Genomic DNA, 72,089 nt, shown 5'->3' on the forward strand with positions numbered 1-72,089 from the left:
AAGTTGAACATCTGTCTAGAACAAGGGTTAGGCTCATTCACAACTAAACAATGGACTATGCCTTGAATTGACAGTTTTGCGCGAATTGAGATTCACCAAAGTCCTTATCATGGTACTAGGCTGCTATAAGCATCCCTTCTGTTTGAAGCATATAAGTCACACTTCAGGGTCTTTCATGAGTATCTAGAGATTGCCTAAATCTCATAGACTGTGACTAGCAGTCGGGCTCATATAGGTGTGTTCCTTCTAGGATAATCTGTAGAACAACATCCTTGCTTAAATAAGCCACTCGGATCACATTAAGGAATTAACCAACTTGCCATATAGCATAGGAGAAATAGTGCATCTCAAATGATTTGGTCCTCAAAATAAGGGGTGTCGGTGCAGAAAGTGACCAACACGTAAATATTTGTAGTTTTGCTGTACGTTGTGATCGGAGGTAGCCTAGCACTCAATGACATAGGGTTTATATTGGTTCAGGTAATGTGCCCTACGTCCAGTTTGAGTCGGTCGGTGATTTTATTCTTGAGCCTAGGTGCTCGAAGTTTGCTGTGGGGTTACAAACGGAAGGGAGAAAGATGGGGGTACAAGAGGTCCGGTCGGACTCTGGTCTGAAGGACCAAGAGTGACGGGAGCCCCACTATGTGCTAAGTGTTCGAGCGTGTGCTCGGTATAACTTTAGAGTGTCTAAAGTTACAGAGGGTAAATCAAAGTAAGTGAACTGATCGATCTTTTTGTTGGAAGAGAGCTCATCCCCTTTTATAGACGAATGGGATGGCCTTACAAGTGAGAGGGAGAGAGTACACTTGCTGCTCAGTCTTGCTACCCACGCTGGCGAGTACAAGATGATGGTAGGCGCCCACAATACTATTTAATGTTAGATGCACATGGGAGGTTGCGTCGTCTTCTTCCGATATGGCAGATGTCAGTGCCTTGCACACTGTTGATACCCAGAGGTATGCAAGGGATTTTACCATGTTCGCCTGGTCCGGTAAATGTCGGCACCCACAACACTGTTGATGCCTCAGAGGTATGTGGGGGGGAGCCTTACCGTATTTGTCTAGTATGGGAGTTGATGGCGCCCACAACACTGTAGGGAAAATGTCGGCGCCTACAACATTGTTTGGGTTCTGTCTTGCCAGGGAGGTCACAGGGTACTGTCCTGTAGGTGTACAGGGTACGGCCCTGATATTGTGGTTGACTTGAGTGCTCTGCTTTATTTTCTCTGTCCATTTCCTGGTCCTTACCGAGCGGGCGTCCCCGGTCGGTTGGTCCCAGTCGGTTCTGATTGCGCCAGTCAGAGAGGAGTTGCAAGCAGAGGTTCGATGCATTCCCGGTCCGAGAAGCGGGTCGGAGTCAGAAGAGGTGTTTTGGCCAGGCCTTCTGGTCGGAGAGGCTGTCTGGAGGTGGGTTGGTGTCGAAAGCGAGCATTGTTCCTCCTTTGTGAGGCCTTCCGGTCGGAGACGGGCCAGAGTCGGAAGCGGGGCGCCGTTCCTCCTCGGCCAGGCCTTTCGGTCGGAGATTGGCTTATCCTTCTAGCCTATCGTTTAGGTGTTTGGGCCGGCCCAAGGGTTTGTGAGTCGTTCGCAACGTTGTCTATCGGGCCGAGCCTTTACTGGGAAGCCGGTCCATAAGGGACCCTGGGTTTATGAACCCGACAGGAGCCCCCGAGCCCCCGGGCGATTCAGGTTGAATCGTTTGGGAGATTTTTGTCTTGATGGCGGGTGCGCACGAGCGCACCCGTGGGTGTTGCCCCCGAGCCCCCGAGCGATTCGGGTAGAATCATCTAGAGGGTTTTCGTGTTGCCAGCGGGGGAAGTTTTATTCTGTCAGCGGGTGCGCACGAGCGCACCCGCGGGTGTAGCCCCCGACCCCTTGGGTGATTCGGGCAGAATTGCCTAGGGGGTTTTGTCAGTGGGCATGTGTGCGTGCATTTTAGTTGAGATAGAGTCGTCAACCAAGGTGTCATGCGTAGATCCTAGTGTCGGTGCAACCCGCGCAACCATGACAGTTAGTTTAGGGATCGGGCGAGACAGGGCTCATGGATCCTGACGTCGGTGCAACCCGCGTAGCCGAGGCAGTTAGTTTAGGGATTAAGCGAGATAGAGCTCATGGATCCTGGCATCGGTGTAGCCCACATAGCCGAGGCAGTTAGTTTAGGGATCGGGCGAGACGGAGCTTGTGGATCCTAGCGTCGGTGCAGCCTGCGTAGCTGAGGCAGTTAGTTTAGGGATCGGGCGAGATGAAGCTCGTAGATCCTAGCATTGGTGTAGCCCATGTAGTCGGATCGAGCGAGACGGAGCTCGTGGATCCTGGCGTCGGTGCAGCCCGCGCAGCCGAGGCAGTTAGTTTAGGGATCGAGCGAGACAGAGCTCGCGGATCCTGCCATCGGTGCAGCCCGCGTAGCCGGATCGGGTGAGACGGAGCTCACAGATCCTGGCGTCGGTGCAGCCCGCGTAGCCATGGTAGTTTAGGGATCGAGCGAGATGGAGCTCACGAATCCTAGCGTCGGTGCAGCCCACACAACTAAGGTAGTTAGTTTAGGGATCGGACAAGATGGAGCTCGTGGATCCTGGCGTCGGTGCAGCCCATGCAGACGAGGCAGTTAGTTTAGGGATCGGGCAAGACGGAGCTCGTGGATCCTGGCGTCAGTGCAGCCCACGCAGCCGAGGCTTTTTTGGGTGTCTTGAGCCCCTAAACCATGTTGGGCTTGGTAGGGGTTGGTTTGAGTTTTTTGTGTTACCCCATCCTTGGTTTCTCACAATCAGAGGGGCTGAGATAACGTTGCTTGCCTCGATGGCTCGGCCTCGAGTGACGCGCTCGGTGAGCTCACTAACGGGTATGATCAAGTGAAATCCGGGTCCATCGTTCATGACAGGGTCCGCATAGCCCTCTTGTGACATTCCACTGCTCCTTAACCTGTAACCCGATAGATGCCTGGGTCATTTCAGAGACCGACCTAGGTGGCCCACTGGCCTCCCCTCGATGGAGATTATGTGGGTTTGGCAGAGATTTAGGATCGATTGAGATGACCCTGTCTGCTTCAGGGCAGACTGGGCGAGGGCCACATGGGGCTCATCTGCATTTTCTCCCCTGGCTCTGTTTGATGTAAGGTGGCCTCGAGCCCTTCGTGGGCTGGCCTTCGAACCATGGTCGGTCGTTGCTCATGTTGAATGAGGCAATTGCCGCTTCTTGACGCAACACGGAGTGTTGTGATGCATTTGACTACATACGCAATGCTTTAGTCTCGGAGCCCCCGAGCGATTCAGGTAGAATCATCCAGGGGGCATGGGCATATGAAATGAATGCGTGTATGGATGTATGAATGATTATATAAAAAATAGTGGGGGTTTGGTAATGTTACCTTGATGACTCAAGTAACGGGGTTTGAAGAGCTCCAATCGGAAATGTCCGACCGAGATCCATGCTCATCATTCGTGTCAGAGTCGGCATGGCCCACATGGGGCATCCCTTTGCTTCTTACCTGTCTCTCGGTGTTTTCCTGAGCCGTTCGATTGACTTTGGAAGCCCAATGATCTCTCTTGATGGAGATCCCGTTGTTTGGGTCTTTCCATGTCCCTCCTAGGAAGGCAGAGAGCCGCCCACATGTGGTGGTGCTTTGTTTCTCACGCCCGGTCATGCTGTAGTGGTGGGCCATACCAAGGCCATGTCCCATCTGACTAGGTGCCATTCCATCGGTCAGTGTGCGTCCCATCGGTCAGGGCCCATCCCATTGTTTCCCCTCCGCATTGAATGGGGGAAGGGAGAGAGTTTCTCGCCCCAATCCTTTTGCCTTTCCACAACTACTCCGCCTCTTCTTTAAATAGGGGAAGGGAGAAGGAAAGGAGAACTCATAGACCCGTTTGTAATTTTGGGGCACAATGTCGAGTTGGAGGTCCCCCAACGTAGATGAGATGGTGCTGACCGCCTTCACCAAGAAGGGGCTGGTTCCCCCAAAGGAGATGGCGCACTGGAGGGTGTCGTACGTCGCCGGCTTCGTCACCGTCTATGAGGCTTTCATCGGGATGGAGCCACACGTGGACTCCTTCTGGTGAGTGTTCTCTGGGCGTGCCTTGTCAAAGAGGAAGACGCTCGGGACTACGCCAGTTGGAGGTTTCGCTCAGGTTGTCTAGTTCATAAAGTTTGATGAGATATCTTCCAGCCATGGCAGCCATACCTTAGCGGGCAGCGTCCTTGCCTAGGAGCTACCTCGACTGCATGAGAAGGTCAGGAGCTCCATGCTCTTCTGCTAAGCATCTATGGGTGTGACGCCCTTGAGGTACCCGTTGCGCTCGCCGATGTCGAGGAAGCAAAACCGAGCGGGGTCCTTGAGGTACCCGTTGTGTCCGACGGCATGTGTCGTGGCCTCTCCTTTGTCATCAGCTGATGCCACTGAGCGGCCATAGTAGTATTTGGAGTAGAAGTAGTCATCAAATGTAATCGTTAAGTTCACGGGGGAGCTCCCGTGTGAATAGTTTTTGTATCAATGAATATGTCAGTTCAGTTTTTGTGATAGAATCACTATCCATTCCTTATTTTTTATCCTAGCATAGCTTTGTTTTTATCCTTTGTTTTTCACACCTGCTCGTTCGTTCTGTAGGCTGCAGCTTTTAAGAACCTGGGCATGGCCCGCGGGGCTCGGCTGCTCATAACCATAGGTCATGGCGGGGTGCGTTCGGTTGGGAGTAAGAACAAAGTTATGTAGGGTAATCAAAGGAATGGAATGCACTTTCGTTCGGGGACAAAGTTTTTACCATGTGATAGTAAACAAAAGAGGTAGTATTTAGTATTGTACCCTCATGGAGCCCCTGAGCGACCCGAGCTGAAAGTGTTCGGGCTGGGCTATTTTACAGGAGCAAGTGTTGAATAAAAGTGGTAAGACCAAATTTAGGGGAAAAATGACGTAGCTGTTCAATGTTCCAAGTGTTGGTGAGAACATTGCCGTTATCATCCTTCAGTTGGTAGGTGCCCGGTCGGATCACTTCTATCACCATATAGGGTCCTTCCCATTTTGGAGAGAGTTTGTGTTTTTCCTTCGTTGATTGGGTCCTCCGGAGCACGAGATCACCGACTTTGAGGATCCTCCCCCTGATCTTCCTTTCGTGGTACCTACGGAGAGTTTGCTGGTAGCAAGTGGAGTAGATGACGGTTGTCTCATGGGCCTCCTCGAGCAGGTTGACTATGTCTTGCTGAGCCTCTGTGGCTCAGGAGAGGTCGAAAGCCTTCACTCTTGGGGCACCATGGTCGAGGTCAGTGGGCAGCACTTCTTTAGGTCCATAGGCTAGGAAGAAGGGTGTGAACACTATGGATCGGTTTGGGGTCATTCTTAGGCTCTAGAGGATTGCTGGGACCTCTGCAACCCATCACCCGGTGTACTTGCTGAGTCGGCCGAAGATGCGTGGCTTAAGTCCTTAGAGGACCATGCCATTGGCACTCTCGACTTGACTGTTAGTACGTGGGTGTCCAACCAAGGCCCAGTCAATCCTGATGCCATATCCATCACTGAAGTCCAGGAACTTCTTCCCGGTGAAGTTAGTCCCGTGGTCAGTGATGATGTAGTTAGGAATGCCGAACTGGTAGATGATGTCTAGGAAGAATTTGACCGCCTCTTCTGAGCGGATGTTGGTGATGGGCTTGACCTCTATCCACTTGGTGAACTTGTCGACTACTACAAGTAGGTGAGTGAAGCCGCCCGGGCCCTTTTTGAGGGGTCCTACCATGTCAAGCCCCCAAACCACGAATGGCCAGGTGATGGGGATGGTTTGAAGCTCCTTTGCCGGCAAATGAGTTTGCCAAGCATAGAATTGGCATCCCTCACACCTGCAGACGACCTCCTCTACATCTCATAGTGCGGTGGGCTAGTAAAAACCTTGGCAAAAGGCTTTTCCAACCAACGACCTTGGGGGCGCGTGATTTCCACAAATCCCAGCATGGACCTCAAGGAGGAGCTGCTTCCCCTAGTTGGTGGGGATGCACTTCATGAGCACCCCCGATGGACTCTATTTGTAGAGTTCGTTACCGAGCGTGATGAAGGTCTTGGCGCGTCAAGCGATCCATCGGGTTTCAGTCCTTTCATGTGGGAGAAGCTCCTCGAGGAGGTAGGCGAGTAGCCATGTTCGCCAGTCGATTTGATCGAGTGCCAACACGGTGATGTCTTGGGTGACGTCATCACCAAGGCACTAGGGTCGAAGCCCCTGAGCGCTGGCTTGGCGTCAGGGTTGGAGCCCACAGGCGTTGGCTTGGCGTCAGGGTGTGTCTAGATTGGACCTTCCAGGACATGGGTGCACGGCTCATGGAGATCGTTGATGAAGATCCCACTCAGAGACGGATCTCACCTGGCGGCTAATTTTGTGAGAAAATTGGCGGCATCATTGTTCTTTCGAGGGACGTGATGTAGCTCGATCCCCTAGAATTTATCCTTGAGCTTGTGCACCTCTTGGCAGTATGCTGCCATGAGGGGGCTCTTATAGGAGGACTCCTTCATGACTTGGTCAATGACCAACTCTAAGTCACCGTGGATGTAGAGTCACGTAGCGCCGAGCTCGATGGCGATGCGTAGCCCGTTGATGAGGGCCTCATATTTCGCGGTGTTGTTTGAGGCTGAGAAATGGAGGTAGATGGCGTAACGGAGCCTACTCCCATCTAGGGAGATCAGAACCACTCCAGCCCTCGAGCTAGGAGCCATTATGGACCCGTCGATGTACATTGTCTAGTACTCGTGGGTGACGTCCGGGGTCGATAGCTGCACCTCCATCCATTCGGCGACAAAATCCGTGAGAGCCTAAGATTTAATAGCAGTACGGGGGATATACCTAATGTCATGGCCCATGAGTTCAAGTGCCCACTTGGAGATCCATCCTGCGGCATCATGGTTGCGGATGATGTCCACAAGCGAGTATGAAGTGATGACCGCAACTTCGTGATCGATGAAGTAGTGTAGGAGCTTCCGGGTCGCCATCAGCACGACGTATAGGAGTTTTTGCACCTAGGGGTACCAGACCTTGGGGTTGGTGAGTACCTTCCTGACGAAGTATATGGGCCGCTGGACCTTAAGGTGGTGTCCTAGCTCCTCCCTTTCGATGACCAGGGCAGCGCTTACCACATTGTTGCTAGCCACGATGTAGAGGATGAGGGGTTCTCCCCGTTCGGGAGCGATGAGGATTGGGGCCGACATCAGGGATGCTTTGAGGCTCTCCAGAGCCTGCTGAGCTTCCTTAGTACAGATGAAGGCATCCATCTTTTTGAGGAGCTTATAGAGTGGCATCCCCCGTTCACCGAGCTGGGAGATGAATCGGCTCAGGGCAGCCAGACAGCCGGCGAGCCTTTGCACACCCTTAATGTTGTGTATAGGGCCCATGTTGGAGATGGCCATGATCTTTTCGGGGTTGGCCTCAATGCCATGCTCGTACACGATGTATCCTAGCAGCATCCCCTTTGGAACCCCGAAAACATATTTCTCAGGATTCAATCTGATGTTGAACCTTCAGAGGTCCATGAACGGTGCGGCCAAGTTTGTGATCAGGTCGCAAGCTTGAGCCGTTTTGACCACTATGTCATCAACATAGACGACGATTGTTGGTTTTAGCCACTCGGCTTGATTAGGTTGATCGAGCGAGTCGATTTGGTCGGCGAAGCATTGCTGCATGCACCTTTGGTAGGTGGCGCCAGCGTTCTTCAGGCCAAAAGGCATGGTTACGTAGCAGTACAAACCATATGGGGGTGATGAACAAGGTTGCGAGCTAATCGGACTCTTTCATCATGATCTGGTGAGAGCCCAAGTAGGCATCCAGAAAGGAGAGGATCTCGCACCCTGAGGTGGAGTCGACTATCTGGTCTATGCGCAGCAAAGGAAAGTGATCCTTTAGACACACTTTGTTGAGGCCAGTATAATCAACACACATTCTCCATTTCCCAGTCTTCTTTTTAACAAGAACGGGATTGGCAAGCCAGTTGGAGTGGAATACCTCTCTGATGAATCTGGCTGCCAGGAGTTTGGCGACCTCTTCACCTATGGCCCTGCACCTCTCGTCGTCAAAGCAACGCAAGCATTGCTTAGCGGTCTTCAAGCTCGGGATGAGACGCAGTGCGTGCTCAGCGACGTCCCACGATATGCCCAGCATGTCAGATGGCTTCCATGTGAAGACATCATGATTGGCATGCAGGAAGTCAATGAGCTCGCATTCCTATTTGGCCGAGAGCTGGATCTCGATCCACACCATCTTGGTTGGGTTAGTGGGGTCGATCCCCACCGTCTTGGTTTCCTTGAGCGAGCGGAAGGCTGTCGAGGAGGTTGGTTTGTTGCAGTCCAAGACTGCTGGGGTCGATGACTCCCCGAGCTATGGGAGCTCAGATGAGTTGATGACTGCGGTGGCATGCTCGAAATGCTCACGGTCACACGTGAAGGCATGCGAAAAGGTGCTGCTCACGGTGATGACGCCATTCGGTCCTGGCATCTTCAGCTTGAGGTAGGTGTAGTTGGAGATTGCCATGAATTTGGCATGGCATGGCCGCCCCAAGATGGCGTGATAGGACCCTGGGAAGTCCACCACTTTGAAGGTGAGGACCTCTGAGCGGAAGTTGGCTCGGTTGCCAAACATGATAGGCAGGTTGATCTACCTGAGTGGGTATGCCTGTGCTTCCGAGATCACCCCATGGAAGGGAGAGCCCACTAGGCGGAGTTCCGATAGGGGGATGCACATGGCGTCAAGGGTGTCGACGTAGAGGATGTTGAGGCCGCTGCCTCTGTCCATCAGCACCTTGGTGAGGCGCTTCTTGCATACGATGGGGTCGACAACAAGCGGGTAGCGTCCCAATCTCATGATGTGGGAGGGATGGTCCCTCTAATCGAAGGTGATTGAAGATTCCGACTAGCTAAGGAAGAAAGGGACGGCCTTCTCGGTGGCGCATGCCTCCCTATAGCGCACCTTGTGCTGGCGCTTGGACTAGATGGCATCGGATCCACTGAAGATCATGATGCATTCCTCAGGGTCGGGGAAGCCAGCCTCATCCTTGCCTGTCATGCCTCCTTTCTTGGCTGTCGCCTCTTTGCCGTCTCCTTCTTTTGGCCCACTGGCCTGTCGCTAGAAATGTTTGAGGAGCTCACAGTCTGTGTAGAGGTGTTTGATGGGGTAGGCATGGTTGGTGCATGGGCTATCCATGAGCTTATTGAAGTGGTTAGGCAGGCCCTGCTGGGGCTGCTTGTTCGCGTGATCAGCTGCGGCGACTAACATAGAGTTGGCCGATCGGTGATGATCTTTTTTGTTCTTTTTGCCCCTCTGCGTGGAGGGGCCCTCATCCTAATCCTCGCGCTTAGCCTTGCCTTTGCCTTGGCCTCCATTGAAGCGTTGCAGGAGTGGCGCTCTCTAGATGCATCGAGCAAAGGCCCGTTGTCCTAGGCCATCCAGGCTAGGACTCCAGTCATCTGGCCAGTGACCGTGCCTAGGGTGTGTTTCACCACTCCTCGCGATGGTCCGGCCGGGGTCTATGTCACCTGCCATCACTACCGCTCGATGGATGCCATCATCATGCCAGTACCGATGCCAGTTGCTGATGACGCCACGAGCGTCTTGGTTTGGCCCGAGCTGCTCATGTACAGGTGGTTGGTGCAGAGCGGGCGCCAGGTCACGCCGGGGCGCAGATGCGGCCTCCTGTGCCATGCTTGGTGGCTGTAGCGGTGAGCGGGTGGAGCGATTTGTCTAGTGCGTCCCTACTCCCCTGGTGGGGAGAGAGGCCATGAGTTGGTGTCGTGATGCGGAGCTCTCCGCCTGTTGAACGGCGTCGGTTTCCACCAGTGCCCAGAGGTTCTGGTTGGTCGCCTGTTCCTAGGGGTCGTTCGGCTCGGGAAGGCCACGTAGAAGCATTGCCACAGCGGTGATGTTCTGGTCAGCCCGAGCAAACTATGGGGGATCATTCCCCCCATCCATGATGTTGCGCTGGACCTAGCAGGCGTGACTCTGGGCATCGCTCGCTAGTTTATGCGCACATGGCGTAGTGTGGTGCGTCGAGCGTGCCGGCGCACATGGCGGCTAGTTCTGTCGCTGTTGTCGTAGCTCCTCATTGTGCTCTTGTGTGAGCACGAGGGTCCCCGTATGAGGGTCTAGAGGGGTGTGAGTCTACAAGGACTCCGCAACAACTGATGGCTGTCCGAGAGCGTCCACCATAACGCACTCTTGGGACAGACGGTGGCTAGGTGCCACGTCACCGATGCTGGAGCCATCACTCTCAATATCATCCTCCATGAGGTTGAGGAAATAGGTGGGAGCATTGCTCGCCATCCCCATGAATTCAGACATGAGAGGGGGCAGCGCCGACATCCTTTAGAGCCCCCAGGCGTACGCATCCATGGGGGACATGAGGCCATAGGGGAACCGATCGCATGGTGGTCACGGCAGGGGCAACGGGGTCCCTTCGGATAATCAGCGGAAGATAGTGAATAGCGAGTAAATAGCAGCATGTACATTTTTCATAGCGGGGTTTGAGTAGAGAGTTTGCTCGAAATGAAGCGTAGGCGCCTCGTTGTTGAAGTCGTCGGGTGTCCTAGAGCCAACAGAGGGTGCCCCTCCAACGGGCATCGGGATGGTTACCTCTTCGCAGAGGTGTAGTACACCGAGCCGGTCGGCGATGAAGTCTAGGCTTCCAAAGAGGAAGGCCTGAGATAGCTCGAAGACTGGTGGAATCCGCATCCCAACAGGTGGGAGTGCGGGAAAATCTAGTGAGCCAAAGCAAGTCGTATCGCTTGAGCCTGCCATGGCGAAAGTAGTGGAAAAGTGGGCCATCCGATGACCAAAAAGTGTTGAACGTACAACGTCTTCCCCATGGATGGCGCCAACTGTCGGTGCAGAAAGTGACCAACACGTAAATATTTATAGTTTTGCTATACGTTGTGATCGGAGGTGGCCTAGCATTCAATGACACAGGGTTTATACTGGTTCAGGCAATGTGCCCTATGTCCAGTTTGAGTTGGTCGGTGACTTTATTCCTGAGCCCAGGTGCTCGAAGTGTACTGTGGGGTTACAAATAGAAGGGAGAAAGATGAGGGGTATAAGAGGTCTAGTCGGACTCTGGTCTAAAGGGTCGAGAGTGATGGGAGCCCCGCTATGTGCTAAGTGTTTGAGCGCGTGCTCGGTATAACTTTAGAGCGTCTAAAGTTATAGAGGGTGAATCAAAGTAAGTGAACTGATCGATCTTTTTGTTCAAAAAGAGCTCATCCCCTTTTATAGACGAAGGGGATGGCCTTACAAGTGAGAGGGAGAGAGTACATATGCTGCTTAGTCTTGCTGCCCATGCTGGTATGTACAAGATGATGGTAGGTGCCCACAATACTATTTAATGTCAGATGCACGTGGGAGGTTGCGTTGTCTTCTTCTGGTATGGCAGATGTTGGTGCCTTCCACATTGTTGATACCTAGAGGTATGTAAGGGGTTTTACCATGTTCACTTGGTATGGTAAATGGCAGTGCCCACAACACTATTAATGCCTCAGAGGTACGTGGGGGAGCCTTGCCATATTTGTCTGGTATGGGAGTTGATGGCGCCCACAACACTGTAGGGAAAATGTCAGTGCCTATAACACTGCTTGGGTTCTGTCTTGCCAGGGAGGTCGTAGGGTACTGTCCTGTAGGTATACAAGGTATGACCCTGGTATTGTGGTTGACTTGAGTGCCCTGCCTTACTTTCTCCATCCATTTCCTGGTGCTTACCAAGCGGGTGCCCCGGTCGGTTGGTCCCAGTCGGCTCTGATTGCGCCAGTCGGAGAGGAGTTGTAAGTAGGGGTTCAGCGCATTCCCTATTAGAGAAGCGGGTTAGAGTTGGAAGAGGTGTTTTGGCCAGGCCTTCCAGTTGGAGAGGCCGTTTGGAGGTGGGCCAGTGTTAGAAGCGAGTGCTGTTCCTCCTTCGTGAGGCCTTTCGATCGGAGAGGCGGGCCGGAGTCGAAAGTGGGGCGTCGTTCCTCCTCGGCTAGGCCTTTTGGTCAGAGATTGGTTTGTCCTTCTGGCCTATCGTTTAGGTGTTTGGGCTGGCCCAAGAGTTTGCACATCATTTGCAATGTTGTCTGTCGGGCCGAGCCTTTGCTAGGAAGTCGGTCTATGAGGGACCCTTGGTTTATGAACCCGACAAGGGGTCTCTCCATTAGTCAACCACTAGCTTTTTCATCATCCTACTTCATAGGATCTCCGATCACATAGGATAGGTTACCACTATGGAATGACCTCAAGTGGGTCTTAGGCCCAACTCCCTCGATGCACCTTCTATCACATTACGTGACAAACCCTTAGTAAACTGATCTGCTAGATTCTTAGATGTATGGACATAGTCCAACGCTATTACTCTAGAGTTTCTCAGTTTTCTAACAAATTTCAACCACCTCTTCACATGCCTAGTTGTCTTCATGTTATCCTTAGAACTGTTCACCTTTACTATTACCATTTGATTGTCACAGTTCATAGAAATTGCAAGGATAGGTTTTTCAACCATCGGCAAATCCATAAGGAGTTCACAAAGCCATTTAGCCTCAATAGTGGTGGTATCTAATGCTGCTAATTCTGCTTCCATTGTTGACCTCATAATGATGGTCTACTTGCAAGACTTCTAGAAAACAGCGCCACCTCTAAGTGAGAACACATATCCACTTGTGGCTTTCAACTCATCAGCATCAGATATCCAATTAGAATCGCTATACCCTTCTAGTACCCTCGGATACCCGGTATAGTGAATGATGTAGCTCATAGTCCCTTTTAGATAGCGCAACACTCTCTCAAGAGCACGCCAGTGATCATCTCCTGGATTTGAGACAAACTGGCTAAGTTTGCTCACAGCAAATGATATATTAGGCCTCGTTGCATTAGCTAAATACATAAGTGAGCCAATAATTTGAGAATATCTCAATTGATCCCGTGCTATTCTATGATTCTTCCTTAATAGCACACTTGGATCATAAGGAGTTGGAGCAGGTGTGCAGTCACTATATCCAAAGTGACTCAATACCTTTTCCACATAGTGGGATTGCACAAGTGTTACCCCACCATTTCCTTCTCTCAGTAGCTTTATGTTAAGAATAACATCAGCCTCACCCAAGTCTTTCATCTCAAAATAACTTGACAAAAAGTCTTTCACTTCCTTGATCAAATTAATGTTACTTTCAAAGATTAAAATATCATCTACATACAAGCACAAAATCACACCTTCTCCTCCAACATACCGATAATAAACACATTTATCAGCTTTGTTCACAACAAAGCCAGTTGATGTTAAAGTTCTATCGAACTTCTTGTGCCACTACTTAGGTGCTTGCTTTAGGCCATATAAAGATTTCAATAACTTACAAACCTTTCCCTCTTGACCATTCATGATAAATCCATCCGGCTGATCCATATAGATCTCTTCCTTAAGCTCTCCATTCAAGAAAGTTGTCTTAACGTGCATCTGATGAACGAGAAGACCATGTGAGGCAGCCAAGGAAAGTAGCATCCATATAGTTGTTAGACAGTGAATAAGTATCAAAATAATCTTCACCTTCTTTCTGTGTATAGCCCTTTGCCACAAGCCTCGCCTTGTACTTCTCAATAGTACCATCAGGCCTAAGCTTTTTCTTGAACACCCATTTAGATCCCACAGGTTTGGACCCGTAGGGACGATCAACCACCTCCCACATTCCATTAGACATAATAGATTCCATCTCACTCTGAACCGCTTCCTTTCATAAGTCAGCATCAAGAGATGAATATGCCTCTTCTATGGTTTTAGGAGTGTCATCCACAAGGTATATAAGATAGTCATCACCAAAGGATTTGGCAACCCTTCGTCTCTTACTCTTTCGAGTGACTACATTATTATCCTCCTCTGGATTCCACATGGGTTTCAATATCAGCTTGAATTACCGGTTTATGCATCTCAGGAAGAATAGATTCATGACTAGAAGTGCTTAGTGTATTTTTCATAGGAAACTCACTCTAAAAAAATGTAGCGTCTCTTGATTCCATAATTGTACCTTCTGTCATATCAGGTACTTTCAAATTTATTATTAAAAATCTATAACCCACACGGTGAATAGCATAACCAAGAAAAACACAATCAATGGTTTTTGGACCAAGTTTTCGCTTCTTGTTGATTGGCACATTTACCTTTGCCAAACAACCCTATGTTCGCAGGTAAGAGAGATTTAATCTCTTCTTCTCCCATTCCTCAAATGGTGTAATTTCTTTGTTTTTAGTAGGCACCCTATTCAGGACATGACAAGCTATCAATATCGCCTCACCCCATCATTCCTTAGATAGTCCCGCTATCTCTAATATGGCGTTAACCAACTCAGATAGAGTATAGTTTTTTGTCTCTGCGATACCATTGGACTATGGTGAGTATGGCGGTGTCCTCTCATGAATAATGCCATGCTCAGCACAAAACTCAGAAAACTCATTTGAGAAATATTCTCCCCCGTGATCAGAGCACAACCGCTTAATTTTCTTCTCAAGTTGGTTTTCTACTTTAGCTTTATAGATCTTAAAATAATTCAATGCTTCATCTTTTGATTTTAGTAAATACACATGGCAAAATCTAGTGCAATAATCTATAAACGTCATGAAATACCTTTTTCTACCTTTGGTCAATTCACCATTCATTTTGCATAGACCGGAATAAATTAGTTCTAATGGTGCCAAGTTTCTCGCTGTAGCGGCCTTGTGAGCCTTGCGAGGTTGTTTCGATTTAACACATACATGGCATTTAGAACTTTTGACCAAATCAAATTTTAGGATTAAATTTAAACCAGCTAAGCAAGTCATACAACCAAAATTAATATGACATAAAATGCGAATGCCAAATATTTGTCTCACTATCCCGACTCACATGATTCATAGACTTATCACATGCATCATTTAAAGACAAGCGGAACAAGCCTCCGCTCTCATAGCCTTTTTCAATAAATGTTCCATACTTAGAGAGTACACACTTATTCGACTCAAACACAAGTTTATAACCTTCACGACGTAATAAAGAAGAGAGAATTATCTATTTGGCATTGAAACAAATCACTCTTCCGTATAAGGTACTGAAAATTTTGAACTTCCTTATCTAGCACTAACTTGAAATTTCCTTCCATAAATGGCACTGCCGTCCATTTGGTGCACTAACGGTGTCAAGTGACAACTAAAATGATATCTATACCCTTCTATGTATCATCAGGCCAACAACATGTAGTGCCAGATAGGAAAAAGAATAAATAGTCATGTTGTCAAATAAGGAAAGCATAAATATCACAAATACACTTGTAAATAAAAACATGGTATTTTGATAATTGAAGAGTGCAAATAATAATCAATAAATTTCATGCACAAGCTTCACAAATTAAATTACAGCATCGGCAAGCGAGGCCGCCCTACCCCGGCACACGGATGAACTCAGCGATGTCCATGCTGCACGCGCTCGCCAAGGGGCTCGCGAACCTAGAGATCAACATGGCACGCGCGTCCACCTTCACGGCGCCCACGCCCAACATCATCGATGTCGTCAACACCAGCTTGCCATTGGCACCCAGCACTATTGTGTGCAGCCAGTTGGCGCTCTGCGATAGGTTGTTGCTACGCATGGCCTAACAAAAATGGCCACGCTCTCGACATCCACCACGGCAGCCACCTTGCTGAGTACAAGTAACCCAATGATGGGATAAAGAAGGCAACTAATCCCAGAATTACATGCATACAAAAGATAGAAACAAAGCTTAATTCTAGGTTGTTGCCGAAACAGCCTGAGATTATACGCTGCACCTGGACGTTGCCTTGCATAGCACTATACGCCTAGACGAGTGGGGGCGTTGAGTGCAGTCTGGTGGCCAGAGCTCTCGCCCAGCGCGCACGTGCTCCCGAAGCACATGGATGACAGCAGCGAGCGAAGAGACCGCGATGTTCGTGGGAGACCGCACTCGGACAGTGGCGTCTCCATACCGGGTAGTTTGCGAACGACTCCGGCGATGCGATCGCGTTCGTGTCCGAGGTGACCAGGGCAGCTATCGCGGAACTGACCAATTTATAAGAGCACAAGTACAATGGCAGCCCTACAAGCGGTCGCACTGTCATACTTAAGCCCATATAGACCCGGTAGTCTGTCAAGTACCACAACGGTTCTCGATAAACGATCCACATACAACCAAGATCATACATGATTCAACATACATGTCACATATTATACAAAGTTCACTAGATACATTTCATCATCAGAGTACGAAATAAAGTTATTACAAACCAAGTTCGATAGAGTAGTAATAGCAGAAGCAAATTAAGTTTGGAAACTAGCATTTGTCACATAGTTCAAATACAGTGCCAGCATGGGATCACAATCCACAAAAGCATAATAGAGTGATTATTAAAGAGGCCTGCGTGAGGCTTACTCCTCATCCATAGCGGGATAGAAGCAATTCTTGCAATATCCATGATATACTATGTCATCTGCAACAATAGGAATAAAACCCTGAGTACGAGAAGATACTCAACTAGACTTACCCGTCATAAACTAGAAATAAATTGACTCCAAGGATTATGCAAGGCTGTATAAGTGGAGGTAGCTTGACAACATTTTACATAAAAAGCGATTAACTCAGTTATATAATTATAGTTCCGTCATCAAGTTAATTATAACTATCCATCTCTAGATTAGCAACTATCCTGTGCCAAACATGTGGTATATCATTTTAAGAGCATACAGTAGTAACCATAGCAGGTATAGTAATTCCATGTTTATCCAAACCATCATATTCCATAATACAATTACTACAATGTTGGGACTAGCCAAGTTTCTCACTATCCGGGAGAGACGGCGATTCGAATCGATTTCAACCAGCTGAGAATTTATTCCTAACATAAACCTAGGAAAACCAGATCAACGGTCACCTTAGGTCACCTTTGGTATAACTCAAGTGCACATTTCATGGGTTCGCCCAGCGCCGCACAATCAGGGATAACCAACTGCCAGGACGTTCAGGCCTAGCCTGCCCTTGGACTCACATCTGGCTCCCCGCACATCCTTACTACCATCCAGAATGCGCACTTTGACAGAGCGAGGCCTAGCTTGAGTTGAGCTACTTAGCTTCGCGGTCGGAACGAGTTATTCGGCCAGCTAAGTGATAGACATGCGTTCAATCTTGTCAAACAACGCCAACAATGGTACGGTCCTTAATCGGTACAGACGGAATCACATGAGTCAACCTACACATAGACTCCGCCCAACCTCCATTTACTTTTTCCCCATGGTTCTTTTCCACGATAGCAAATATAGCCAACCATGCTTCGGTATCCACCTATATCTCGTAGGTGACAGGAAATCACCCGACTTCTACCGGTCTAAGCATGGCTAATCATATATTCAATCCTAGACCTACACAGGGTTAAAGGTATATTTCTAGACAAGGAAATTATATGCATCAAGTGGTTCCAATCAACTCTTATAACCTAATGCATCAAACATAAAGGACTCAAGTATTATTTTGTAAAACAATGAGAGACTTAGAATGCTCCGAGGCTTGCCTTTCGGAAAGGAAGTGGGGCGGTGATCAGGGCATTTCGGGAGCTCTTCTGGATTCTACTCCCCTTCTTCGGGAGCTATGGCTTGAGGATCTCCTGCTGGTCCCCTTCCTCTTCTTCATTGAATTCCAGCAACGTTATCTCCTCGGTCGATCCTATATGCATGATCATGGAATAAGATATTGCGAATGCATGTATGACGGCATGTATAATATGATAAGAAGTGATGAATGCATCCTTGTAAGTAATTTCAACAGCATGGTGTCAAAGTAATAACAAGTGCATCCTATTTTACTGAGTAGGTGCATATCTATTCTCTATTACCTAAGCAAACACTCATGCGACTTATTTACCGAACTACAAAATAGCAGCTATTTGTTTTTACCATAACTGGAGTTATATATATATATATATATATTGAAATCACATGGTTGTGGACATTCTAGAAAGCCTATGAAATTGTCTACAACTTCCTTTTAATACTCTTAAGGTGATTCAATAGTTATCTAGGTCAAACAAATTAGTCAATCAAATATGTCCAGAAAGTAAATATTTCGGACAGCAAATTTGTAACAGCTACCACTCTTAAACCATAAGGCCTATGACTAAAAATTTAACACAAGGTAGATTAGTAAGTTATCTACAACTTTGTTATTAATAAGTTTTACAGCAAAGATCATTATCCACATGAAATCATCCACACAATCAAAACTATACATGCAGCCTTGTAGTTGAATTATAAAGTGATAATTAGTTAGTTGCATACAATCAATTGCTTCTAAGCATTACTATTGACATCAACAATTACTATGCATCATAAGAACCATAGAAAATATCATGGTCAATCACAATCTATTTATTTAAATGCCCTTATTAATTTAATTAAATAATAGGGGAAATAACAAACCTACACCAAATGTGCACAATAAATTCTCAGAAAATTACAGTAGCTTCCTAGTACTTACCATAGGCTACTGTGAAAATTTCATACCATTTGGTCATGTATAATATCCTATGCAAAAATGAAAAGCTAGCAAGGCCTATTTAGTGAAAATAGTAAACCCTATAGAAAAGTGTCAAGCAACAGATTATATATTTTTCCTAGCTTCATATTAGTTCCATACTACTGTACAAAAATTTGCATAGCAATATGTTACATATTTTTATCCCTATAATTTTCCTCAGAAAATGCCATTTATTAATAGATAAATAGAAATATCATATGTCAATCAAGTTTACAGCAAGCCTATTATTTTTCCTAACTAGAGCATGTCAACACAAGACTAACAAAATTGGAATCACAATTTTGTCACATTTCTAGCTCAAGATATCTAATTTACAAGATTGTAAACATTCAAAAAGCATTTATTTAAATACATTTAAATCCCTAATAAAAATATCAGAACTGTACATATCATATTTTTATAAAATACTACACTTCCTAAGGAACACAATAAAATTTAGTTCGCAAGATTTGGATCTTTAGAACTCAACTTATCATTTTTCAAAGTTTGCATCAAATCTGAAAATAAATGAACTATGCTTTCTATTTTGAGTCACTGACAGCCGGGGTCCACGGCTCAGACGGGCCCGCGCGTCATCGACAACGAAAACAGGGGACGGCGACTGACCGGCGCTATCTCGCCGATGGCGAGCTCTTCGGCCAACCCAATCCCACCATCGTGATCTACAGACCAAACCACACCTATTGAGCTAGATGGCGGCAGCGCAGGTGCGACGAAGTGGGCTCGTCGTCGGCCATGGTGGCACGGCGGCGCTGCGCTACGGTGCGCCAGCCATACCTGGCCATGGCGAAGCCAGGAGAGGAGCGCACAAGTACTACGGTGACGACGCGTATCTAACTAGGCGACCTAGGTGACGTGAGGTGCTCCGACGAGCCCTGCCCGCGTGTGCGTTGGCGCGGAGGTGAGAGCACGGCGGCGTGGGTCGTCGTGTTCCGCGCCGGCGAAACAACTAAACATGGTAAGGTCAAGCCACAAGCAAGAACGCATCCTAGACAAGCCCTAACGCTAAGAATCAATAGCAAAGCATGAGCAAGACAAGCGGCGGCGAGCTCGCCGTGGAGGCGACCATGGAAGTCGTGAGTCTGGTGAGGACGGAAACGGCGAATACACCCTCACCATAGCTCCTCTGGTGCTGCAATCACATCGAGGAGGTAGAGGGGAGTGTGGCATAGCTATGGGCGAGATGGAGACGGCGACGGTGCGGTGGCGTGGGTGCAAGGCGACGGCGGAGGGGTGCGGTGCTCGGCGGTGCTGCTCTATTTCCGCGGCGAGAGCAAAAGCAGGCGATGGAAAGTGAGTGAGGGAGTGCGTGTGAGTGGGAATGAGGCGCGAGCGTGCAGATAATGGGTGCCAGCGCGCGGAGTCGAGGGCTCATCATCAGCCATGCGGCGGCCATGCTCTGTCTGCGGTCGGCCACGACCCAGCGCGGCAAGATGTTCATCAGAGCGTGAAACCTGGCCTACCGACGTGATTTGAAGGCGATAAAACTCCTAATCCATAGCTTGTTAGTGCAAACAATCTGAACAAAACTTGTAGACCTATGCACCAGCTACAATTCTTATTTAAGGATCAAGGTCTAATTCTAAATGGTTAGTGAGTAAAAACATCTCAAAGTGGAGCTTGTCAAACTGTAAACGCGAAAAGGACTTAGCAAAATTGTAAGTGTTGAAAAACAGGGAATTGCTGATTTTTGTGAGCAAATTTCAAGCATGTTAGGAGCTAAACTAGCTTATGACCCAAAAATAAAAGTTGTTCCTCTCATCAAATACTACAACTTTGCTTTAGTGAACACATCCATGCAAAGTCTCTATAACATAGTTCAAACTAGGTCAAACATAATACATTTAAATGATGACTAACACTTGAACTATGACGTAGTGACCAAATTAGCCCTAGCCATGGATACCAAAGTCATTCATAATGACATTCTAAACATGTTTAAACTATTCCTAAGGTCACACAAGCATTTCATACATTGGTTACACATTTCACTTCCTAGGTCAACATGTATATCATCACTTAGGAGCTTAATTAGACAAAGTGATCTACATGAACAATGTTCCATTAGTCATCCTAAGTGTAGCTAAGATGTTTTAGTAACTAACATCAACCACTTACACTTATACACTCATGATCATAAGCATGCATACAAGGAAACATAAAATAACAAGGCATGTTTCATATGTAAAAGCTCATATATGAATGCTTGATGCTTATGCTCATGCAATGCAAGTCAAATTATGCAAGCCTAACACCTAGGGTGTTACAACGGTGAGCCTGTCCCTATCACAGCCGTGATCGGGGTCCAAATTAAATTCCGAGCACACCGAGCCTCTCCCGACTGCGGAGGGCAGCATAACAGCTATGTGCGACCACATAACAAAGAGGGCATTTTGGTACTTCTAAAGAAAAACTAACATGGTCGAGGGAGACAACTAATGGATGGATGGCTGAAATGGACGGCAGTGCCATTTATAGAAGAAAATTTCAAGTTAGGTGCTAGATAAGGAAGTTCAAAATTTCCAGTGCCTTGTACGAAAAGAGTGATTTGTTTTGGTGCCAAATAGATAATTCTCTCAATAAAGAACCACTAATCAAATTCTTACTTATTGAGGGGACATGCTGCACTGTTCTTCAGTTGCACTGGTCTTTCCTAAAGTAAGCTTCAGATTGACCGTACCAACACCATGTACAGCCGCACGCACCCTATTCCCCATGAACAAGGAGGAAGTCCACCCAACCTGATAAGAAGAAAACAAAGAGATATCAACACACACATGAATATTAGCTCCTGTATCAACCTACCAATCAAGGTGAATGAAAATCTGAAAGAATTGTAGGTAATAAATTACCATACCCCTAATGTTCCTCCATCAGCCTCAATCATGTTTGTAGATTTCTTCTTGGGCTTTCACTTGGCATCAGGGCAATCCTTAGCATAATGCTTGGGCTTGCCACAAGTGAAACAATTTCCCTTCTCCTTGTTCTTCTTCTTAAAAGGTGTAGTGTTCTTTTGTTTGAGTTCTTGCTGCAATTTCTTCTTGTGGGACGGTTGAGGATTTTTCCGCACCACATGGGCACTAGAACCTCCCTCAATAGTTTTCTTGCCATGAACATCTTTTGCTCTCACCTTCTCTTCAACATCCAAAGAGCCAATGAGATCAGCAATGCTAAACTCCTATCTCTTATGTTTCAGAGAAGTAGCAAAATCTGTGCCAAGCCTGTGGCAAGCTTTGTAATGATATAGCCTGCCACAAACTTGTCTAGCAATACACAACCAAAAATTTGCAGCTCTTTTGCCAGTGTTTGTATCTCATGAGCTTGTTCCACTACAGAATGGTCATCAACCATCATATAGTCATGAAACTGCTCCATGACATACAACTCGCTACCAGCATCAGAAACTCCATATTTGGCCTCAAGTGCATCCCACATCTCTTTACCGGTCTATAGTGGCACATATGCATCCACAAGTGGAGTCTCCTAGCATGCTAAGTATTGCTGCTTTGAACATCGTGTCCACATGTTCGGAATGCACGCTCCTCATTAGGAGTATGCGGTCCAACCGACCTTGGTTTAGCAATAAAGTAGCAATGCATAGCAGTCAACCACAAAATACACCTTTGTCGCCACCTCTAGTAATGAGTGCCCTCAAAGACATTCGGTTTCAGCATACCCGCAAAGCCAACAACCGAAAATTGCCTATCACATTTTTGGATTATTAGAAATTTAGACAATTTTAGTAGCAATTTAATCCAAAAAATAGCAATAATCAAAAGGTTTGTGACATCATATATGTGCTTGTGTGTTCTAAGCATGAGAATCATGTAGATGATACTAACCAGCAAGTTATTTATACACATCTTACTAGACAGCGAAGGATAGAGACATACCCAGTGGCAGAGTCGGATGCACTAGTCGACATAGTGCATGTCGGTGTAGTCGTCCTGAGCGATGCAGTGCAGAAGAGAAGCTGTGCTAATCACCAGTGATCCTCTAGGAAGTAGAGGACGAATCGAGTAGTCGTGCCACGACACTCCCCAAAATTGTGATTGCCGCCCTTCACCCGAGTAGGCAAACTCGAAGACATCAGACATTTTAGAGGCCTACTCTCCCAGGTCTGTGCACGTAGGAACCGGGACGGGGAAAACAAGAGAGCAGCTGAGAATGTGGTTTGTCTCGGGAGCAAAGAAATTGACTAACGTAGAAGCTAAGATTATATGCTTACGGCTAGGGAGACGATGGGGCACAGGAGGAGATCAGAGGACCGAGGAGACATGCAGACGACAGTAACAGACGAAACTTTTGCTCGCCACCAGCATAAAAGAGAGTAACTCCCGTAATTCTGTGGATTGAGTGGCAAAACAACTCCCATCCGTTAGTTCGCCTGCCTGCCTCGCCACGCCCACGCACTACACCATGACCTACTTTTGCCTACAGTTATGTGTTGGTAAAACCAGGCTTTTGACAACACATAATGTGTCGGCAATTCTATACCTTTTCAGAGTCACATAAACTGTCATCAATAATGGTGTACGGCTACATGTTTTGTGTTGGCGTTTATCGTTCCCACCCAAAAAGTGTCAGCAAAGTTTTTAGACAAAGAAACTATTATCGTAGCCTAACCAAACAACTATCCAAGTGTCATGGAAGGGGTATGTGCCAAAGCAATGCAGTGTTGGGCGGCAGACCGCGCGCCAAAATAGAGGCGTGCGCGGGAGCTAAATTGATAAATTTTGAGCCCACTAAAACAAGCCCACTCGTCTCTCTCCCACTTAAGCTACTCACAGCTAGCAGAGACCGACGCCTCATGCCACCAGCAAAGCCTGACCTCATGCGTCACCTAGCAGAGCTCCACCGCCGGTGCTGCCTAGGAGGATTCTGCTGCTGGCCGCCTCTAGGAGGGCTCCGCCGCCAGGCGCCGTCAGAAGCCACTGCTGGAGGCTAGCACTTGGCACGGCCGCCTGCTTCGATGACCGCCCTGACCGCCATCGAAGACCCTGGCCAGAGCCCCACCTGCCTCTCGCCCCTAGGTCCCCTGCCACCAAATCCAACGGGCGCCGGTGCCCCAGCCCCCACTACCTCAGCCCACCGCCGCCCAAACCCGCCGTCGCCCTAGCCCACCACCACCGGCCAGTAGGAGCGGTGCTACCACCGCATCTCCATTCCCCTCCACATCTAGGTGCGTCATCTCCTCATCCCCTTCCTCTCATCCCCATTCCCCTGCGTGCTAGGGTTTCGGCACAGCTTACTTTCTTATATTTTTTTCTTGGTTGCAGAAAGGAGTAGACGAAGGTGAGAAAGACTAGAAAGATTCAAGGTTTGGGTTACTTCTCTTGCCAAACTTTCATTCAGTCCAGATCTGCCCTCTTCCCCTCTTTGGAGAAGGAACATATTCAGCTCGATTTCGATGTGATGTTTACTGCCTTAGTTGATTTTGTAGAGGAACCAGTAGGATTCAAGATCTTGTACACAAGAGAATCCATCAGTTTGCATGTAAGTTTTCTTATGCTGGATCTGCAACTTATTTCTAGTCTAGTATATGAAGGCAAAGTTCACACAGATGGGAGTTCATAGTCTTTCTAGTTTGGTCCTTTATGCGAAAAAAATGTTGTGACTGTTCTATATAAAAAGAGAAGGGAATCAATTGAACTTTAAGCTGCAAGTGGAATTATAAGTTAGTCTTGGAACTATTGAAATGCATACATGTCTCCTCGTTGCAAAAAGATCAGATCTGAGTATTTGTTTCTTTCTTGTGCATGTTGCAAAATATCCAATAAGAAAGCACTAAAGGATTCAACTCTTCGATTTTTCTTTCTACACAAGTCATCACCAACTCGTCACCAACTGTAGCTTGGAAGTAAGTTTGCTTGTGCTCAGGTTTTTGACTTATTTGTATTGCCTTGTGTGATTAATTAGCGTTGGTAATGTTATCTATAGGGAGCCCGAGCAAGTTGGCCTTCTAGTCTTCATCTATTCTTCTACTGTCATTGCTTGATTGGTATGCTTTCCTTTTCTTATGAACTTTGTCTCTGCATTTGGCTTAGAATTGCAGGTTGTGTGTGATCTGTGATGTGATGATTTGGTTTATTAAAACTGGACTAAATTTCCCCTATAGTTCTTATTGATGGCTTGTGGTGAGATAATTTTTAGCATCAAGTGTGGTGAAATTGATTTAATTTGGACAATTGTTTGGCATGATCTTTATTTTTTTGTTGAACAACCCAATCTGAACTAAATGATTTTATATTTTGGGAGTAATATTTCACTATTTTGACACTGCATTTTGTAAAAGGTGCGTCATGGATAAAACATGGATGGATCAGCCTAGGTACATAATAAACCTATGACCATATACTAGAATCTGCATGCATAGGGTGTTTGGTCTGATATCTTGATCATCATTTGTAGGCAAACCCTTGTGTATAGAGAAGGAGTGGATATGTTTTTAGAGTTTGCCTTTAGTAATTCAGCAAAAGGAAATCAGATTTTGTGTCCCTGCAAGGCATGCAAGAACTCTTGTTGGAGGGTCCGTAGTATTGTACTTGAGCACTTGATATGTGAGGGATTTACAGATGGGTATATAACATGGGTGAATCATGGTGAACCTAGTTCCGGTTTTTTCACAAATAGCAGCCAACATGAAAGGGTAGAAGTAGGGGACCCAAATGAAGAGGATGACATTTCTGGTTTACTTCAAGACATAGCAGGGGGTTTAGATGTCCAGGGGGACTTAGAAGTAGACAACACGAATCAACACGATGAGGATATGGAAGCTTTTTACAAAATGGTAGAAGGTGCTGGCAAGGAGCTATATCCAGGTTGCAAGTACTCGAAGCTATGTTTCATTGTAAGATTACTGCATATCAAATTCATTGGGCGATGGAGTAACAAAAGCTTCGACATGCTATTAGAGTTACTTAAGGATGTCTTACCTGAAGAGTCATCACTTCCTAAAAACTTTAATGCTGCTAAAAAAATGGCAAAAGGTGTAGGACTTGGTTACGTGAAAATTCATGCATGTGAGAATGATTGCATACTGTTTTGGAAGGAGCATGCGAAGAAAGATGTATGTCCAAAATGTGATACTTCAAGATGGAAATCAAAAAATAGTAGTCCTAGTGGAAAACGTGTGCATAGGGTTATTAGGAAAGTTCTGCGTTACTTCCCTATAAAGAAAAGGCTGCAATGGTATTTTATGTGCTCAAAAACAGCAAGTGACACAAGGTGGCATGATGAAGGACGCACACAAGATGGTATGTTGAGGCATCCTGCTGATGCTCCTTTCTAGAAAGATTTTGACTCTAAGCATCCAATATTTTCATCAGAGAGTCGAAATCTTAGACTAGCTGTAGCTAGCGATGGCTTTAATCCTTTTAGGACCATGAAATCAACTTATAGCATTTGGCCTATTATTTTGATCCCATACAACCTTCCACCTTGGAAGTGTATGAAGCAATCAAATTTCATCCTATCCTTGTTGATCCCTGGACCTAAGGCACCTTGTGGTGATATGGATGTCTTTCTTGAGCCTGTGGTGGATGATATGGTAGAAATGTTTGTTCATGGTGTAAGAACATATGATGCTTCTAAGCGTGAACCCTTCCAACTACGTGCTGCCATAGTTTGCACCATATCTGATTTTCCAGGTCTAGGTTATTTGGTGGCATGTGTCACTTTCTGGCAAAGTTGCATGTCCTGAATGCCACTTAGATACATGTTCTTTCCAACTAAAAAAGGGAGGCAAGTGTGTCTACATGGGCCATCGTAGATTCTTAGATGCCGAACACAAGTTTCGGTTTGATGCAGATTCATTTGATGGTACCATAGAACTTAGGCCAGCACCTATACCTCTTAGTGGAGAGGAAATATTGGAGCTGACAGCCAATATATGCACAACCTTCGGAAAGGACCCAGTAACCAAGAAGCCAACCAAGCGTCAGTGCAATCCAACTACAGAGGAGCCATCCAAGCGAAAATGCAAGAAAGTTAATGATCCACCAACTGTTTGGAAAAGAAAATCCATTTGGTTTAAGTTGCCATATTGGAAAGACCTACTTCTATGGCATAATTTTGATGTTATGCACATAGAAAAGAACGTGTGTCAGAATATTATTGACACACTTTTGGACACCGATGGAAAATCCAAGGATAACTTAAATGTTCGCTTGGACATCTAGAAACTTGGCATTAGAAGTGATCTTCATCCTGTTAGTGTAGAAGATAACTTTTATTTACCTCCAGCACAATTTACAATGAGTCCTGATGATAGGGAAGCATTTTGCCAAGTATTGAAGGATGTGAAGTTCCCAGATAGTTATGCATCTGATATGCATTCGTAATGTGCAAGTGAAGGAGAAGAAGATAATTGGATTAAAGTGCCATGACAACCACATATTGTTGCAGCACTTACTTCCCATTGCTGTTCGGAATATACTGCTAGAAAGAGTAAGTGCAGCACTAATTCGTGTGAGCAATTTCTTCAAGAAGATCTACTCACCCACTATTTGTATCAGTGATATGCAAAAACTAGAGGCTAAAATAGCTGAGACACTAAGTGTCCTTGAGACTATATTTCTGCCATCATTTTTTGATATCATGGTTCATTTGATGGTGCATCTGCCTGCTCAAGCAAGACTTGCTGGTCCTGTACACTATCGTTGCATGTGGGCAGTAGAGAGGTACCAAACTATTTTCAATTGCTATTGAACATATTTGTAGTTAGATTCCACGCTAAAATTGTTACTTCATAGGTATTTGATGAAGTTGAAGGGCTCTGTTCGTACTAGAAGTCATCCAGAGGGATCAATTTGTGAGACCTACAAATTTGATGAGAGTCTTACTTTCTGCTCCAAATTTTTGAAAGGCTGTGAGACTGGACAAGTAGGAAATGGTGAAAGTATGGACTGTGAAATTTGTACTACACCATTCTTCCAAAGCACAGGGCAAGCTTTGAGTGGCAAGTGCATTATATCCATAGAATACAAGACTTGGGTTCAAGCACATAGATATGTATTGTTCAGCTATGATAAGATAGAACCATACTTGAAGTAAGCAATCCACACAACTTGACACATTGCATTTCTCGTGTTCTTATCTATACATTTCTCAATGGGTACCACACCTTTGCAGCAAACATGTGGAGTACCTTTCCTCGATTGGTCGCCGCAATCAGCGACAAATGACTCGTATCCATCATGAAATGTTTCATGATTGGTTTAGAAAGCATGTAAGTAAAGGCGTGATTAACATGTTCTGTTCAGATCTAATATAGTTAAATTAACTAGACATAATGTGATATTTACAGGTGGAAGGGTTAGTTGAAAGTGGTGTAGAAGTACCAGAAGAGATACATATTTTGGCAAATGAACCTTTCATGATTGCAACAACATACAATAGCTATGCAATTAATGGATTTAAATTCCATACGTCCTCCTATGATGAGGGTAGACCAGTTCAAGGCAGTGGAGTAGCTTTGGTTGCCCAGACCTCTTGCTTTGAAAATGGAAACAATGTGGACCTAGTTATGAGAAACAAGATATACAATGGCATCATCAAAGAAATCATTGAGTTAAACTATCGCAACAAAGGAAACATAGTTTTGTTTAAATGTGATTGGGTGGACAATTGCATTCAAGATAAATGGGTAAAAAAAGATCAATTTGGGGTTACAAGTGTTAATTTAAAGCATTTATTCAATACTGGAGAAAATATGTTAGATGAACCTTTTATCTTGGCATCACAAGCTGTACAGGTTTACTATGTTAAGGAAGGTCTTGAATCAGATTGGTATGCTGTTGCCTAGTCAAAACCACGTGATCTTTATGATATGGCGGTTGAAAATGAAATACGTAACCCAATGCCTTATTTGGATGCAAATGTTGATCTCAGTGGTCTATTTGGAGATGTTGTACATGTAAGGACTAATATAGATGGGGTCATTGTTGCTAAAAGAAAGAGGAAGTAAGTCTCAAACACCATCAATTGTTGTTGGTGCTATGCAGATTTTTCTTTGACATAATTGCTTTGTTGGTCTGAACTAATTGTTGATTGCTTACATACTTGCACTACTGTTTTATGAGAATCCTGTACTAATTCATTTTCGTTTTTTTTCAGGATAAACAATGTCAAAAGCAAGGGAAAAAAGAAAATCCGTGGAGCCAACTGATTATGAAAATGGCGTGGAGCCAAATGTTTATGAATCTGAAAGGAATGAAAACATCAGGCTAAGGGTGCAGAAAATGCAAGAACTGAAAATTCAAGCTACTGCACAACAACTTAGCTCAATGCATCAAACAAACAAAAATAAAAAGGTATGTATTCCCATGAATCTGAAATATATGTTCTCAAAGAATTCTGTGAAGTGTCTATGGAAATCTGAACTAATTGTGTCCCCAAATGTAGACCCGAACTCCTGTTGAGGCAACTGGACGTAACTTACGATCTAGCTCTAGAATAAGTGACGCACAGGTTGATATGCAAGCTATGAATGAACATCCTGAGGAATCAACTTAATGAAGGTATTCGTCTCTATGTTGTGACAACTAATAATGCAATGCATCATGCATACTTAAGTTGGGTGTACTATGTTGTATTTGTTTTCCAGATGTTCCCGAACAGCCCAAAAAAATGTTCGAGGACCTACTACAAAGGCTGATATCTATGCAAGGCAAAATAAGCCTAAACTCCAATTGGATGTCAATGCGTGTGGTCAACCTTGCGGACCATCAGGCACTAAATTTGCTAACTTCATTGGAACACTTGTTAGAACAAAGGGTTTCCCAATTGCACATGATGATTGGAGGAAGGTCTATCCACGCAAAAAGTATAAGCTTTGGACAGATGCATAGGTAGTGAAATTGGCTGCAAATCTACCTACTGCAGTCATGTGATTGAGTCCTAACTTATTATTTGTGTGTTGTACAACTATATTGGAAAGTAGACAACTGTGTCTTCAATTGGTTTATGAAGACAACAGCTATGAAGTAGAAGGAGTTTAAAGCAGAATTGAAAAAAGGTGTATGATGATGACATGGAAGATGATGAACTGTTTGCTCTGTGCGATGACAGAGTTCATATGGATGACTGGAAGTGGCTAGTTAATCATTGGATGTCTCCGGAGGCAGCTGTAAGTTACAAATTACTCGCTCATTTTCATAATGTATGTGGCACATAATTATAAACATGAAATAATTTGGTAGGCCCATTCTTTGAGGGGGAAAGCAAACCGTTCAAAGCTGACCCAAAACTATACAACTGGGAGTAAGAGTCATGCATGTGTTGGTACTGAAATGGTATGCAACATCTATTTTTAGTTTGTTTTCCCTTTCTTCGTATCCTGTAACTACAATAACATATATATGGTTTAGGGTGAGGAGCTAGGGTGTCCCCCTCGTAGAGATGAATTGTTTATCAAAACTCACACACACAAGAATGGAGTACCTCATAAAGGAGCTGCAACAATAATTGTAAGTGTGATAAACACAAGCAATTTCTTATGCCATCATATTTTACTAATTTTTTTGCTTGCTGCAGAATGCACTTCAAGATGCAATTAGAGATAATCTTGTACTGAGAGACAAGAGTATCCTAGGAAGGTGATGCTTATTCCTATGTTTGTGGGGCAGAGAAGAATGGATATGTTCGTGTTGTGGGTTTGGGGCCAAGTCCAGTAGATTTGGAAATGTCTGGAGCTAGAAAATACACATCTACAAGGCTTCAAATGGAGATAGAAGCTCAGTCGGCAATCTGATAAGAGAGTGGAAGATCTAACAAATCGTCTGGACATAATTCAAGAAACTCTATATAGATTGCTGCAGCAACAAAATGCCAATAGCACTCCCCATGGATCTAATAATGCACCACATGGTGGTAACTGTTAACCTTTATCTCTTACAGTTTTCTCTTTGGCAGTGCAATAATTGTTCAATGGTTTTTACTTTGATTTAGAGCTTGAGGGCTGCACCAACCTATCATGATGAAGAAGTACATGAAGAAGAACAAGAACAAGATGCTAGATCATATGCAGGGGATGATATGGCTGATATGCACTTATATGATGATGATGACTTTCTGAGTAGACGAGTGGTCCTTTGAGAGGAGCAACATAATGAGGTAATTTCCTTTGTGTTCTTGCTACGCCTTTAAGCGGAATCAGACCATATTGCATTGGTATTAGTATTTTTACCCTACTAAAATATATTTTATGCTTCAGGGTGGCAGAGATGTGATACTATATAATGTAGTAAGGCCCTATGAAGTTGCTGTGGCAAAGGCTACCGTTCAAACAAAGAACCCAAGGGCTATTGTTGGGGGTACTGCTCTTGGCGTGCGGTTCTGTGAAGTGGTTGTTAACCATGTGTTTATGAGGAACGCTGTACTGCCCCATCCATATGAAGGGGTCACCACCATTCTAGAGGCTCGTGGGAGATGCATTGCTTGGCCACATGACAGAGTAATGGTCTAACCTCTTTATATTCTTGAAAAAAATGATCATTATATTTTACTGATTAGTAATATATTTGTTTTCTACTAGATGAAGGATGACAAGAAGTCATTGCAGCAGTCAAAAGGTGGTGGCACAGCTTGAAGGTATTTTACTTGAACATTTTGATGTATATATTTAGCTAGCAGAGGAAGCCATAACTATTTGTTAATTGCATTGGTTAATTGCAACTGCTCTTGGAAGTTAAACATGGTTCTAGTAATTTGTTTCGTGTTGTATGAACATGGAACTTTACAAGCTCGTAAAATTAGAGTGCAAGGTCGTGACACTTTCTATACTACTATTTATAAAACAAATCCACAAGTTGTCATTAATCCATTTAGATAGTAATTAGGATTTATACAAATGATAGCATATCCACGTTCAGTATGTGATCCCCGTTAAAAAAAACTTTCAGTATGTGATTCCATCTTATATAGTCATTTGTTAGTTGCGTATCTCTCCATTATTCTGAATTTTCATTTGACATGCCATAGGCCTGAAATTGGGGACAAATACCTTTGTAATAATGCAGCACAATTATCTCTGTTCTGATAGTTTGTGAGGCTGCAATGTTGCGTCACTGGAGTTTTGGCTTCTACGCTGGCATCCTTGAGAAATGGCAACTGTGAGCATGGGATAGTTCCTGATTCGATCTTTAATTCAATTTTGTTATTTAAAATCACTGTAGTCTGTTTTCGTAGTAGTCTCATGCCCTGGACACCTTGAGAAATGGCAACTATGAGCATGGGATTGCGATATTCATGTATGCAAAACCTTCTCCATGCTCCTCTCAAGCTCATGTAGATTTTACTGATTGTACAAGGGAACCTTTTTTCTTCTTTTCTTAGGTATCCATTTAAGTTGACAGTCTCAAGAATGTTAGTCCTGATTCAGTTCAGATCTTACTAGATATGAACAAAAGTTGATATTGTATTTTTGTAACTCCTTGTCATTTTTCTTAGATTATATACCATATTGCTTTGATGCTTCTGTTTGTGAGTACAGGTTTTAACTAAATCTGCTGTCAACTAGCTTTTTTCCCAATGACTTGTTTGATCATGCAATCCATAGCTGATAATACAATGCATATATCATGCCCTGCATGTGGTTATATGGCTCAATGCCAATTCAGCTTCCTTCATACTGGCATCATTAATCTGGAGTGTTTGCATGGTTATTTTATTTTTAAATCATAATGCCATTATTTGGGAATTGGGACAAGGAAACTATATGATAGACTCCAAAAAAATTAAGTTTTTCTGTGCACACATGGGTGCTTGCTGTCACCATTTATACAGTATGATAAAATGCCTTTTTCTTGAGTCACATTGAACATACCAATATTTTGAAGATAGCTAGGATTTTACATGTACATTTGACATTATTTGCCACTAGGAACCTAACTCGATGCGAGATTACATTGAGTTCATGTTTTTGCGTCCACACATGGTATTATTTTCAATCAAGCTCCATTGGATGCAAATTTCCCTGTTTTTCTTGCCTAATTCTAGGAGTTGAGGTGCATGATCCCAACAATATGGCGAGATCCACTTTCGTCCCTCTAACTCTTTTTTGCCTTTTGAACTAGAAGGGTCATGCTTTAGTTAAAAGGCTTTGCATGTGTCGATGTTCTAGTTCTGGGCATATATGGATTCTTTTTCATCTCTTGCTAATTTTGTTCATGTGACCTAGTTTTTTTAGCTAATATCAGTTTACAATCTAGATCAGTAGGTGTGTATCGTTTGCAAAATTAAAGATATTGATTTACTGCAGTTCAGCTTGTAATGATCGTTCTTTCTTTTTTGAATATGTACTCATCATCTTTAGTCTACCTATTTGCTATTAGTGATTTTTGTTACAATACAAGAGCATATATAATGCAGATGCAAAAAAACATATATTTCAGATAGCATAGGTGTAGTTTTTAGTCCAAATGAGTCATTTGCTTCTCACTTGTCTAAACTGAGCCTTAAGCTATCGAAGATGGCACAATAGGGCATAGCAGATCATGTGTCTTTACTTCTCTGGTACCTAGGTCGATGTGAGTATTAGACAGCATAGATGCATTCCATTAGTAAATTTTATCTATCGGCAAGCTGCAGTTCCATCTTTTGCTCCTTGTATGCATGTTTGTGCATCACATGAATAAATAGTTTAGTTCAGATTTGCCCATCACTAGTACCTGGGCAGTGCGCTTGTAGTAGTAGCTCATCTGAGGCAAGTATGCCAGGAAAACAGAGCTTATGGAGTAGAAAACATAGCAAGGCCATTAGAGTAACCTCGCTTGTTACCTTGATGTTAGCACATCACTTTTGCGCATTGCCTCATGACTGACCGCAACATCTGCCATGGTTCATGTGCCCTATGGCATTTGGCTTAATAATCTTTGGATGATCTCCTATGCTGAAATGTTGTAAATCATTGTAAGCATTGTCACACCATCAATATGAAATGTTTGCTACATAAAGAAGCTTTGGTTCATTAAACTGTGTTCCCTTTTCCTTCTGTCTATTTTGACCTGCTTTATCTAATCCTATGGTGTCAATTGAAGGTCCAAGAGGCTGCAGATGCTTAGGTGCCATCTACACATAGCAATATAAATGTGTCCCATAATTTTAGGAATTTTGCATAGTGTGCATTTCATATTAGGAGTTAATGTACAGAGCACATTGCACTGATATTTCACATTTTTTCATGTTAGGTACTATGTGGTGTTGCAAGTATTTTGGATTGGCAACCTTTTGAGGTTCGATCAAAGAGCTGTTACATGTTCTGTAGAGTGGCAGCAACCATATGTGCATGAAGCTGGTGTTCAAGTATTTTGGAGTGGTAGCAACCATATGTGCACGAAGCTGGTGTTCAAGTATTTTGGAGTGGCAACAAGTGTCCGAGAATTGTTGTAGGACGACATGATCTATTGATATCTTAGCTTTAGTCATAACCAATTAATACAAGACTTGTACTATGTCTATACATGTCTGTAACTGACTAATCTATATCTTGGACCTATATGGCTCTATGTACTATGATCATCACTTGACCTGCTCGCTCTCTCGCTCGCTCTCTCGCTCGCTCTCTCTCTCTCTCTCTCTCTCTCTCTCTCTCTCTCTCTATATATATATATATATATATATATATATATATATATATATATATATATATATATATATATATATATCAAGTTGGTGTATGTATGGAAGATCTAATATATTATTTATAAAAAATCAAGTGAATTTGTTCAATATGATGCCTTCTATATGAGCAAAAGTGGATTTATCAAATTATTTTAATTGTAATTATATCTATGCAGTTTTGCCGACAATTTTTTTTGGGCAGGGTATGGTTTGTCAAATACCATGCTTTGGCCAACATATAAATTATCGACAAAGGTCTTAACTGTCGGCGTAGGTCTTAACTGTCGACAAAGAGTTAACTGTCGGCAAAGGTTTCAACTGTCAGGCATAGGTAGACCGTTTGCCTACACATAAAGTGTCGGGGATTCTGTTAACTGTCGGCAAAAGTTTCGCCGACAGCTTCTAGCGCTGACTGTTTCTAAACTGTCGGCAAAACTTTTCAGCGGGAGGTTATCTGTCGACAAAGGTGCCCTTTGCCTACAATAGAAAGTGTCGGCAAAAGTATGTTGTGTTATAGTGATGGTCCGGCGGCGGCGGTAGCGCGCGTGTGGTACACCTATGTCCTTTTTTTCAGCTTCTCAATATAGATGGATAATATCCAGCCATATAAACCGAGTCACCATCCAGTCAAAATTATAAACGATATTAAACCATATATCACGTATTATTACGAGCCATAGAGTTTATTTGATTTATTAAATATTATATGGGCCAAGCTCATAATATATCTAACAAGAGAGCATAGTAAGAGCATCTCTAATAATTTTCAAGAAGCAATGGGTAAATCAATGAATTTTTAAGTGTCTAAAAAATTGAGGAGTATACTCATTAGGTTCTTACAACTATTTCTGATATCTTGCCTCTAAAAGAGAGAAACAATTTTGCTGTTAAGGTTATTGCTTGTGCGTTGCAACTAAAACAAAATAATATCCAACCACCTTAACGTGTTCTAGAGCTACAGCTACAGCCACAATAAAGGTCGCCGGACACGGAGATAGACACTCCGTCCATTTGTGGCAAAACAGCGAGCGTTGCCACGACAAGATTCAACGACGGCGAAGGCTGAAGCGTGAAGTATAGATCCTTACATTGGCAAGGATCCATGTAGTTGTGTGGGCTGGTTATTGGCTGGATTAAAGTCACGAGCATCAATCTACAAAATAGAAGTGCAACTTTAGTATCATTTGATGATTATTTTTATGAAAATGCCGAAGGTAGGGCGTGCATTTCGTCCGGACACACGTTGGTGGGCCTTGGCACTCGCCCGAACGGCCCAACAGTCAACATTGCCATCCGCATGAACATTAAAACAAAAATCGCCACTTTCACCTTCCTCTGGAATCGTCGCTGTGCCCGTATCCATTCTCGAACCCACTCTCCGCATTTGCATCGCCGCGGCGTGCTCCACCGTGACCGCGTCGCCGTGCCCGCAACACAGCGGCGTGCTACAACTGCGCATGAGCGCTGCCGCCTGCCTTCATGTCTCCCTACCGCCACTCACCACTCGCCGCTGAGTTATTCAAGCCGACGCTGCGTGGTCCACGGTGACTGCTCTGGTGCGACATTATTCACTATGCCCAGCCGCTTGCCTGCTGCCATCCTCCCTCTCCACTGCACCCAAGAGTCGCTTGCTGGCTACCGCAGTTCCCACCAGGTAGCCCATGGCTGCCGGCAATGCCATGTTTCAAGTATTTTAGGTGTTTCAGAAGTTGTTTTCAAGTATTTCATCTGGATGTTACAATGGTTATATACGTATGTTGCAAGTATATGTCACTACTACAGAAATGAACTTGCGCAGCGTTGCATAATTGGCCTCTGTGGCGGGCACTGTTTTTGCCCGCCACGGTAATTCGGTGGCCGGCCGGCCACTGAGACGCCCGCTGTGGTAAATGATTTACGGCAGCGGGCAACCTTATTTGCCCGCTGCGGTAAATCCCCATTTACCGCAGCGGACATCTTAACGCGTCCGCCACGGTAAATCGATTAACTGCAGCGGGCAACCTTATTTGCCCGCTGTGGTAAATCCCCATTTACCGCAGCGGACATCTTAACGCGCCTGCCATGGTAAATCGATTTACCGTGGCGGGCACACTAAAAGGCCCGCCACGGAAAAAGGCAAGGCCCAAATGGCCCAGCGCCGGCCCGATAGGTGTCTTCATATATAAGCCAGCACTTAGGGTTCCTTTTCACTCCTCTCACCCCTCGCCCTCCCTCTCACTCTTCTCAGATGAGCCCCTCTCCCTCGACCCCCACCCCTACACTCCCCATCCTCTATCTCTCCCGGTGGTGGCGGCGCTCTTCTCGGCCGTGGTGGCGCGGCTCACGCGGGCGGAGGGCGGTGCGGTGGCGCTGCTCACATAGGCAAAGGGCGGTGCCGTGGCGCGGCTCGTGCGGATGGAGGGCGGCGCGGTGGCGCTGCTCGCGCGGGTGGAGGGCGGCGCCATGGCGTGGCTTACGCGGAGGGAGGACGACGCGTTGAGACGGCTCGCGCGGGCGGAGGTTATTGCGGCGGCCTGTCCTCCACCGGGCTACAGCGGCGTGGCGTTGTCTCGATCCACCTCCAGCGACGGCCACGACGGCGGATCTGCCCCGACGAGGGCATATCCGGCCCCGGCGAGGGTGGATCTGGACCCGGCGGCTCCACGGCGTCGATTCGGCCACCAGCGGCTCCACGGCGTCGATCCGGCACCGGTGGCTCCACGGCGTGAATCCACATCTGGCGCCCCTCTCCCGGCGGCTGGTGGGCCTGTCGACGGCGGATCCGGCGAGGTGGAGCTCAAGGCGAGCTCGCATCGGATCCCGGCGGCGCTAGGGTTTCGGTAGGGTTTTGGACTATTGGGTTAGAAACGGGCTCGCCAGTGGGCTCGAGAACGGGCTCCTAGTTTTTTTTTGTTTTTTTAAAATGATTAACCGCAGCGGGCATCCTAACGTGCCCGCCGTGGTAAAAGTATATTTACCGCGGTGGGTACGTTACACCGCCCGCCGCGGTAAATCGGTTAACCGCGGTGGGCAAGGCCGCCCGCCGCGGTTAAGCCACGATTTACCATGGCCTCTAGGCCGCGGCGGACGGCTTTGCCCGCCGCGGAAAACCGAAAACGCCCGCCTCCAGTAAAGTTTTTGTAGTAGTGTGTTTTAAGTGTCTCAGTTGTTTCATATGTATGTTTCAAGTATTTCATCAGCATGTTGTAGAAGTATATCTGAATGTTGCATCACATGCATGTTTCAAGCGTATGTTTCAAGTTTTTCAGGTGTTTCATACGTATGTTGCAAGTGTTTTATCTAGATGTTGCAAAACTAGATCTGGATGTTGCATGCGTTAACAATGGCTTTCAAGTGTTTTCAAGTGTTTTGCAAGTGTTTCAAACGTATGTTGCAAGTGTTTCAACTGTTTCGAACTTATGTTGTAAGTGTTTCATCTTGATTTTATAAAAGTAGATTTGGTGTTGCACATGTTACAATGGGACCACCTATCGCAGCCGTCGCTGTAGCTGCTAGGGCGTTTGAAAGCGTATAAGGCACGAGTGGTCCCCGCCTACAAGGGCATTGGAAAGCGTACGAGGCATGAGCGTCGAGCGGTCTCTACGTGTTTTTCAGTCGGGCGAGCGGCATGTGCGGTCGGGTGGTGCGGGCCCCGCGTGGTCGCACCAGGGTGTAGGCGTGGGAAACGGGGTACTGGCACTCGGCACGAGCATCGAGCGGCCTCTGCGTGTTTTTGGGCCTAAGCCACGATTTACCGTGGCCTCTAGGCCGTGGTGGACGGCTTTGCCTGCCGCGGAAAACCGAAAACGCCCGCCTCCAGTAAAATTTGTGTAGTAGTGTGTTTTAAGTGTCTCAGTTGTTTCAGATGTATGTTTTAAGTGTTTCATCAGCATGTTGTAGAAGTATATCTGAATGTTGCATCAGATGCATGTTTCAAGCGTATGTTTCAAGTTTTTCAGGTGTTTCATACGTATGTTGCAAGTGTTTTATCTAGATGTTGCAAAACTAGATCTGGATGTTGCATGCGTTAACAATGGCTTTCAAGTGTTTTCAAGTGTTTTGCAAGTGTTTCAAACGTATGTTGCAAGTGTTTCAACTGTTTCGAACTTATGTTGTAAGTGTTTCATCTTGATTTTATAAAAGTAGATTTGGTGTTGCACATGTTACAATGGGACCACCTATCGCAGCCGTCGCTGTAGCTGCTAGGGCGTTTGAAAGCGTATAAGGCACGAGTGGTCCCCGCCTACAAGGGCATTGGAAAGCGTACGAGGCATGAGCGTCGAGCGGTCTCTACGTGTTTTTAGTCGGGCGAGCGGCATGTGCGGTCGGGTGGTGCGGGCCCCGCGTGGTCGCACCGGGTGTAGGCGTGGGAAACGGGGTACTGGCACCGGCACGAGCATCGAGCGGCCTCTGCGTGTTTTTGGCCGGGGCGAGTGGTGCATGCGGTCCGGGTGGTTGTCTGCATGGGCGCACCAGGTGTAGGCGCGGAAAATAGGGTACTGGCACCGGCATCCTCCGGGCCCGGGCGTCCGTCCAGACGTCTGGGCGCTAGCATTTCCCTTAATTTTATTAAAATAATCATGTTACGTGTGACAAAATCATTATGGAAATATATTTATTTGGTACATATTATATCAAAGCCATTTATTCATCGTGGTTGAGCTTATGACAGGTGGGCCTGCGTGTTAAATATTTTTGATTTGAGTCAAATAATCAATTGTGAGTGGTTTCGTGATGAAAGTGCCCAAGTTTTGATTGGTGCTAAATATTTTGGAGAAGGAAACAGACTTTTGGAGGACTGAAGGAGAAATTACGTAAAGTCCGTCTGAACCCCTGCACGTATATCCTCTGGCAACGTATATCTACTTGTATATCTGAGAGTTTTTTTCTTTCTTAGGAGAATAGAGTCCTGTCAGATATTAACATCTAGTTGAATCCTATAACCGGTCATTATCATTATCGTTAGAGATACAAGTTCGACATGCCTAGTGGACTGGGTGCTAAACGGGTAGGCGGGTAGGTGGGATTTGATATTATCGGGTAGATAATGTTATCTACTTAGGTGTAGAGATAAGAAATTCTTGATTATTTTTAAATAAATCTAACCACTTTTATATATTTTTTTCTCTTGTACATTTACATTGAGGACCTTGCACTTCTTATTTCTGTCTATGTCTTTCCACCTCTAGATTAGTAGATTGATGCGTGTATATTTTTCGGCACGATTGGATCATTTTTCCCAAATGTGGAAAGCTTGGGACTTGAGATAATAACTAAATAAGAAGTTATTGGAGAGCAATTTTTTAATCTTGCTCACATGATTGGCGCCGCTGCATAGACATAGTATAGTGAAAATCAAATAGTAGAAAGGTGGAAACGAAGTAATACTGAACTGAGAAGAGCAAGCGGCCGCCTCCAACTAGCTTTAATTTAAGCTGTTTTTATTTTTTTCTCCCAAGCGAAAGTTATGGCGTATGGACCATAATACCTCCTTTATGTTAACATGGCAGAAGCGCAGTGTGAAAGGGTTTACCTTTTGAGTTAGCACAAACACAACTCATGCAATCACTATAACCATATACTTTTCGAATAATTAAGCTTGAACATAACCTTCAAAAAAAAATTAAGCTTGAACATACAGGTTCTTGTTTACTCATGTGTAACATCATATACACTCTGATAACACATATGCATGCATTTATTTACAGATTCACATTTACTGGCATATAGAGCCCGGCCAGTTGTGCTTAATTTACAGTTGATCATCGACACTACCGATCTTCACATCACATAATAATCTCAATCTTCAGCAATATCTTGGACAATCTCATGCCAAATTTCCCTGAAGACCTCCATTATAACTCCATGGTACTCCCTCGAGTTGAGTGACAAGTAGCACTCAAGAAGTTCCTGCATATCCTCCAGTGCGTTCATGTCGTTCTCGACGATCATCTCCACCATGCTCTCCTTGAAATCCCTGGGCGGGTCTGTCGACGCCTTCACGACAGCGAAGCTCCTCCTAGCAGCGCTTCTCCGGCCACCAATAGCACTCGTAGTACTGATGACGCTACTGCCACTGAGAGCAGGTAACCTTCTGCTCCTCAGCCTCGGCGAGCTCGGGCATGTACCGCTTGTAGATCCGGTAAGCACTGCCCTTGTGCGAATCGGACGTAGCTGCAAGTCTTGAAACTCGTGCTTGGCTTCGATGACCATGGTGCTTGCTGGGCAATGGTGGTGGTGGTGGTGGTGGTGGTGATCTCTAGGGAATTGGATGTCTGATGCCTTTGGGTTAAAATGGAGAGTGGAGGGGCGTAGTTTCTCATCGAGTGACATATTATGCTTTGTGTTTAGGTAGTAGGAGCAGGAACGGTGTGGGGATAAAGGAAGCGGTTTGGGAGCGATGCTTCCATGGTAGTAGTGGTTTGATCTCTTAGAGGTTCTTGTTGTTTCGCTGTTTCTTTTGCTTGCTGGCCTGGGTTTCTTCATGTCCCTCAGCTTGTAGAACCAAGAGTTTGGCATGAGATGGGATAGTTTGAACCTGTGATGGTTGCTCATCTCTCTCTCTCACACACCCTGTGTGTGTCCTTCTCTCTCAGTATGGTTCGATGTGCACCATGGAGCATTACATGGAGGGGAGGGCTGTCGTCTATATACCATGAAAGTGCGGCAATATAATGGGAGGTACATGATTCTGAGCTGAGAACACCAAAATATATGTACACAATTCCACGCACGCGCTACAAGTTGGCGGAATAAGAAACGAGCCAAGATCGATCATATGTGTACCATAGCTAGTACACAATTTCAGTAGGAAGTCTTTTCAACAACCAATTAGAAGATATCAGCAGCACCTTTGAAAACCGCTTCAGTGTCGTACCGGTTCAGTCATTATGACTTTGTAGTTGGAATGATGTAGAAACTTCTTCCACGATTATGAAACCGAGATAGTACAGTTTGGAGAAATAGCAGAAAGTCTTTAGTAGCTTCGAAGTTGCTAAGCGAAATCAAGTGTGTGGGCCAAATGGTCCTGGTTGATTGCTACACATGGAAAGGATAGAGATATGCATGTTTATGGGGCGAGCAACTTATGTAATGCTATAAACTGTGTCTAAATTTGCACTCCGTGTTCTTTAATCCAGCTCTAATACTCATTACCCTGCCTTTTTAGAGCACTGCCACATTAACCTTTTGCCTCAAGAACAACTTTACAGTAAAGCACAGGAATATTCCCTCGCTTTTTCCAAATTAACTACTGTTGCCTTGTGGGAACTTTATTTTGCTGTATGGAGTATCCTTGTTTCTCTTTACCATTAATAAATGAAAAAGAGAACAGTTTAATGTGTCATTAAGTTTGGCCCAAGGGATTATTGCTCACTCATCGATGAACACCGGTCGCTAAAGGATAGATTCATACCTGCAAAAAAAGGTTAGAGACTTAGAGTTATAGGTCATAGCTTGAAATAATGCTGCAGAAAAGAATCCAAACTCAACGAAACTGCATGCCCTCCTTGATGTTAAACTTAAGGGATAGATAAATTGCTATTTTTTTATTATTTGCTTGGCGTATTTTGTAACAGAACCGACCAAATCATAAGAACGTAAGTACAAAAACAATCACCGAAGCGATCAAATTCCTGTACTTAAGCTCCCATAATCCCGGTAGTCCGGAAATCACGAAGGATTTCAACCAACTCTCGACATACAAACCAAGATCGTAATGATTCAACACAACACATCATCTGTTACAACATTTCACAAGTAGCATTCGGATTACATCCATCCGAGTTCAAATAAATATTACAAACCGAGTTTGAGTGTGCGGAAGCAACATAGTTTAGTACAAAACATCATAGTTTTCAAATACATTGCCAGTTCTGAGTCATGTCCCACAAAAGCATTGTCAGGTATGAGAACTAGTAGAGACCGTGCCCAACGGTCTAGTCTTCATCCCCAGCTGGGAGAAGGCAGTACTTGCAGCAACCAAAGAAGAACTGGTCATCAGCAACAGGTGGAAAATAAACCCTGAGTATGAGAAGGTACTCAGCTAGACTTACCCGACAAAAATCAGAAATAAAAGACACCAAGGATCATGCAAGGCTTTTCAGGTGGGCTAGCTTGACACAGTTGCATAAAAGAGCTTATGATTATAATAACCAATTTAAACTTATTATCAAGCTTATCATTAATTACCTGTCCACTAGATTAGCACCAGTACTAGAGCACTCACTTATTAGGAGCAATCAATATTAACCATAGCAGGTATAATAAGGCTGTCGTCATCATATCACCATTTCCGAACCATTAAGTTATTAAGTGTATCTACATTGGAGATAAGCCCGTCAAGTTCTCACTAACCGGGAGAGACGGCGATTCGAATCGAATTACAACTCAGCTGAGGGGGTATTCCTAACTCTCACCCTGGCATACTTTGCAAGGGTAGCCGTGGGTCACCTTTGGAGCATCTCAGGAACCAAATTCGCGGGTTCGATCAGCGCCAGCACTCTCAGGGATTACCCTTCTGCCAGGATGATCAGGACTTTTAAATCACATGCCCTTGGACTCACGCCTACGGCTCCCTTCCAAGGCGCACTTTATACTTATCGACTCCCGGCCTGAGGTGAGCTACTCGGCTTCGCGGTCGGTCTTCAGGCCGGCCAACTAAGAGAGAGGCATGCGTTCAACATGAACAGGAAAGGCTCCAAGAATCAGTCCTTAAGCGACACAGACGGAGTCACTGCAAACCGGCAAGCCTCCGTCCGGTCTTCATTTCAAATTAAGACTGGTTCTTTTCCACGATAGCAAATATAGCCAACCGTGCCACATGTATCATCCTATATCTCGCAGGTGACAGAAAATCACCCGACTTCTACCGCGTTTAAGCAGGGCTAAGCACTACTCGAGCCTGAGCTACATAGGATTCAGGGTAACAATATCTGGACAAGGAATGGGTAACCAATGCAGCAAGTGTTTGCATCCAACACCTAAACTTAATGCAACAATATATGTAATAATAATACTGTAACTGCAGTTCAGAAATTAGGAGGCTTAATATGCTCCGGGGCATGCCTTTCACAAAGTTGCAAGGACGGTGGTCAGGGCACTCAACGGCGACCTCGTCTGGCACTTCTCCTGAAGGCTGCTCCTCCTGAATCTCCGGTGTCGGCTGCTGCTCGTTCAGTTCCTCGAATTCCAGCAGGGTTACTCCTTCCGGTACACCTATTGCATGCCGATGCACAAGATAAATATCATGGATGCATAAGAAATGACATGATGCTCATGATGATGAATGAATCACAATGGGTGTTTACGAAAACATCACTGGACACTCGTTTACCGAGTAATTAGCTCTATTCAAATCACTTTAAGCATGTATCTATTTAACTTAAAGACAAAACCAACTTACCTAACTTGCATAACCTAAGATAAAGATGCTCATCTTCAGTTAACGGCCTAACACCTAGGAACAGTACCATGAACTTAGGATAGTAAAGACATACTTAAAATAACAGTTAAAGCTTCATATGCAACAAGTAGCAACTTAATTCTATCATAACCAGAGTTCTATAACTCCAAATGACTTGCAAGAGGACATTCTGGAAGGCTTATGAAATTCTCTACAATTCATTTGTAAACATCAAAGCATGATTCTGAAGTTGACCAAATCCAATTCCAGTAGACCTAGAATCTGTCCCGCAATGACAGGGTTGCTAACTTAATTATTTAATGATGGTGCAAAAGCCTAATTTGACCAAACCAAGTTTACCAACTTGTTTTTCATACCTAAGAAACATCAGAAAGTATAGTGCTAACTTCTAAATAAATTATTTAATATCCTTTTCCAATTTATTTAGTTAATTAGGTGATTTAAGCAATATAGAGTAAAACTATTCATAAAAATCTACAAAAATTACAGTAGCTATCTCATGCTGCACATAGACTACCATAAAAATTTCAAAGCCATAGGACAAACATAACTTGCTGTATCCAAAATAACAGATGATATGTCTAATTTGAGCATAATTAGGAAACCCTAATAAAAAGTGTCAAGCAATAGATTTCACATTTTTCCTAACATCATTCTAGCATAAGAATAGTACTCACCAAATTTTACCTTTACTGGATCTATAGAAAAATTATGAAAATTCACACAAGATCCACCCATTAATAAAAGGAAATTCTATAACTTAAAAACTACACATGCACTAGCTCTGAAATTTTAACCAGAGACTCTACTAAACCAAAATAGAGGACTCACAAAATTTCATAATTTTTGGACCACAGAAACTCAAGATAAAATTCAAACAATTTTGCATGCTTCTAAAAACACCTTTCAAAGTTCTATTTAAATCATCAAAAATTTCTAAAACATGTGCTCATATACTATTTTTGTTAAATACTAGACATGACCAGGAACTTAACAAAATTAGAACCACATCAATTGGATCTATATACTAGGAGCTACATATTTTTGAATAACAACACAATTCGGTGAAATAATAAAGCAAACAAATAAAAATCAAAATGCATCCACAGCTGTTGGACCGGCCCGACGGAACAGCGGCCCGCGAGTACACAGGCGCGGCCCAAGACGATGGCGCGGCCCAAGCTGAACTCCCGCCTCAGCCACGACGCTGACAGGGAGGGCCCGCTCGTCAGTGAGCGAAACAGGGGAGGAGCGACGGTCGGTGGCGTGGCTCGCCGCCGGTGACTTCTCCAGCGAAGGTAAGGGTTTCTACGTGCTCGCCTCACCCTAGCGGACCTAGGGGAACCCTCATTTGCAGCTATCGACACAACTAGGAGGGGTGGCGACGAGCACGGCGGCGCTCGGCCACGGCACGGCCGGCTCCGGCGACGATACGGCGTCGCGGCCCTAACGGGTGGCTCTACGGGCGTCAGTAAGGTTCACCGGACCTAGCTCAAGGCAGAGGAGGGGTGGAAAGGTCGCGCGGACAGCTAGCCGCGTGGAGCACCAACTCCAGCGAACTTCCGCCATGGCTGTGGTGGAAGGAATTGACGGATTCATCCTTACCAAGGCGCAATCGACCTGGCTGAGGGGTGGGGGTGATAGAGGGGGTCATGGCGAGGCTACGAGCGGGACGGCCAGCGCCTTTTTGCAGTGGCGAGCAAGCGAGGTGAAGGCGGAGCAATGGCGGGCGGCTGCGCTCAGCGCTGTGAGAGGCGAGAGGAAAAATGGATTGGCGACTCGGTCGGGCAGGCGCTGGCTTGAAGTGGAGGACAACGGCAGCGGCGTCAGGCCAGCCACAGCGCGTGGCCGCGCAATCAGAGACCCGGCGACGTGTGTCCCCCACGCGGCGCCTGTTGTCTGATGAATGTCAGTCACTGTAGCTCCGATTCAGTGCTCAATCTGATGCCTGACAGCGCCCATTCGACGATCATTAACTCCTAATCCGTGGCGATCCAGGTTAAGTCGTAGTTAACAAAGTTGGAGACCTACATGAGTACTACAAGTTTGCTAATTGGAGCTCGAACTAGTTTGGCTTGGTCAGTGAGATACAGTGCTCCAAACATCAGCTGATGAAACTGAAATCTGCTTGGGACTTAGAAAAATTTGCTAAGTATGAAATCAGCATGTACATCTGACTTGTGGGCCATGTTTGAGCATGTTCTAGCCATTTTCATGAGTTGGTCATAAAACAACTTTTGTTCCTTGATAAATTAGCTACAACTTTTGTAAAGAGTGCACAGCCATGCAAAGTCTCTAGGTTGGACTTTTGAACCAGTCAAAGTATGACACTCCTAGGGTCAATTTCAAGTCAAATATGCAATTAAGGGCAATTTTGTCATTTTGACCTACAGGAACAATGTCCAAACCATTACTCTAAGTGTAGTTAAGGTGTATTAGACCATGATCAACCACTTTACACAATTGTTATACCATTTCAATTGATCACATGTGATAAAGAAAGTAAAACAAGCAATTCATACATATGTTTCAATACAATGTTTCACATGTTGCATGACCTGGTTGTTATCCTATGCTTGTCACATTACTACCATTTTGCCATGTTTCCAAGTATAAGAGTTTCATGTTACATTCACATATTGCACTACTACCACTCTAAGCAACCAAACAGGAAACACATACAATTTAAAATGTTGCATATGTATGTTTCACTGATAATGGCATGATGAGATAGATGATGCACATGTTTATGAGACGAAATGCAATTAGTAGAAGCCAAACACCGAGGGTGTTACAGCCCTCCCCCCTTAGAAAAATCTCGTCCCGAGATTTGGAAAGCGTACCATTTAATATAGAAAGCTGGATAGTTTTCTTTTAAATAATCTTCCTGCTCCCAGGTTGCATCCCGTTCACTATGATTACTCCAAACTACCTTGTATAACTTAATCACTCGTGTACGAGTCACTCTTTCTTGTGTATCCAGAACTTGCACGGGCTTTTCCTCATAAGAAAGATCAGATTTCAAGTTGACTTTTCTTGTTGCTATTCTTTCCTCGGGAATACGAAGACACTTCTTCAGCTGGGACACATGGAATACCGGAAATATAGCTCCCATCTCACGGGGTAGATCGAGTTTATAGGCTACTCTTCCACTTTTCTCGATAATGCGGTAGGGTCCAACATATCGAGGCTCAAGCTTCCTTTTAATTCCAAAACGCTTGACTCCTTTCATAGGAGATACTTTCAAATAAACATGATCACCTACTTCAAACTCAATAGGTTTTCTTCTCTTGTCAGCATAGCTCTTTTGTCTGGCCTGAGCGGCAGTCATATTCTTCTGTATAGTTCGGACTTGCTCTTCGGCTTCTTTTACAAAGTCAATACCATAGAATCTTCTTTCTCCGGGCTCCACCCAGTTCAAAGGAGTTCTACACTTGCGGCCATAAAGAGCTTCAAAAGGAGCCATTTTGATACTCTCTTGATAACTGTTGTTATAAGGGAATTCAGCGAGAGGTAACCAGTCTTCCCAAGAGCCTTTGCAAGAGATAAGACAAGCTCTAAGCATGTCTTCAAGAATTTGATTAACACGCTTGGTCTGTCCTGATGTTTGCGGATGATAGGCAGAACTGCGGATTAGATGAGTGCCAAGATTCTGATGTAAGCACTCCCAAAAGCGAGCCGTGAACTGAGGTCCTCGATCAGAAACAATGGATTTGGGTACACCATGGAGACGTACCACTTGTTGAAAATAAATCTCAGCATAATTGTGAGGATGATAGGTAGACTTGACCGGAATAAAGTGAGCAGATTTAGTTAGACGATCTACGATAACCCAGATGGAATCACAACCCTTTTTGGTAGTGGGTAGTCCAACAATAAAATCCATGCTAATTTCTTCCCACTTCCAGCCAGGAATAGAGAGTGGCTGCAACAGTCCGGGCCTTATGTGAATAGCCTTGACTCTGCAACAGTTATCACACCTTGCCACGTAAGCTGCGATTTCTTTCTTCATCTTGGTCCACCAATAATACAGCTTGAGATCTTGATACATTTTACTGCTACCAGGATGGATGGACAATTTTGAAGAATGGGCTTCATCCATAATTTGATTTCTAAGTTCTTTATCTTTGGGTACCACAAGCCTATCATTAAACCAGAGAATTCCCTTGTCATCGACTTTAAAGTGCTTGGTCTCTTTCTCTTTCATTTTCCGCTTGATGTGAAATACACCCACATCCGTCTTCTGGAGTTCGATAATTCGACTTCTAAGAGAGCAATCCACAGTGACATTGTGGAGTACTACAGGATGAAGGAGGTGTGCCAGATGAAAGTCTTCACTAACTAAGGAATTGCAATGGGCCTTTCTGCTTAAGGCATCAGCAACCACATTTGCCTTACCAGGGTGGTAGTGCACTTGAAGGTTGTAGTTTTTGATCAATTCTAACCATCGTCGTTGACGCATGTTCAACTCAGGTTGAGTAAAGATGTACTTGAGACTCTTATGGTCAGTATAGATGTTGCACACATTACCAAGCAAGTAATGTCTCCAGATCTTCAGGGCATGAACAACTGCGGCTAGTTCTAAGTCATGGGTAGGATAGTTGACTTCATGCTTTCGGAGCTGGCGTGAAGCATAAGCAATTACTCGACCCTCCTGCATAAGAACACACCCCAAACCGGTGCCACATGCGTCGCAGTAGACATCAAAAGGCTTCTCGATGTCAGGCTGTGCCAATACAGGAGCAGAGGTTAGTAGGGTCCGCAAAGTGTGGAAAGCCTCTTCACACTTTGGAGTCCACACAAACTTCTCATCCTTTTGCAGTAGTCGAGTCATGGGCTTGGCGATTTTTGAGAAATCCGGAATAAAGCGACGATAATAGCCAGCCAGACCCAGAAAGCTTCGGACTTCGGTGACCGTAGTAGGTGCCTTCCACTCTAGGACTTCTTGCACCTTAGTAGGGTCAACCGAAATTCCATCACCAGATAATACATGACCTAGAAAAGGTATCTTGTTCAACCAGAACTCGCACTTGCTGAACTTAGCATAAAGCTGGTTGTCATGTAACCGAGTTAAAACAATTCTCAGATGTTCAGCATGCTCTTCTTCATTCTGAGAATATACCAGGATATCATCAATGAACACGACGACAAATTTGTCCAATTCCGGCATGAATACAGAATTCATCAGGTACATAAAGTGTGCCGGAGCATTTGTCAACCCAAATGACATGACGAGGTATTCGAACAAGCCATAACGAGTAGAGAAAGCTGTCTTAGGTATATCTTCAGGACGAATTTTGATCTGATGGTAGCCAGACCTCAAATCGATCTTGGAGAATACCTTGGCTTTGGAGAGCTGATCAAACAGAATATCGATGCGAGGAAGAGGATATTTGTTCTTGATAGTCACAGCATTAAGGGGGCGATAATCCACGCACATGCGCAAAGATTCATCCTTCTTCTTCACAAAGATAGCCGGACAACCCCAAGAAGAAGAACTAGGCCGAATCAACCCTTTCTTCAATAGCTCATTCAACTGACTCTTCAGCTCAGCCAACTCATTGGGCGGCATTCGATAGGGCCTTCGAGAAATAGGAGCCGTACCCGAAATGAGTTCTATTTTGAATTCTACATCACGGTCCGGAGGTAATCCAGGCAAGTCATCAGGAAAGACATCTGGAAACTCACAGACAACCGGTAGATCCTTAATGGCTTTGGCTAGGGTAGCATTGGCGGTATTGTGGATAGAGATATCATGAGGTAACTGCACTAGAAAACCCTTCTTATCCATAGGGTCCCTCAACATTACCACACGGGTTGAGGTATCGATCAACACTCCATTCCCGCTCATCCACTTCATTCCTAGGATTATATCAATTCCTACCCCTGGTAGAACCACAAGATCCGTACGGAACTCTTGATCCCCAATCTCAAGCTTTACATCTTTAACTACTTGGTTAGTCAGGATATTATTTCCAGTAGCACTAATACAATACCCACCCTTGACAATTGTAATCACATTCATATTATGCTCAGATGCAAAAGTAGAACTCACAAAGGAGTGCGAAGCACCCGAATCAAAGAGCACAACTGCAGGGTGATCATTAACAAGAAACTTACCAGCGGTGACCACTTCACCAGTAGGAATTTCCTCCACTGTAGTATAGTGAACACGCCCCTGACGGACGTTTCCTTGAGCATTCTTGGGAGGATGGGGACATCTGTTTGCCCAATGACCAGGTTGGTTACAGTTCCAGCACGGCCTGTTTGCTGGTGGAACATTGGAGCTACCCTGCCCCGAGGTATTTTTCGGCAAGGAAATTGTATACCCCTTGCGGAAACCGGTTTTAGCTTGGTTCTTCTTCTGAGGTGGGCGGTACCGAACATTAGCATTGGGTGGATGGTACGGGGTCTTAGATACCATTGGAGCCTTGGACTGGGAAGCACCAGCCTCAAAGTTCCTTTTACGGTTCTTGGAAGCAGCATAAATCTTGTCATTGTTCTCCTGAGTCAGAGTGTCACTGATAAACTCATTGAAGGTGACACACTTGCAGTTGCCCATTGACTTCATCAGTTTTGGGGAAAGTCCCCTCTTGAAGCTAGCTATTCTTTTGGCGTCAGTATCGACGAACTCGGGAGCATACCTTGCCAGGTTGTTGAATGCCTGGAGGTACTCATTGAGACTCTTGTTGCCTTGGGTGAGCTTCATAAACTCAGTATGCTTGATGGCCATGAGACCAGGAGGGATAAAGTGTCCTCTGAAGGCTGCCTGGAACTGGTTCTAGACGATCTCAACGTTAGCAGGGAAGGTGGTCCTGTGATGGGTCCACCAGATGCCTGCAGGGCCTTGGAGCTGGTGCCCTGCATACGTAGCCTTCATGCCTTCGGTCAAACGGAGCAATCCAAATCTTTGCTCTATCGTGCTCAACCATTCATCCGCTTGTAAGGGTTCTTCTGCCTCACGAAAGATAGGAGGCTTTGTGTCCATGAAGTCCTTAAAACTGCTATACTGGTTCGGCTCGGGTCCTTGGCGGACATGCCGATCCTCACGGTTAGCCATCTGGCGCATAGCCTCAGCTAGCATGCGCTGACTTTCCACAACTGTCTGCATTAGCTCAGCTGGTGTGGGCGGTGGCGGAGGTGGTTGTTCCTCATTTCCCATGCCATGACCGCGACAAAGGTTATGAGCCATCTGCAAAATGTATAGCCAATGAGCACTGACGATGTGGAAATTTTTGTAGATGAACCGTATAATTATGCCAAACTGAGTCCATTGGAGGGAATGCATTTAAATAATCAACAGAGGCACAACCATTCATCACAATCACACAACTCATCAAGCGCATCAATTGACATATAAATGTGATGAACTTAACCAACAACGAGATCCATAGACCGCAAAGGCGAAATTCATCAAAAGCTCACATACGTGGAGCATAATACGTTCGATAGGTTACATCCAAGCCATAGTGGTTTCAACTTACATCAAAGGTAACATAGGGTTTGATATTACATCCCAACGATTAACTTGCTACAAAGCTACTCGTTCATGCATGAGGATCAACAAAAGACTAGATCTAGCGCATTAGCTCAGTAGTAAGCTAAACTACGCATCGTCCTCGGAGTCAGTGTCGAGGATCTCTCCTCCATCTTCATCACTAGGAGGCTCTAACTCCTCATCTTCCTCCTCATCAGGTGGAGCGTCCTCAGGTCCATTGACTTCCATGTCATCATCACCTTCAGCCATGATGACACCAGAACCCATCTCATTCTCATCATCAGGTGGCAGGATAGGGTGAAGTTGATTGTGCAGTAGGTGAACCTCCTCATGGAGATTGTCATTGTACTCTTCTGCAGCCGCCAACTGCTGCTCTAGCTCAACCTGCCTCGCTCTCAACACATTCTCCTCGTGCCAGGCTTCATTCCGTTGGTTCAGCATGTGAACCAACATACGCTCATAGTTGCGGTGAGCAACTGTCAGCCTCTGAACCTCCAGGTTCTCTTGATCCCATTCCTGCGTGACTTGCTCCAAACGCTGCTGAACTGCAGTCCTTTCAGCAGTCACCTGAGCCAGCTCTGCCCTCAGCCTTTCCGCCTCAGTAGGCTCAGGACGGGGCTCACGAGGAGCTAAACGGTGACGAGGCGCCCTACCTCCAGCGGACTTGCGAGCAGTGCATTTCGTGCGCGCCATCTGTAGCAAAAAGTTACAACATAAGGGGAGAATCATTTAAGGGATACGAAATTTAATTATTCAGGACCATCAATTTTTAAAGGAGGGAGTAATGCAAGAAATGCCATGTATGCTTGAACATGATGCATGCACGATCCGTACGTCCTCACAAACCTAGAAAAAAAAATTTAAAGGCTAGCGAAATATACGGTGGCATACATACGTTCTCTCATATACGGTAGCTAGTCGATCTACAACGATACGTTGTTAGTGTACCTGCAGAAAATTTCATTTCAGCCCAATAATTTCCCAAAAAGTATAAAAGCAAGCAGTACACTAAATACTCTCATACATACATCCCCTGATGCATATACTCTAGTATCACAGCTACCCGACAGAGATACCCACAATTAAGTAGTCTCATAGATACATGATTAAACATGTAAGTATGCGAGCAACCACAACTACTCTCCCCTAGACCGACGGTTGGACGGTCATGCTCTCACAACTCACACTTACCAGAGCGTAGAGGTATTTTGATCCATACATTACCACCTAAGCGGATGGCATCCATACAATAGCACGCCGTATGGACGACAAAACAGAAACAAGCAGGAACCCCCAAGTTAGTACTTTAATAAGCCACCTAAGAGTCCTTATTTGGGCATAAGGGATACGACCACTGGCAATACTTAGTATTTAATTTAGGATTTTCACAATACTTTTGTTTTAAATACACAAATGACGTGTTTAGTGTCAAATCTTGCTCTGATGCCAGCTGTAACAGAACCAACCAAATCATAAGAACGTAAGTACAAAAACAATCACCGAAGCGATCAAATTCCTGTACTTAAGCTCCCATAATCCCGGTAGTCCGGAAATCACGAAGGATTTCAACCAACTCTCGACATACAAACCAAGATCGTAATGATTCAACACAACACATCATCTGTTACAACATTTCACAAGTAGCATTCGGATTACATCCATCCGAGTTCAAATAAATATTACAAACCGAGTTTGAGTGTGCGGAAGCAACATAGTTTAGTACAAAACATCATAGTTTTCAAATACATTGCCAGTTCTGAGTCATGTCCCACAAAAGCATTGTCAGGTATGAGAACTAGTAGAGACCGTGCCCAACGGTCTAGTCTTCATCCCCAGCTGGGAGAAGGCAGTACTTGCAGCAACCAAAGAAGAACTGGTCATCAGCAACAGGTGGAAAATAAACCCTGAGTATGAGAAGGTACTCAGCTAGACTTACCCGACAAAAATCAGAAATAAAAGACACCAAGGATCATGCAAGGCTTTTCAGGTGGGCTAGCTTGACACAGTTGCATAAAAGAGCTTATGATTATAATAACCAATTTAAACTTATTATCAAGCTTATCATTAATTACCTGTCCACTAGATTAGCACCTGTACTAGAGCACTCACTTATTAGGAGCAATCAATATTAACCATAGCAGGTATAATAAGGCTGTCGTCATCATATCACCATTTCCGAACCATTAAGTTATTAAGTGTATCTACAATGGAGATAAGCCCATCAAGTTCTCACTAACCGGGAGAGACGGCGATTCGAATCGAATTACAACTCAGCTGAGGGGGTATTCCTAACTCTCACCCTGGCATACTTTGCAAGGGTAGCCGTGGGTCACCTTTGGAACATCTCAGGAACCAAATTTGCGGGTTCGATCAGTGCCAGCACTCTCAGGGATTACCCTTCTGCCAGGACAATTAGGACTTTTAAATCACCTGCCCTTGGACTCATGCCTACGGCTCCCATCTGAGGCGCACTTTATACTTATCGACTCCTGGCCTGAGGTGAGCTACTCGGCTTCGCGGTCGGTCTTCAGGCTGGCCAACTAAGAGAGAGGCATGCGTTCAACATGAACAGGAAAGGCTCCAAGAATCAGTCCTTAAGCGACACAGACGGAGTCACTGCAAACCGGCAAGCCTCCGTCCGGTCTTCATTTCAAATTAAGACTGGTTCTTTTCCACGATAGCAAATATAGCCAACCGTGCCACATGTATCATCCTATATCTCGTAGGTGACAGGAAATCACCCGACTTCTACCGCGTTTAAGCAGGGCTAAGCACTACTCGAGCCTGAGCTACATAGGATTCAGGGTAACAATATCTGGACAAGGAATGGGTAACCAATGCAGCAAGTGTTTGCATCCAACACCTAAACTTAATGCAACAATATATGTAATAATAATACTGTAACTGCAGTTCGGAAATTAGGAGGCTTAATATGCTCCGGGGCTTGCCTTTCACAAAGTTGCAAGGACGGTGGTCAGGGCACTCAATGGCGACCTCGTCTGGCACTTCTCCTGAAGGCTGCTCCTCCTGAATCTCCGGTGTCGGCTGCTGCTGCTCATTCAGTTCCTCGAATTCCAGCAGGGTTACTCCTTCCGGTACACCTATTGCATGCCGATGCACAAGATAAATATCATGGATGCATAAGAAATGACATGATGCTCATGATGATGAATGAATCACAATGGGTGTTTACGAAAACATCACTGGACACTCGTTTACCGAGTAATTAGCTCTATTCAAATCACTTTAAGCATGTATCTATTTAACTTAAAGACAAAACCAACTTACCTAACTTGCATAACCTAAGATAAAGATGCTCATCTTCAGTTAACGGCCTAACACCTAGGAACAGTACCATGAACTTAGGATAGTAAAGACATACTTAAAATAACAGTTAAAGCTTCATATGCAACAACTAGCAACTTAATTCTATCATAACCAGAGTTCTATAACTCCAAATGACTTGCAAGAGGACATTCTGGAAGGCTTATGAAATTCTCTACAATTCATTTGTAAACATCAAAGCATGATTCTGAAGTTGACCAAATCCAATTCCAGTAGACCTAGAATCTGTCCCGCAATGACAGGGTTGCTAACTTAATTATTTAATGATGGTGCAAAAGCCTAATTTGACCAAACCAAGTTTACCAACTTGTTTTTCATACCTAAGAAACATCAGAAAGTATAGTGCTAACTTCTAAATAAATTATTTAATATCCTTTTCCAATTTATTTAGTTAATTAGGTGATTTAAGCAATATATAGTAAAACTATTCATAAAAATCTACAAAAATTACAGTAGCTATCTCATGCTGCACATAGACTACCATAAAAATTTCAAAGCCATAGGACAAACATAACTTGCTGTATCCAAAATAACAGATGATATGTCTAATTTGAGCATAATTAGGAAACCCTAATGAAAAGTGTCAAGCAACAGATTTCACATTTTTCCTAACATCATTCTAGCATAAGAATAGTACTCACCAAATTTTACCTTTATTGGATCTATAGAAAAATTATGAAAATTCACACAAGATCCACCCATTAATAAAAGGAAATTCTATAACTTAAAAACTACACATGCACTAGCTCTGAAATTTTAACCAGAGACTCTACTAAACCAAAATAGAGGACTCACAAAATTTCATAATTTTTGGACCACAGAAACTCAAGATAAAATTCAAACAAGTTTGCATGCTTCTAAAAACACCTTTCAAAGTTCTATTTAAATCATCAAAAATTTCTAAAACATGTGCTCATATACTATTTTTGTTAAATACTAGACATGACCAGGAACTTAACAAAATTAGAACCACATCAATTGGATCTATATACTAGGAGCTACATATTTTTGAATAACAACACAATTCAGTGAAATAATAAAGCAAACAAATAAAAATCAAAATGCATCCACAGCTGTTGGACCGGCCCGACGGAACAGCGGCCCACGAGCACACAGGCACGGCCCAAGACGACGGCACGGCCCAAGCTGAACTCCCGCCTCAGCCACGACGCTGACAGGGAGGGCCCGCTCGTCAGTGAGCGAAACAGGGGAGGAGCGACGGTCGGTGGCGTAGCTCGCCGCCGGTGACTTCTCCGGCGAAGGTAAGGGTTTCTACGTGCTCGCCTCACCCTAGCGGACCTAGGGGAACCCTCATTTGCAGCTATCGACGCAACTAGGAGGGGTGGCGATGAGCACGGCGGCGCTCGGCCACGGCACGGCCGGCTCCGGCGACGATACGGCGTCGCGGCCCTAACGGGTGGCTCTACGGGCGTTAGTAAGGTTCACCGGACCTAGCTCAAGGCAGAGGAGGGGTGGAAAGGTCGCGCGGACAGCTGGCCGCGTGGAGCACCAACTCTGGCGAACTTCCGCCATGGCTGTGGTGGAAGGAATTGACGGATTCATCCTTACCAAGGCGCAATCGACCTGGCTGAGGGGTGGGGGTGATAGAGGGGGTCATGGCGAGGCTACGAGCGGGACGGCCAGCGCCTTTTTGCAGTGGCGAGCAAGCGAGGTGAAGGCGGAGCAATGGCGGGCGGCTGCGCTCAGCGCTGTGAGAGGCGAGAGGAAAAATGGATTGGCGACTCGGTCGGGCAGGCGCTGGCTTGAAGTGGAGGACAACGGCAGCGGCGTCAGGCCAGCCACAGCGCGTGGCCGCGCAATCAGAGACCCGGCGACGTGTGTCCCCCACGCGGTGCCTGTTGTCTGATGAATGTCAGTCACTGTAGCTCCGATTCAGTGCTCAATCCGATGCCTGACAGCGCCCATTCGATGATCATTAACTCCTAATCCGTGGCGATCCAGGTTAAGTCGTAGTTAACAAAGTTGGAGACCTACATGAGTACTACAAGTTTGCTAATTGGAGCTCGAACTAGTTTGGCTTGGTCAGTGAGATACAGTGCTCCAAACATCAGCTCATGAAACTGAAATCTGCTTGGGACTTAGAAAAATTTGCTAAGTATGAAATCAGCATGTACATCTGACTTGTGGGCCATGTTTGAGCATGTTCTAGCCATTTTCATGAGTTGGTCATAAAACAACTTTTGTTCCTTGATAAATTAGCTACAACTTTTGTAAAGAGTGCACAGCCATGCAAAGTCTCTAGGTTGGACTTTTGAACCAGTCAAAGTATGACACTCCTAGGGTCAATTTCAAGTCAAATATGCAATTAAGGGCAATTTTGTCATTTTGACCTACAGGAACAATGTCCAAACCATTACTCTAAGTGTAGTTAAGGTGTATTAGACCATGATCAACCACTTTACACAATTGTTATACCATTTCAATTGATCACATGTGATAAAGAAAGTAAAACAAGCAATTCATACATATGTTTCAATACAATGTTTCACATGTTGCATGACCTGGTTGTTATCCTATGCTTGTCACATTACTACCATTTTGCCATGTTTCCAAGTATAAGAGTTTCATGTTACATTCACATATTGCACTACTACCACTCTAAGCAACCAAACAGGAAACACATACAATTTAAAATGTTGCATATGTATGTTTCACTGATAATGGCATGATGAGATAGATGATGCACATGTTTATGAGACAAAATGCAATTAGTAGAAGCCAAACACCGAGGGTGTTACATATTTCATTCCATATATTGTAAGAGCGATGATGCTTCACACACTACTAGTTTGTTTTTCAGAGATGGTGCCCAAGACAATTATCTCTAACCGTTACGCCAGTTTTCTTGCTACTTTTGGAAGACATTGTAGGGGGGCAACTCAGCATCAAATTATTGTTTTCTACTACATGCCACCCGCAAACAGATGGACAAACTGAGGTAGTGAACCGCACATTATCAACAAATGTTGCAAGCTATGCTAAAGAAGAACCTAAAGATGTGGGAAGACTACCTTCCACATGTGGAATTTGCTTACGACAGGGCAATCCACTCCACTACGAATAAGTTTTGTTCTTTTGAAATTATTTACGGTTTCAAACCACATACTTCCATGAATCTTTTGCCCATACCATTGCAGAGATTTGGATGCTGGCAAAAGATCTGAGTTGATCAAGAAACTCCATGCTAAAACACAAAAGAGCATAGAGACAAAGTTGATACAATATGCAAAACAAACTAACAAAGGTAAGAAACAAGTATTATTCCAGCTAGGTGACCTTGTGTGGCTACATTTGCACATGGATCACTTTCCAAAATAGCACAAGAGTAAGTTATCACCATGAGGAGATGGTTCGTTCAAGGTGTTGAATAGTGCTTAGATAATAGAGGTGCAACTTGAACTTTCAAATGTTAGTGTGACATTTAACACCAAAGACTTATTTCCATACGTGGTGAGTTTGAGTCAAGGACGACGCCTTCTCAAGACGGGGGAGGCTGATGAGGACATCCCTAGCATTGACATTTCTCACATACCTAAACAAAATGCTACTGACATTGTTGGACTAATTACAAGGCAGTGGGCAAAATAGTTACAGAAGGAAATACATGCTCAGGTGAACACTAACGTTGCATTCGTTGCAAATAATGTTGAAGATTCATCAATGCATTCAGGTTGTTCCTTTATTGTTCTTAGGAATGACAGAGAATATGAAAGTGCATGGAATGATAATAATTTTGATCCACAACAAGTGTTGTTCTAAAGAATTATTCAAGTGCAAAAACTCAAGGCTAAAAAGGTAAAAGGTTTCCCTAAATACACATTACAGTTTGCATCTTGAACTGTCATATAGTGTTTTCACTTCTATTTTAGACTACTTAATTCTGGACGTGCAAGGGTGCTAAAAGTATGAAGCAGTTGCTGCAACTACAATCAAGACAAAGAATCTAAAAGAGAACCGGTAGATAAAGATTATGCTCAACTACAAGTCAAGGATGTCAGGGCCGGCCACCTATTCATCTGGTTCATGGAGATGAAAGGACACCATAAACTATTGTTCAAGCTACTCTACATGCATAGGAAGCACAACCACTTCAGAAGGCGAACTACTCTTTTACTTTCCTACTAGCTGTTATAACTTGTGCTTTAGTGTAAATAGAAGTCACCCACATGAACTATAAGTATGAATGTAATAGGATGTGGGAAAGGACTTTTAGCTATCAAAGTTCGTGTAAAACACTTGCATTTTGTTTAGAACAACTACTCATCAGTCTTGAGGGGCTTGCTTGTTCTTTTGATTCCTGAGTGAGCTGTAAAACATCGAATTGTGGTTCACCCAGTGACGAGATCATAACATAGGGGTATGTTAAGCCTCGGGATCAAAAGTTCCCGACCACGGAACCCCTCGACCAATCCTTCCAGGATCGTCCGGGGGCTCGGGGGCTACACCCCTCTGGTGTGCTCGCACGCACCTTCCGGCTATGGATTGGGCTGAGCCCGAGCACGTCCGCTGCCTTTGCTCGAGACTTGGTGGCTCGCCCGAGCCTTAGGCTCCCGATCGACAGGAGTCTGAACCCGATCCTTGCCCCTTCCCAGCCTTTAGCGCTAGTTAAGGCCCGGGCTGAAGACAAGTGCCCCGGGCGTCCAAGGCTCGGGGGCTTCCCAGCGTTGCCCAGCTAGCATGGCACTGTCAACCACTTCTCCAACAAGGTCACGCACGGGATGTGACACACGGGGACAAAAAACCCTCCATCGGTTTCAGGGGCTCGGTCGCTTCTGCACCCGCTCGTTAGCTCCTCAAGCTGGATGCCTTCATCGCCAAGAAGCCTCCAGAAGGTGCACCTGGTGGAGGCCAGTCCAAAAGCCGACAAAGCCTGACACTCAGCATGTCAGAACAGAGTAGCATAACGACGCCTAGAGCTTCTTCAGCTCCATGACAACGCCACGGTCCATCGGCGCCGCTACAAGAACCTCCTGGACTCTAGTGCACATAGACCATAGGCTAAGCTCTCGCAAACCTCCATGTACCCGACCTACCTCAGTATATAAGGGGAGGTCAGATCGTAGAGGGGGGAGGGGACGAAATTCGGAGGACGAATCCAGAGCGATTCGAGATAGATCATTTGAGTCCTCCTCGGACAACTCGAGCACTGCACTGAGAGCAGAGCCACCCAGAGAGAAGTACCAAGAGCTCCTCCCCACTTCCATCACCTTCCTCCTCTTCGATGAGGAGGAGACCTCACTGCTGATGAGCCTAGGATCAGCACCAAGCGATCCCCTACCAAATCTCTCTCTTACACTCTGTTGTAACCCCTTGATTTTGGGTGCTCTTGGGTATAAGGATCATCTGCTGCTGGATGTAGGGCCCCGATAGCCTAAACTAGGATAAACCATTGTGTTCTCTCTGTGATCTTTGTGTTCTTGAGTTCACCCAAGCCACCGGAGACACACTTAGTGACACCCGATGAACAATGATGCTTGCCACGATTTCGACCCCATGACACCGAGTTTGTGCCTTCGTGTCTTTATGGGATGATTGTGTGGGTTAGCTTCTTTGGTTCATGGAAGGGCGTCTATTTTGGCAGTTTGTTGCGTGTGCAGAACTCGCAGTGCACTGTCTCATCATCACATTGTGCAACTATAGTTATCTAGTTCTTAGATCCTTCAAGAAGATCGGGCCACAACAACTCATCACACATGATCCATAGACGTGTGCTCCAACACTATAGAATACTATAGTGACACTATAGCATAGAGCTGGTGGAGCTACAAAATGTGGCTCCACCGGTTCATCCTCTGTCTAGTTTTTTTTGTCTCAGGAAGCAAAATGGCTCCTTGCTATAGTAGAAACAGCAGCACTACAGTGAATGGAGGAGGAGCTGGAGCCATGGAGAGCCATACCAAACAGACCCTAAGTACCAAAATCACCAAATTAAAATTTGTGGGGGAGAATTTGTGGTGGTTGCATAAGGTGTGGAAGAGCTTTGGTTCTAGAGAAGGAGGATGTTGATAGTTCTTATGGGACAATTGGATATTTCCGCAAGCGTAGAGAAAATATTGATGTCGCACTGCCTCTCCATCCTATAGTGTAGGGGTGCTCCTCAAGGTAGTTGACAATTATCCCAATGGCGGTTTGTAGATCATGTGTCCAAAATTAGTTTGTGGGCCCTTGAATCCATGTGAAGCTTCACACCAGCCCTTGGATCAAATCGACCATGAATCAAAGCTTATGATTGCACCAAAGTGTCTTTTCTTAGCTTGGGGGTGGATCAGCGATGTGGTAGTGGTGGGGCCCCATGGTGGGGTCGACCAACTACACCTGGTGGTCTCTTGTCATCCTGCCACGTCCACTTGCCTTCTTTGCTTGAATTTAATGAATTTTGAGCAAAATTTCCTAAATTCAAATGATTTCCATGTACAAGTAGAATTAGGTCAATTAAACATAATCCACCACTTATGATTGTTAGAGTGCACAGTTAGATCTAGACCCAAATGGATCTACTAACCAATGAATGTGGAAGCATAAACATCATAAAAGAAAATATGCAAACGAGAATGACACCAAGGCATGATGTTTTTTAATGAGGTTCAGCGATGTGCCTACATCCTCAGGACATGACAACGAGTGCTCCTCTCCATAGAACAATAGCTATACCGGTATCTAGGCCATCCCATGGCCTTGCCGCTACCAAAACCAGTCGCCAAGTCGTCTCACAGTTACAATAGGGGTTGCCTCATATTTGTGGCCCCCTAGGATACAAGTTTGAATCCAACTCTATCCTAGCCCCTAATACAACTCAAGTCCAACATAACCAAAATTGTACACATATTCGACACATATCTAACAATGATGTTGATTTGCCATCACTTAGGTTGCAATGTTGATATTCAACAATGGGTTTTATTGGCCATCAACTAGCTCCGCCAAGCTAGCCCTTTGCTCATCCCTAGCAAAGATGCGGACTTAGCATTTGACCAAGAGTTGCTACAATGTGAATGTCCTGCAAATACTTTTACAAATCAACACTCTATCTCTTGAATTGAATAAGTTGGTAAGTAGAAACTCACCCATATTAACTTAGTCATTATGGGCTTATAGCTTTCACCTTGTTATGAGTTGAAAGACAGAATAGCTAGACAAAGTGCCCATTCTCCCACCTTGGTTCGATCAAACCTACTTGAGGTTTTAAGTTTTTGAAAAGAAACATGCTTAAGTTCCTTAGATGGTACTCTTAAGTCTCTCAATAGTGTATGAAATCACACCAAGGCCATGATGTAAGGCATACTTGTATTGTGTCATGACCCAAAGTCATTGCAACTAAAACTTTTAATAACGCCTTATTAGAACCATGAATTCCTCTAGGATCATTTCGTCGACATCTTGTGGAAATCCCTAGTTCTTTGTATTGGACAAAGACCCCAAATTCGCTAACAAACCTTATCAACTCCCCCGAATCTACTCAAGTCAACCGTGGTCAAACTAAGGTCAACCTCACAACGTCATTCACTGGAGGGTACCAATCAACATCATTAATCCTTATACAAAGTGATTATTAGTCCTTGGGACATTCAGAATGGCCCAATGCCAAAAACCCCAGTTTTAGAATCAAAATTCTCACAACTAGAAATATCTACTTCTATGATGAACCATTTTCATCATTGAAGGAGCCAAATTTGTAATTTTAGTTTTATGATGAATTTATGATGAAAAACGGTTCATCATAGAAGTCGCGTCATTCTTGCAATTCTATGATGATTCTAGAAATTCATCATAGAATTGGATAGATCTATGACGAAAATTGATCGTCATAGAACTACTTTGGCATGCGTGGCAGGGGGCAGCCACATTGGTGGGTGCTTTCGTTGGAGATGATTTCCACGTGTACATGCTATAGCTGGTTGCATTGGAGATGGTTCAGGTACGTGTCACCTTCTTATTGCACAACATGGCCATCTCTGGTTCTTGTACATTTCAGGTTCTTACTAGACCACGTGTCGGGACCCTGTTGTTCCACATGTCAGTTTTCTATTGGCACACGTGTCGTGTTGCGGTTGGGTCATGTGTCACTTCTTCATTGGACCAAGTGTCATATTTTTATTGGTCCACGTGGCGTGACCACAATACCCCACATGTCTTTCTTTTACTCGACCACATGTCTCGATTCTGTACATCCATGTGTCAGTATTTTATTGGGCCATGTGTCGCGCCCTAAGCTACTCATGTGTCTTTTTCTGATTCGACCACGTGGCAGGATAGATTTGTACCATGTATTTTGTTTGTATTGGCCCACGTGCCCTATCGTGGCTCTTACATGTGTCATTCACTGGTTCGTCCATCTATCAGATTCTTATTTAACAACGTGTCTGTGCTAGATCTACCATGTGCACACCAATCATTACATTAGAGAAAATGATTTTAGATCTACACTACTACACAAAATGACTACATGCATAATTATATTGAACTTGAATCAAATAACAGCAGTTTAGCTCAGCAGCAAACCACTAACAAAGTTCACATATCAAGCCACCAAAATTTTACATCAAGACAACAAACAAACCACATGTTCACTGCACCAAACAGACTGAGAGTTACCAGTGCTTAAGAGCAGGATATGCTCATGGGGCTTATTGTACTCCTCCTGCTGCTGTTTCTTGAACTCCTCAAACTCCCTATCAGTGTATTCTGCCTTCCTCTTTAGTTGATCCACTTGTTAGGCGAGGACAGCTAAAGTTTCCTAATGAGCAGTAAGCCAATCCTGAAGTCTGGAGCAGCTTGTCCTGATACCAGCATTCTTCAAAGAAAAGGTGTTGCAGCTGGCCTAGGAGAGGACATTGGAAACAACATTAGCAACAGGTTCTGCTCGTATAGTTTCCTTAGCTTCCTGCGAAAACCAAGGAGTAAACATTAGAAAGAGGACTTAAATTGCAGAACCAAGAGATTATTTCATTACAAGTAATGCATAGGTCTTCCTCAGCCTACTGTCGATAGAGATTCATAAGCACAATGCATAGGCAACATATTAACTGTTGTAATATTACAACTTCAAAATGATGGTGCCACTTTAGGCTCCTCCTACTTTTCCTTCTTTTATACCAATGGCTTCAGTAGATTTCAAGGAAAGCAAATGAAGGTACTTACCACTGCTTCTCTTGCAGCATCGCTCAGTCATGTGTTTCTACTAGTATGGAAGTTGTTGAAGATTCCCACTGCATCAACATCTTCATGAAGTCGATCATGTTCTTCCATGAGCACTTCTTGATCGTGTCATGCGTCCTTCTTGTTTTTGTCCTTCTGTTAAAATGGCACATGCCTTTCTGTTGATACAAAAGGCATTGCATATTTGATATAAAAAGAATAACACAACCATCACTTACATATGTTTGCAGGTGGGCAATATAGGAGCGAGATCCTATAACCTGGTGGCACTTGACTTTTGCACGATTTCACTTCTTCTGCTCCGAGACTGCCTATAACCACAATTGTGTTAGACTGCAGCACAAGTAGACCACATAAAGACTAGACAAGAAATAAATGAGTTCACACACACACACCTTGTTCTTGAAACTTAACCACATGTGGACAAGTGCACACCACTGTGCGTCATTCATGCAAGACACATGAGAGGTCTTTCTGATTTCATCAGCGGGGACGCTGTTGAAGTAAGATCGCTTGAACCTATACCGTGTCTACCGTACAACAGTCTAGAATATACTCATGCATGCTTCTTTTGTTGCTTCATCATTGTCATCAATGGCCAGTCTCAACTGTAGAAGTATGAATAAAAATTAAATCCATTACTAAGTTGCTCAAGGCAGAGTTGAATGTCAACAAAGGATATACATACTTACAGATAGCTTGGCCACAAATTCATTCAGATGTTCGATCCATTGCTTGTAATGTTTGCAGCGTGGGAAAATTAGTACTTCAGACCTGACTACTACAACTACCTCTGAGGCAAACTTGGCAGCTTGCAATGGATCATGTGGCCTTCTATTCCCTATTGGTGGTCCTTAACTCACAATTTTAACCACCAACATCCGTATAAAAATTCACTCAAATGAAAACCAAACCTAGTGATAGGGCTTTAAACTAATGATTTCCATAGGTTTTGGTGAATTGTGAATTTGAAGGACACATCCATGGAATACATATGAAAAATAGTCAAAATATGCAAACAGGAAAGCGTAAACGCAGACTCTACACAAAGGAATAAGAAGAAAGCCCACTTACCTTGCAAACTTGGGCCAAACACCCACATGGCTATGCTCCAAATCCATTAAGCGACCCACCTGGCGAAGGCGGTGCCGAGTCAGCCTAGCCAAGGTGCGACCGCACCGCCACTGGTGCCCCTCGTGCCCACCTTCGATAAGGCGGTAACATTAATGCTCCTGAGGTCAGTTGTAGTGGGGCTTTCCTAAAATACCTCAGCAAACCATCCTACTTGGGCTATAAAAGCAGGAGGCCACCCTCTCACAAGGGAATCATCATACACAAGATACACAATGTGACAAGAAGAAGAGGAGCTCCACTTTCACATCTTAGCTATTTGGCTTTATTTTGGGAGTGAGTGAGGAAGAGAAAGAGATGGAGAAGTACAGGGATTATCGAATACCTCCACTTGTGTACCGGGGCCCCTTTGTACACCGAGCGGAAGGAATGCCGGGAAAGTCGGCTCCCTCTTCACTTGTACCTCGACGAATCTAGTACTAGTTGGAGTGCAAGGTTCGTGTTTATCTTCAGTGGTGAGTTCTACTTTAAGTTAGTCTTGTTCATTATTTACTTGCGGGTTCGTCATTCGTTCTTGTGATGAATACTCTAGTAGAGGGCCCTGATGAAGACGGATAACCTTGATCGATGCTAGAGTAGTAGTCAATAGCATAGATGTGGTGTCTAGGCTAGAGGCTACCTTTGTTTGCTTAGTATCCTCTGGTTGAGGGGTAGGCGGCAGGTGGTGATAGCTCTGTCCGTCCTTTGTAATCCCCCATGTTCGGATATGGCATAGAGCCATAGGCTGGTATCGCTTGGCAGACCAAGTGTAAGTCGGTACTTGAAGCAAGTCTATAGTGACAAAACTATCTTAACTTAGGATCTCTATCCCTAGCAAACCTCACTACCCGAGCTATCTTTCTTCTTGTTATCTTATGTGAACTACTTAAGCGACTTCTACACTACCATTCCCTGTGGAAATATGATACCCTGAATACTTCCGGGTGAAATGCTACAATGGTAGTTTCGTGCGCTTGTGGATTATTTCTGTATGCGTTAAGAAATACCAACAAGCATTTCTGGTGCCATTGCTGGGGAACAGTTGTTGTATTATCTTTGAACCTAGTTCACCCATGTGTCCTTGTGTTTTATCTTAAAAAAATTCCTTTTTCTTTTTCTCATCATGAAGCCCTTCAACTCGAACCTTTTTGCCCCTAAGGACGAGTTCTTAGAGCTGCCACCATCGAAGCCAATCATAGCTTCTAGCTATGAACTCTGTCCTAGCTTTATAACCATGGTTCGGGAACAAACCTTCTTAGGTTAGGTTTACAAAAACTCTCACGATCATCTATGGGAGTTTGAGCATTCTCAGCTTCCGCTAGCATGAGAAGGAAATCATAGGTGCAGCCTGGGCTAGATTTTCAATCTTAGCACACTCTAGCCCAACCTTGTCTATACCAAACCATGTGTTGTTACAGCATTTTTGGTTAGGTCTTAGCAGGGAGTCTACCCTATAGCTTGATATCACTACTAGGGGGTCCTTTGACCACAAAAACCATACCAAAAGGAGAAGTGCTTCTAGATCACATCCTAGAAAACACTATTTCCATCGAAACCCTCCTTGTAGAACCTAAATCAAGCCATGAGGAAGTCTCTTCGGCTGAGGTCGGACCGATACCTCCCATCCAGAGACCCTCACCCAAACCAAAAACTCTAGAGGAAGGTTTCTAACCTTCGGACTTTCCATTTTTTGAGGATGAACTTATTTTCCGAATATCTTGGAAATGCCTCGAATCAATAGACAAAATTGAGGTTCATATACTGAGCATAGCAACTACTCGACCTGTACTAGTAAGACTCATGGGTAGATATATTTATGCATGTAGTTTCCATAAAATGCCTGTAACGTAAATGCACATCATATATATATTCAGTGATCATTTAAAAATAGGGGTTATGCATCGGGGCTTGCCTTGGGCAAGCGCTGGGTCAGCAGGGTCAGCACCAACAGGCTCCTGAGCGTCCTCCTATGTGAAGATCTCTTCCTCGTACTCCTCTATCACCTCGTCGTACTCAGGCTCACCGACGGGCACGAAATCTACCAGTACATGATCTACATGAAATGATGATGCAATGTTTAATAATATAACCACAGCAGCTGTTAAAATAGAAGTACATCGATTTAACTACTAAGCTAGTGCTATCGACCATGGTGCTCAATTATCTATTGCTATCAACGACAAGTATCAAGTAAGGCATTCATCGTTATTCCAGCAACTATCGGTATTTTTACTCCTAACGCCGATTTACGTTACATACCAATAAACAAGGGTAATAGCTACTTTATTTAGCAACACCTTTTAATGTTACCAAATTTACAGTGAGCACATAACATCCTTGGAAAGCCACTGTAAATTTTCAAAGCTAAAACTATTACCGTTTTGCCACAAGAATTCCTACAAATATTAATCTACATAATACTAAGCTTTCTAATTAGAATTTATGAGCCTATAATCATAATAGCTAACTGTGAACTAACTACACTAACGAATAGATGGTGTTTTTGCGAACCTAACAAAATTAGTCTCACTATTTTTGGACAACCAAGCAATTTACTATGATTTATCGAAGTTCACTTCGTAACTAAAACAAATAAACTTTTCTTATTTACTGGAAATGATGAAAACCGAATCTGACTCCTTTGGCCCACTCGCGCTGGCTCGGCCCAGCGCACCTTCCCGCCCGTGCACGTCAGCAGGCCACCGCGTGGCCCACGCAGAGGCGTGGCCCAGCTGGCCAACGGCCCACGACGAGGAAAGGCCCGTGCGCGGTGGCAGTTATGCACGGACACCCCCGAAGTACTAGGTAATCACTATGAGCTCTAGGACACTATTTCCCCAGTCTAAGGTTTTACAGCTACGCCCTCCGAAACTCTTGTCCTCTCATTGGCGACACCCCTGCGGCCACCCGCGCGCACCGGCAAGGTGGGGCTGGCACCGGCAACCCACGCCGGCCACCACAGGCCTCCCCCTCCCAAACCAACGAGCTAACTCATACCTAGACACGAACGCAAAGTGAAGGGCGGAGGAAACGCGCATCGGGATGCAGCAGCGGGCTCGGACCACGACAACGGGCACCCTGCAAACACGGCGACGCCATTTCGGTGAACGTCAGCAAGGCCGAGACCAAACAAGTAGCAGATGAGCACCAGCGACTCACCATGAAACCTTACGACGCGGTGATTCAATCGGAGATGGCTCAAACCGAGCCGGCCACATGCACGCGATGTGGTGCGGCGACGCACGACAATAGCATGGCTGTGCTAGGGACTGCTATATGGTGGGAGGGCTTAGGATGTGGCGAGCACGGTGACACCTGATTGTGATAGGTACTGAACTATTTCAGTATGGGAGTTGGCCCGATCTTCATGTTAGTAGGTCATGATCAAGATAACTTGCAACAAGGCAGTGGGAAATAAAAGGGTAACTTGCTGAAGAACAGCGGAGTAACTAGCTTTATACCTGGCCAAAGTTGGATGCGACCAGGCGATGGGGAGAGAGACACTGAGACCATGAAGACTTCGACTCGATCTCCGAACGACCGCAGAACCACAACCAGAGCTAATCCACACAAGGCGGGGCAGCCGTACTAGAACCTGCAAAGCACGAAATAGTGGATTCTAGAGGAATCTCTTCACAAGTCCAGGAAGAACAAGGAAGAACAAGGGTTTGAGTAAGCACCCGGCAGCTCGGCTGCAATATCACTGGAATTATCAAATCATCAAAAAGTGCTTTTCTAGTAGCATAGAGGTAATATTTATACTATGAGAAGTCTCTAAGATAGATGTGAACTGAAGAAGCCAGGTTGGGAAGTGGAAGGTCAATGGCCTAGAGCATTCACGAAGTGGTCTTCAGTTTCCACGCGTCTTCTGGGCTTCTGTGCAGTCTTTAATGTTTTGGTCATAACTCATTCCTTCATAGCCTTTGGGAGACAAAAGATATGATTATTTCTTCTGGATGGTTCTGTCATGCTGGGTTGACTCGAACGTAGCTCTTCTCTCTGATCCATCCTTGATGTATCCTTGTCTTCCTTCTCGGAGAACCTGAGTAATAACAACATGCATGACTTAGGTAGCTCGAAATTACCATCAATGTTTAATTGAAATTCACAAAGTAGCGCGTGCACCTCTTGCTGTATCTTTTAGGCGCGGCTATGGGTGATTGGTCCAGTAGGGACTTGGAGTGGTGTATCAGCTGGTGAGGTGGTTGGAGAGGTCACTGAGGTCAGTGAAGTGGTCAGAGAGGTCGCCGAGGTGGTCGGAGAGCTCGCCGAGGTGGTCGGAGAGATCGTTGAGGTGGTCAGAGAGATCGCCGAGGTGGTCGGAGAGGTCCCCGAAGCTGGCGTGGTCACATCATCCTCCCCCTTGAAAAAGAGTCGTCCTCGACTCTTCTAATCCAAAGAATGGAGATAGACCGGCCAAATTAAAACTGGTACTCACACCATAAGTACTGGGCAGATCAATTTCATAAGCATTGTCGTTGATCTTGCATAGCACTTTGAATGGACTATCAGCTCGGGCTTGCAACTTGCTTTTGCATTGTTCAGGAAATCTGTTCTTGCGTAGATGCACCCAAACCAAGTCTCCTGGTTCAAATAACACCTTCTTTCGACCTTTATTGGTGTGCTTCTCATACATCTTTGTCATCGTTTCAATGTTTGTTCGAGCTCTATCATGAAGGTTCTTGACAAACTCGGCTCGCTTGCTTGCATCAAAGTTTACACATTCCTGCATAGGTAAAGGCAAAAGATCTATGGGAGCAGTGGGTTTAAACCCATATACAATTTCAAATGGACAAAATTTAGTGGTCGAGTGTACTGCCCTGTTGTATGCAAACTCGACATGTGGCAAACTTTCTTCCCAAAGTTTCAAGTTCTTCTTGAGGATAGCTCGCAGTAGCATTGATAGAGTATGGTTCACAACTTCAGTTTGTCCATCCATTTGTGGATGACATGTCGTAGAGAACAGCAACCGTGTTCCAAGTTTTCCCCACAAAGTTTTCCAAAAGTAACTCAAAAATTTGGTGTCACGATCAGAAACAATGGTTCGTGGCACTCCATGTAGTCGTACAATTTCTTTGAAAAACAATTCAGCGATATGTGAAGCATCATCGCTCTTGTGGCATGGAATAAAATGTGCCATTTTGCTAAAACGGTCAACCACAACAAAGATGGAATCCCTTCCCCGCTTGGTTCGAGGTAAACCAATAACAAAATCTATGGAGATATCTTCCCAAGGCACAGTAGGGATAGGCAGAGGAGTGTATAATCCATGAGGATTCACACGAGACTTAGCTTTGTGGCATGATTCATAGTGAAGAACATGTCTCTCCACATCTCTTCTCATCTTTGGCCAAAAGAAGTGGTCGGTAAGGACTTGTTCTGTCTTCTTGGTGCCAAAATGGCCCATGAGTCCTCCTGTGTGGGCTTCCTGCACAAGTAAAATTTGAACAGAGCAATCTGGAATACATAGTTTGTTAGCTCAAAACAAAAACCCATTATGGACATGAAAGTTTTTCCATCCTTTACCATCTCGACACTTGGAATATGGTTCAGCAAAATATGAATCAGTTGTATATAAACCTTTTATGCTTTCTAATCCAAGAATCTTAATGTCAAGTTGGGTTAGCAAAGTGTGACGTCGAGACAACGCATCTGCTACAACATTCTCTTATCCTTTCTTGTACTTGACAATATAGGGAAATGATTCAATGAATTCACACCATTTTGCATGTCTTCTATTCAGTTTTAGTTGTCCTTTAAGGTGTTTCAATGATTCATGATTTGAATGTATCACAAATTCTTTAGGAAAAAGGTAATGTTGCCAAGTTTCTAGACTTTGAACAAGGGCATATAATTCTTTATCATAAAATGAATAATTTAGAGTTGGACCACTTAGCTTTTCACTGAAGTATGCAATTGGCCTTCATCCTTGCATGAGCACACCTCCAATCCCAACTCCACTTGCATCACATTCTATTTCAAATGACTTACCAAAATCTAGGAGTGCAAGGACTGGGGCTGTTGTTAACTTCATCTTCAATTCTTCAAATGCCTTCTGTTGTGCTTCTCCCCACTTGAAGAGCACTTCTTTCTTTGTCAGCTCATTGATTGGTGCAGCAATAGTGCTGAAATCCTTCACGAACCGCCGATAGAAACTAGCAAGTCCAAGGAAGCTTCTTACTTGGTTCACGTTCTGTGGAGGCGCCCAGTCCCGTACAACCTTGATCTTTTCTTCATCTACCTCCACTCCTTGTCCTGTAACAACAAATCTAAGAAAGACTACCTTGTCGGTGTAAAAGGTGCACTTCTTAAGGTTAGCATACAATTTCTGTTCACGTAGGACAGCAAGTACACATTGGATATGTTCAACATGTTCATCAAAAGACTTGCTGTAAATTAAGATGTCATCAAAGTAAACGACAACAAACTTGCCAATGAAAGCTCTAAGCACATGGTTCATCAATCTCATAAATGTACTTGGTGCATTGGTTAACCCAAAAGGCATTACCAGCCATTTATACAACCCAAATTTTGTTTTAAAGGTTGTTTTTCATTCATCTCCTTCTCTCATGCGAATCTAGTGGTATCCACTTCTTAAATCAATTTTAGTGAATATGATAGCACCACTAAGTTCATCAAGCATATCATCCAGCCGAGGGATGGGGTGTCTATACCTTATGGTAATGTTATTTATTGTTCGGCAATCCACACACATCCATCAAGACCCATCTTTCTTAGGCACTAAAAGGACAGGAACAGCACAAGGTGACAAACTTTCTTGTACGTACCCTTTTCTCATCAATTCTTCCACTTGTCGCTAAATCTCCTTGGTTTCTTCCGGGTTGGTGCGGTAGGCAGCATGGTTTGGAAGTGAAGCACCGGTCACAAGATCAATTTGATGTTCGATTCCTCTCTTAGGTGGTAGTCCTGGTGGCACTTCATCTAGAAACACATCTTCATATTCCTGTAACACATCAAAAACAACACTAGGCAAAGTAGAGGGTAAGTCGTTAGTGACAAGAAAATTGTCCTTGTATAGGACTACATAGAACACAGCATTGGGTTCACTCAATTCTTTTAAATCCCCCTTCCTAGCCATCATCACTAAACCCTCTTTTCCCTTTGGCTCGGTTTTTTGCAGCTGTGGAGTTTTATTTGTCTTTGGAAACACTCCTTCACTATGTTTGTGTGTCACTCGTAAGTGGTTCTCGCTCTCTCGCTGTTTCTTCTTAAGATCATCCTTCAAAATTTCCTCCGGTGTTAAAGGAAGCAAAGAAATTCACTCTCCTTTGTACATGAAAGATAGCTTATTGGTTCTTCCAAAGATCTGAACATCACGATCAAATAACCAAGGCCTTCCTAACAGCAATTGGCATGCTTCCATTGGAACCACATCACACTCCACTT

The 72,089-nt window shown here is 44.6% G+C and overlaps 1 protein-coding gene, 1 long non-coding RNA gene and 1 pseudogene across 2 annotated transcripts; 2 read left to right on the forward strand and 1 right to left on the reverse strand.

Annotated features, from left to right (window-relative positions):
* Positions 1 to 24,383: 24,383 nt before the first annotated feature.
* Positions 24,384 to 34,041, forward strand: LOC136516255 (uncharacterized). Its single transcript, XR_010773977.1, has 3 exons — positions 24,384 to 24,529; positions 31,064 to 31,119; positions 33,717 to 34,041. It is a non-coding gene; the product is annotated as an uncharacterized lncRNA (long non-coding RNA).
* On the forward strand, positions 24,731 to 28,696 carry LOC136518226 (uncharacterized; annotated as a pseudogene).
* Positions 34,042 to 39,810: 5,769 nt separating the features above from the next.
* Positions 39,811 to 40,714, reverse strand: LOC136514880 (transcription repressor OFP1-like). The gene has a single exon (XM_066508583.1). It carries the CDS (start codon positions 40,681 to 40,683, stop codon positions 39,928 to 39,930), a length of 756 nt encoding a protein of 251 aa, XP_066364680.1. The 5' UTR covers positions 40,684 to 40,714; the 3' UTR covers positions 39,811 to 39,927.
* Positions 40,715 to 72,089: the final 31,375 nt, after the last annotated feature.

Source organism: Miscanthus floridulus, chromosome 17 (genome assembly GCF_019320115.1).
Source record: "Miscanthus floridulus cultivar M001 chromosome 17, ASM1932011v1, whole genome shotgun sequence".
NCBI lineage: Eukaryota > Viridiplantae > Streptophyta > Magnoliopsida > Poales > Poaceae > Miscanthus > Miscanthus floridulus.

Bases quoted from the DNA above. Each gene is read 5' to 3' on its own strand.
- LOC136514880 (XM_066508583.1), bottom strand. From the start codon at position 40,683: ATGAGCAACCATCACAGGTTCAAACTATCCCATCTCATGCCAAACTCT.